Consider the following 72,089-nt stretch of genomic DNA (forward strand, 5'->3'; position numbering starts at 1 on the left):
CAGAATGTCAGTCTTTTCCCCCATACTTACCTAACTGTTTGTCTGTATCCCAGAAGGTATAAAATAACCAGGGACACAGGACGGATGCAATAACCAGGGACACAGGAGAACTGCTCAAACCAGAGACAGGACTACATATTTCCAAGGAGGCCTGGTCTAATGCTGGTCAGACAACTCTACCTAACGCTGAGGAGACCTGCTATAATGCAAGACACCCTAGCCTGTTAACACCAAATATAACTGTGTGGGGAATGGCAAGACCAGGAAAATAGGAACAGAAGCCAATTTAATTGGACACCATGAGAACCCAGTTCTCCTCCACAACAAGCCCTAGTTACCAAACACACCCCAAGACCTAAAGTTTTATCTCATACAGATTACAGAGGCCATTCAGGAAGACATAAATAACACCCTTAAAGATAGACAAGAAAACAAAGACAAAAAACAGGTAGAAGCTTTAAAGAGGAAACAAATACACCCATTAAGTAAATACAAGAAAAAGTAGCCAGTTCCACAACACCCAGAAGAAGCTCCACTCCCAGTCAGTCTAACAAAACCAGGATCATAGGATCAGAGGAGATGAGGAAACAGCATCTTTCCCAATACCAGGAGATACTGGGACCAGTGGTATCTAGGCACTCAGAAAGACTCTCAGAGCAGTTTCATGGGTTCCTTTGGGTCTGTCTGGACTGGTGCCAGTTCTCCTGACTGCTACACATGGTGAGGGGGGCATCCACACCCCACCATTTCACCCATTTCACAGCAAGAGTATCAGGACAAGCTCCCTCATGCTCTTCTTACCCTGGGTTAGCTCACCTATGCCCCTTAAACTGGGCCAGCCCTACTGTGTAAAGGAAAATATAAATGTAAATGGTGAATTAATTGGAGAACTATACTTCTTTAACCTTATGGTATTCTCCAATAACTACACAGAACAAAGGACATTTATTCAAATCTATACCTCCTTAGCTGAGCAGTTAAATGATCTACCCTTTTCTCCTATGTGGATCTGACTTCCTCCCACTCACACCCCATGATACTTGCATATTATTATTAATCTGGCTCTTTGACCACTTCTCCATGGCTCTGATTCCTCCACCCTGTCAGCTAATCTGAAAAGTGAATTCTTTCTCACTCTCTCCATTCTATGCCTGGCAGTTAATCTGCCCTATTCTACATTCTGCCCAGCCATTGGGTGATTAGTATTTATTGCCAAGTCAGCGAATAATTGATAAAAACTGTTTACACAAACTTGAGAAGAGATGCTTGGTATAGGCATTACAGTAACATGTCTGCACTGAGACAAGTTATGATGTCAGAAAAGTCAGAATTTGAATTACTGAGGATAAACTTAACACAATGTATAAAAACATTATGTCTATACTGTTTTGATGCCCAGACAAAGTTACTTCACTTTTGCTGGAGCTTATAATTGCTTCCTACCTCCCTTTCCTTTTCTCCCTTCAAATATATAATTTGTACATGCAAATGAATTTATATTTATAATCACAACATGTTCAGTCAGTCTTAATTATATGTACATATTATGGTCTGACTCCATGGAATTGTGTAATCACTTGATATGTTCTTCCCTAGGAAAGACCATTTCTCTTAATCTCAGGATCATTTACTTGCCTGTAATACTTTCCATAAGGTTGAGGGCTTTCTCTCATTATTGTTTTGATACTAGATCTCCACATATCCAAGGTAGAACTATAAGTTTCTATAGCCCAGATATTACTGTTTTCCATGACTACCTCCTGGCTACTTGTCTTAAAATTCTATGGCATCACACTTAGCTGAAATTTCTTTTCCTACATTTTTATTGCATTCATTACAAGACAATGACTATTCAACAGGAATGTATATGGATATTTTCTCACAACACATACAAATAACTTTAAAGTACAGGTATAGTGTGTGTTAAATCATATTATTGTCTTTAGGCATGTTTCATTAAATATTTTGTGTGATAACTGAGCCAAAAGCAGCAGAACCTCCCTATGAGAGGTGCTTGTAATTTGGTTAGGGTTTGAGAAGAAGTAACATCAATGTTCTTCATGACACAAGCAAGGTAAATGAGGTTCTAATTCTTCATTTAATTTATTCATCCTCAGAAATCTCAGTAGTAATCACAAGGCCAGTTGCATTGGCATGATTACTAAGAACAATGTGTTCCAATGTCATGGGCAATCTGTACTGGATTTAACTTTTCATTGGTTCCTTCTGAATTTCTTACCATATCATACACCCCAATTCAACTCAGCACCCTCTCTCCTCATACCCACCCTCAACCCTTGTGACCTACCCTCAACAGAAAAAAATAATAAAAGCTCATCATGGAAGCATTTATGTGTCAGAGTGTGTCCCACAAGATGAAATTTTGTCCACACTTCTTTGCTTGGAAATGTTCATTGTAATGAATTGTTGGTATGGTCCTACTCCTCTGGCTTCTGTTATGCTATTAAATCTGGAACCTCACTGGGACATCTCTCAAATATTCTGTCATTATCTAGTGTCATGGAGATACTGCCATTTTAATCTATAGGATGGGCCCAATCATGTACTCCACCAGTTCCTTGAGGAGTCACTGTCAGGTTGGGCCAATTTAGAATCCTGGATCCGGACCTGAGAGGTATATGAAAAGGTCAGCCTGCCATCTCTCTTATACACACACCACTGGGCAAGATTTTCTGATCTCATGACCCCAGCAGGTGCCAGCTCCTGCACTCAGCTCACCACAAGTGGAGAGGGCAAAAGGGAGAGGAGAGAATCTGTCTCTCTTCAATGATACTGAACTCTTTTCTATTTCTAATGTTCCCAAAGGAAGAGTTCCTTGCACATTTTATTACTTGTCAGTTGTTAATAGTATATTGTTAGGGTCTGTAGAGGTGGCTCAGTAGTGAAGAACATTTGTTCTTATAGAAGATGAAGATTCATTTCACAGTTTAGGATCAAAGTTGTGTAATCATTTCTGCTTTCCCAATACAGGCTATATGAGGGGATGACCCCTATCCTGGACATCACAGATCCAGACATGATCAAGAAGGTAGAAGTGAAAGAATGTTATTCAATCTTCACAAATCAGCCTGTAGGTATTTTGTTTTTCAAAATGTAACATTGTGCATACTGGACAGATTTTTATCTTCTTATCTAGTAATATACATATACATATATATATAATAGACTATTATATACATATGCATTTATGCATGGAGAAACATTTATTGCAAAACCTAATTAATATGAAAAAAGAGAAGGAAGGAATATTTGAAAAATGTTTTAATTATAATCTCAGAATGTAAAAAATTAAAATGTGAGCATTCATTTAAAATTTTTCCTATGAAAAGTTGGTGATGTTGCCAAGTAGTAGATTTACCTTGTTCATAGTTTGTGCTTCAGTACCAACAAACAAACAAACATTTTATTTTGAAATTCTTATGATGTTACCATAATTTTCCAATGATGTTCAGTGTGCTATGTGTCTTGGTACTATTCTGTTGGGGAGCAGCATAGCTCATTCTTCCTGAATAATCAGAAATATATGAAAATCTCCTTTAATTAATTTACACCTATAGCCTCTAGCTATTGGTTAAAGAGGACTGAACTTACTATCTAATCAGGTAGAAGTGAAGATGTGACACTTATTAACAGAGAAGATAAGCAAAGAGGATCACAGAACAGAAGTCAGTAGTTCATTTTAGCAGCTTTGCTGCCTCAGGCCAAAGACAGGTCTCTACTGTCTCCTTATTTTTGTTACCTCTTATTCCCCAAGGAAAACTGGTAGTCATAACTAGGGTTAAGGCTAGTGTTTTTTTATCTCCTCCAGTTTTTCCTAGACTATGTACATATATGTACATATATGCACATATACATACACATACAAATTAGTGTGTGTGCATGTCTATATATATATGTGTGTTTATTTTAGAAGTGTGTTTTTATTCTTTATTAGTATCAGTGCTTATATTCAAACCCTGCTTTCACAGTTTTCATTGATGACAGAGCTAAGTGTTTATCTAAAAAAAATATATCATTCAAATACATACATTTTTAAAGAGTTTAGCAGGACAATTTGTAAGTTTTAATTAAATTATATTTATGTCATTTATTTTTCCTGCTCACTCCCCTCATATTCCCACATAAACTCTCTTCCAAATTCACACTCATCTTCCTTTCGTTTCCTTTTTTTTTTTTGAATAAATGCCAATATATGCCTTAGCTATTCTGTAATTCACTCAGTAGATCATGCTTATCTAAGACTCATGTAAATCAGCCTGCCTTTACTTTTCAAGTATCTGAATGAAAAAAAAAATTATGACTCTTTAACTAGTTACACCTAAATATAGGTGAAAAGATACGTAAGTACAACTTGATTAGACTGTTCAATGTTGCCGGCATATGTATCTTTCTGAAGATTACTCAGCATTCAACAACCAATCAGGGGTGAATCTCAGGAGAAGACTAATTCTTCCTCTCTACCTCTTCATCTAGGAGTTGTTCCACTAACATTTTCCATAAATTTGATGAAAGTGTTCAGGTCTTGTTTAGGCAATGATGTTGTTGGTGTTTCTTTTTGTGGTTTCCCTGTTATTCATAGAAGTCACAATCTTACAAAAATCTTCCAGATACTCTGGCTCTTAAAATTCTGGCCATGCAAAGTTCTATTAGCCTTAGGTACAGGAACTCTGTTATGCTATTATCAATTAGGTAGGAGAGCAATGTGACTATTATTCCTCTCCATAATGACCAGCAGTGGTTTTTTTGTAACTGTCACTTTACATTTCAAAGAAACTTCTTGACAAGGATTGAGATCTATACATTTCTGTGGATACAATGAAAAATTTTGAAGACAGTTACAAAGCATACTGCTCTGGTAGGGTAGGGTGATAGTAATAGGATCACTTCTAGAATCCTCAATAGTCACATATATTTAGCTAGGTTTCCAGTACCAGTAAGCATTTTTCTACTTTGAGCAGGCTTTGAGTCTAACTAGTCAACTATTGATTACTACCAATCTTTTAATGCTACTATTTTACTTTTATTAACATTTTCTTATGATAGTATTTGTTGTGTTTCATAGGTATCATAGCAGGATGGGCCTACTCATTGCTGCCTTCACTTAGAAACTTTTAGATCACCTTTCTGATATCTACTGTGTAGGGATCAGTTATATTTCAAACCCTCTTAATCCTATATCCAAAGCACATGGTGGACCTATGTCTCATTCAAGTATTTTCAATTTTATTTATCCTTTTTGCTATTCCCTGTAGTTTCCTTTTTCTCTTCTCTCCAATTAAAATTCTCTTTTAATTATTTCCATTTATCTTTCATATTACAAGTATATCATATATACTGCTATTTTCCTCCTGGGAGTTTCCCTAGCCATGGTCCCTTCTACTCTTCTACTTTCAGTGGTTAGTCTTTATTTTATATTCACATCTGAAGTTTGGGATCTAGGAACCACATATATGAAAGAATATGTGGTATGTGTCTGTGTGGATCTGGGTTATCTCACTCAATATTGTACTTCCTTGTTCCATTCATTTCACTACATGATTTCAATTCACTTTTCAGTTAAATAGTATTCCTATGTATGTATGTATGTGTGTATGTATATATTCACTTAGTAGTAGTATACATATACATACACATATAGATATACATGTACATATGGAGCACTATATTGAAAATGATTGAGGATGGTGGATACCCCTCTCTAACTCTCTTCTTTTTAATTTAATTTATTGGTTTTGCTTAAATTTTTCTTCATTAAAAATAATCTTGATTGTGGATGTGTAATATAGTGAATTTATTATTTAAATGTTTACTATATATTTAGCTTGATGTATGTTTCTTTCATTATTACTTTCTTTAGAAAGTCATGCTATTTTTTTCAAACATTATCTTAAAAGTATCTCTGCCAGGCCTTGAACATATTTGTATACTAAGCTGATATTAAACTCACAGTATCTATCTGTTCCTAGTTCCTGCATACTGAGATTAAAGCACATAGCACCACACAGTGAATTTTTATATCACCTATTTCTTTTTTAGATTATTTATTATTAAAGATTTATTTAAATTTTTTTTAAATTATGTGTGTATGCAGTGAATCATCATGTGGGTATGTTAATATGAATGACAGCAATTCATATTTTCAGTACTTCATGTTTGTATAAAATATTTTATTATGATACTATTGTTTGATTTTATTGTATTTTATTTTGATTCTTTTTTGATTGGTCAGAAGCATTAAACCAGAATACATTGAACACTCCAGACTACTTGCTAAGAGAATACAGAAAGGAAAATTTCAACATTTAATATATCCAAGCAGACACCACACATTTAGTACAATAACAAGTTCACAAATAGAATACATATATATATACATGTGTGTGTTGCTTTTATTTAGCTCCTATTACCTAGTCTTGTTCCTGTACCACTCTTGTTGTTCCCCTTCCTCTTCCAAATTATACTTCCTTATACTCTACTTACTTTCAAAAATTGTGAGTCAATGAATTTAGTTTTATTTATAAAATAACATACATTACAGAATTATTTACAGGAACATGAGCACCATTCCACTCTCTTCACTGCTGAAAAAAATGGCTCTTCCTTCTCTGGTTTCCAGTACCTACCGGTAGAAACAGGATCTCTCAATCCTTCCATTCTCTATGGTTTAGAGTTTATGGTTCTTATTCTGTGTCAGTCTTGGGTCCTTAAACACAATTGCTAGAATTTCAAGAATGCAATGACCTTTTCATGCCCCAAATGGAACTTTCTACATGTCTCTACCTTTCTTGTAGACCATCTATTGTTTAAAAGGCTTTATTTATAATCACTTAAATATATGTGCATGGATGTGTACAAGTCTGAGTGTATGGGTAAAGTGTTTAAGAAGGTCAGAAGTGGGTGTTGGATTTCCTGTATCTGAAATTACAGGGATTTAACCCACCTAACAGGGTCTAGAAACTGAACTCATGTCCTACGCAAGAATAGAATATGTACTTTACTAATAAACCACATCTCCAATATAGACTTTATGTTTCTTCTGCTCTACTCCTTTTTTTACTTCACTTGAGCCTTTGAGTGAGTGATTTGGATATCACATTTATTTTTTTATTTTTTTTTACTTTTTTTGTCTTTTTAAAATTTTCTATATTCTTTGTTTATATTCCGAATGCTTTCCCCTTTCACGGTTCTCCCATCCCCATCAGTCTCATAGGCCCTCTTCCCTTCAACTATTTCATAAGCACTCCACCCGTCCATTTCCCTGTCCCGGTATTCCCCTACAATGGTGAATCAACTCTTTTCAGAGCCAGGGCCCTCTCTTTCCCTCTTCTTGGGTATCATTTGATATGGTAACTGTGTCTTGAAAATTCAGAGCTTCTGGGCTAATTAATATCCACTTATCAGTGATTATATTCCATGTGTACTCTTTTGTGATTGGGTTACCTCACTTAGGATGATATTTTCCAGTTCCACCCATTTGACTAAGAATTTCATGAATCCATTGTTTTTAATTGCTGAATAGTATTCCATTGTGTAAATATACCACATTCTCTGTATCCATTCCTCCATTTAGGGACATCTGGGTTCTTTCCAGCTTCTGGCTATTAAAATTAAGGCTGCTATGAACATAGTGGAGCATGTGTCCTTATTGCATGCCGGAGAATCCTCTGGGTATATGTGCAGGACAGGTATAGCAGGGTTCTCCAGAAGTATCATGCCCAGTTTTCTGAGGAACCACCAGACTGATTTCCAAAGTGGTTGCACCATCTTGCAATCCCACCAGCAGTGGAGGAGTGTTCCTCTTTCTCCACATCCTCGCCAACACCTGTTGTCTCCTGAGTTTTTAACTTTAGCCATTCTGACTGGTGTGAGGAGAAATCTCAGGGTTGTTTTGATTTGCATTTCCCTAATGATTAATGATGTTGAACATTTCTTAAGGTGTTTCTCGGCCATCCGAAGTTCTTCATTTGAAAATTATTTGTTTTGCTCTGCACTACAATTTTGAATATGGTTATTTGGTTCTCTGGGGTCTACCTTCTTGAGTTCTTTGTATATATTAGATATTAGCAATCTGTAGGATTTAGGGTTCATGAAGATCCTTTCACAATCAGTTGGTTGACCTTTTGTCCTTTTGACAGTGAATCTTGCCTTACAGAAACTGTAATTTTATGAGATCCCACTTGTCACTTCTTGATCTTAGAACATAAGCTATTGGTGTTCTGTTCAGGAACTTTTCCCCTGTGCCCATGTCCTCAAGGGTCTTCCCCAGTTTCTTTCCTACTAGCTTCAGTGTTTCAGGTTTTATGTGGAGGTCCTTGATCCACTTGGAGTTACGCTTAGTACAAGGAGATAAGAATGGATCAATTTGCATTCTTCTGCATGCTGACCTCCAATTGAACCAGCACCTTTTGTTGAAAAGGCTATCTTTTTTTCCACTGGATGTTTTCAGCTCCTTTGTCGAAGATCAAGTGACCATAGGTGTGTGGATTCATTTCTGGGTCATCAATTCTATTCCATTGATCAACTTGCCTGTCATTGTACCAATACCATGTGATTTTTATCACTATTGCTCTGTAGTAATGTTTGAGGTCTGAGATACTAATTCCCCCAGAAGTTCTTTTACTGTTGAGAATAGTTTTAGCTATCTTGGGTTTTTTTGTTATTCCAGATGAATTTGAGAATTACTCTTTCTAACTCTATGAAGAATTGAGTTGGTATTTTGATGGGGATTGCATTAAATCTGCAGATTGCTTTTGGCAAGATGGCCATTTTAACTGTATTAATTCTGACAATCCATGAGCATGGAAGATTTTTCCATTTTCTGAGGTCTTCGATTTTCTTCTTGAGAGATCTGAAGTTCATGTCGCATAAGTCTTTCAATTGTTTGGATAGAGTCACTCCAAGATACTTTATGCTGTTTGTGGCTATTGAGAAGGGTGTCAGTTCCCTAAATTCTTTCTCAGTCTGCTTGTCCTTTGAGTATAGAAAGCCTACTGATTTGCTTGAGTTTATTTTGTAACCTGCCACTTTAGTGAAGTTCTTTATCAGCTATAAAAGTTCTCTGGTAGAGTTTTTTGGGTCTCTTAAGTATACTATCATATCATCTGCTGGCCGCAGTGGTTATATCTTCCTTTACAGTACTGATTTTGATTATTTGGATACTGTCTTACTGTCTCTCTGTAAGTTTGGCTAAGTGTTCATCCATCTCTTCAGTTTTCTCAAAGAACCCTCTCTTGGTTCTTTGTATTGCTTTCTTTGTTTCTAATTGATTGATTTCAACCCTAATTTTTATAATTTCCTGCCTGTTATTCCTGTTTGGTTTGCTTGATTCTATTTTTTCTGGAGCTCGTAGGTGTACTATTAAATTGCTGATTAAAAAACTTTCTAATTTCTTTATGGAGGCTAAATCCAAGTGAGGATTTTTCTACCCACCTTGATGGTTATGTTTCCAAATGAAGGACACCCATACAGCCACTATATTTCAATATGCCTTACATAGCACAATAGCTGAGCAGTTGTCTAGCCTCCATGCTGCTAGAATCTACCCTTCATAGAGAATTCCAAGTTACTATTTACTAAATTCTATTTTCTACCTTGCCTGCTCTAGACGCAGGTGGGCAGCCCCCTGGACTGTACTCTCCTGCCCCTTTCACATAGTTGCTATGACTCTCTGTCCTGCATTCTTCTCAGGCATTGTTTCTCTTCTTGCCTCCACATAGAAGCAGGGTAGATCTCTCACTTCTCCCGGTCCTAAGTCCAAGAAAACCCCAAACTACACCTCTGTCTGTTCACCCCAACTACTGGTGTCTTGCATCTTTGTTTACCAATCAGAACCAACTGGGGGCAGGATCCCTAAAATTGTGTGCAAAGCCTCTTATGCAAATAGTTATTTGAGGAACATAGTTAGCATTTATAATACAGCAGCTATGCATCTCCCTTTTTATCCAAGGTTCTTTTTTCTCAGATATACATTCAATATAATTATAACAGTTATATAAATTATAATGTAAGGTATACATTTATAATAATCAGTCAATGTTATTTGGTAATGTTGATAAGTATACTATCATCTATCTTAACTTAAAGAGTTTACAATTTTGAACCTCAATCATGTTTGATGGCATGCAGTACCATCTGAAAACCATCCTCTCAAATCTAGATCATCTTCCTCAATGTTAGACATCTTTAGCTCAATTACGAAACTATAAATAGTCCTTGTCACCTCAGAGATCTTAGATGGAATTAAATATTAACTTAATATGTCAGAAGCACAAGGACATAGCTTCCTAATCTTATTCAAGTTGTGAGACAAACGATTCCCTTTCCCTGGACAGTCTACAATGTTCCTTATAAAGTTGGAGCATCTGTTTTCAGCCTTCTGGCCCAGAACCATCTGTCAGACCTTAAGTTAAACAGGAATTATGAAGGACTAGCATACCCTATATTGGCAGAGCTTTGCCATCAGCTTTGCTGCATCCATTTGTCCTTAATGGACAGTATCTTGTCTGTAGATAAAATTAAGTTATAAAAAAATAAAATTAAGTTATTTATTAACCAGTGGCTATCTTGCCACAGTTGAAGGGACACCATTTGGAAGTAATGATGCTCAATATCTCTTTTGAAGTGTTATGGGGGTACTGTCAGGAGCATAAGTGTCTTCTAGTTAAAAGATATATTAATAACCAAATGATTTTAAATAACATATTCTGTGGAAATCTGATATATTGAAAGACCAACTATTTATATATAGTATAACTAGATTGTAAAAATTGATTAATTTTACTATTCAAATACTCATGAAAATACTTCATTGCAATTTAATCAGTATCTAATATTACTTTGAGTTTACTATCTGATTCTTAACTTGTATTAGTTAGTCATCCTAAAGAGTTTGTATTAGCAACTATTGGAAATACTGGGTCTAAGCCTTGTATTCTTCGTAAGTTGCAATGGTACAATACCTAAGAGTAACAAAATTAATTTAAATTTTGTATAAGTATACAAAGATTAATGCCAGTGAAAATCTTCAACACTCTGTATCAATGCCAGAATATATAACTTTAATTCTACATCAAAATAAAGATTTATCCCAATATAAGATTATGGCTATAAAATGTTTTAAGAGTAAATATAGTAATCCAGCCGCATATAGCTAATTTCTTTTTTATTTTTTATTAGATATATTCTTAGTTTACATTTCAAATGATTTCCCTTTTGCTAGATCCCCCTCCCCAAAAGTCCCATAAGATTTCTTCCCAGCCCCTGTTAACCAATCAATCCCTTTCCCACTTACCTATCCTGGTATTCTCCTACACTGATGCATTGAGCCATTCTAGGACAAGGGGCCTCTCCTTCCTTCTTCTTGGGCATCATTTGATGCGTGAATTGTTTCTTGGGTATTTTGAGATCCTGGACTAATATCCACTTATCAGTGAATGCATACCATGAGTGTTCTTTTGTGATTGGGTCACCTCACTCAGGATGACATTCTCCAGTTACACCCACCTGTCTAAGAGTTTCATGAATTCATTGTTTTTAATAGCTGAGTAGTATTCCATAGTGTAAGCATACCATATTTTCTGTATCCATTCTTTCCTGGGGGACATCTTGATTCTTTCCATCTTCTGGCTATTATAAATAGGGCTGCTATGAACATAGTGGAGCATGTATGCTTATTACATGCTGGTGAATACTCTGGATATATGCCCAGGAGTGGTATATCAGGGTCCTCTGGTAGCATCATGTCCAGTTTTCTGACGAACTGGCAGACTGATTTCCAGAGTGGTTGTACCAGCTTGCAACCCCGCAAGCAGTGGAGGAGTGTTCCTCTTTCTCCACATCCTCACCAGCATCTGTTTTCTCCTGAGTTTTTTGATCTTTGCCATTCTGAATGGTGTGAGTTGAAATCTCAGGATTGTTTTGATTTGCATTTCCCTGATGATTAAGGATGTTGAACATTTCTTTAGGTGCTTCTCCACCGTTCGATATTCCTCAGGTGAAAATTCTATGTTTAGCTCTGTACCCCATTTTTAATGGAGTTATTTGACTCTCTGGGGTATACCTTCTTGACTTCTTTGTATATCTTGGAAATAAGCCCTCTGTCGGATGTATGGTTGCTAAAGATCTTTTCCCAATTTGTTGGGTACCCTTTTGGTATTTTGACAATGACCTTTGCCTTGCAGAAACTCAGTAATTTTATGCGGTCCCATTTGTCAATTCTTGATCTTAGAACATAAGCTATTGGTGTTCTATTCAGGAAAATTTCCCCTGAGCCCATGTCTTCAAGGGCTTCCCCAGTTTCTGTTCTATTAGTTTCAGTGTGTCTGGTTTGATGTGGAGATCCTTGATCCACTTGGACTTAAGCTTAGTACAAGGAGATAAGAATGGATCAATTTGCATTCTTCCACATGCTGACCTCCAGTTGAACCAGCACCATTTGTTGAAAAGGCTATCTTTTTTTCCACTGGATGGTTGTAGCTCCTTTGTCAAAAATAAAGTGACCATAGTTGTGTGGGTTCACTTCTGGGTCTTCAATTCTATTCCATTGATCTACCTGCCTTTCACTGTACCAATACCGTGCAGTTTTTAACACTATTGCTGTGTAGTACTGCTTGATGTCGGAGATACTGATTTCTCCAGAAGTTCTTTTACTGTTGAAAATAGTTTTAACTGTTCTGGGTTTTTGTTTTTCCAGATGAATTTGAGAATTGCTCTTTCTAGCTCTATGAAGAATAGAGTTGAGATTTTGAAGGGGATTGCACTGAATCTGTATATTGCTTTTGGCAAGATGGATGTTTTTCCTATATTAATCCTGCCAATCCAAGAGCATGGATGATTTTTCCATCTTCTGAGGTCTCCTTTGATTTCTTTCTTCAAAGACTTGATGTTCCTTTCATACAGATCTTTCACTTGTTTGGTTAGAGTCACACTAAGATATTTTATATTGCTTGCGGCTATTGTGAAGTGTGTTATTTCCCTAATTTCTTTCTCAGACTGTTTATGCTTTAAGTACAGGAAGACTACTGATTTGCTTGAGTTGATTTTATAACCAGTCACTTTGATTAAGTTGTTTATCAGTTGTAGGAGTTCTCTGGTGGAGTTTTTTAGGTCGCTTAAGTATACTATCATATCATCTGCAAATAGTGATAATTTGACTTCTTCCTTTCCAATTTGTATCCCTTTGACATCCTTTTGTTGTCTAATTGCTCTAGCTAGAACTTCAAGCACTATATTGAATAAATATAGAGAAAGTGGGCAGCCTTGTCTAGTCCCTGATTTTAGTGGAATTGCTTCAAGTTTCTCTCCATTTAATTTGATGTTGTCTACTGACTTGCTATATATTGATTTTATTATGTTTAAGTATGGGCCTTGAATTCCTATTCTTTCCAAGACCTTTAACATGAAAGGATGCTGAATTTTGTCAAATGCTTTTTCAGCATCTAATGAAATGACCATGTGGTTTTTTTCTTTGTGTTTGTTTATGTAATGGATTACATTGATGGATTTCCGTATATTGAACCATCCCTGCATCTCTGGCATGAAGCCTACTTGATCATAGTGAATGATCATTGTGATGTGTTCTTGGATTCAGTTGGCAAGAATTTTATTGAGTATTTTTACATCAATATTCATAAGGGAAATTGGTCTATAATTCTCTTTCTTTGTTGGATCTTTATGTAGTTTGGTATCAGTGAAATTGTGGCTTCATAGAATAAGTTGAGTAGTGTTACTTCTGTTTCTATTTTGTGTAATAGTTTGAAGAGTATTGATGTTAGGTCTTCTTTCAAGGTCTGACAGAATTCTGCACTAAAACCATCTGGTCCTGTACTTTTTTTGGTTAGAAGACTGTCAATGACCACTTCTATTTTTTATGGATTATGGGACCATTTAGATGGGCTATCTGATCCTGATGAAACTTTGGTAATTGGCACCTTTCTAGGGTGAAATTGTCCATTTCATATTGATTTTCTGACTGTGTTGAGTATAGGCTTTTGTAGTAAGATCTGAGGATTTTTTGAATTTCCTCAGTTTCTGTTGTTATTTCTCCCTTTTCATTTCTGATTTTGATAATTTGGATACTGTCTCTGTGTCCTCTGGTTAGTCTGGCTAAAGGTTTATCTATCTTGTTGATTTTCTCAAAGAACCAGCTCCTGCTTTTCTTCCTTCTTCATATAGTTCTTTTTGTTTCTACTTGATTGATTTCAGCCCTATGTTTGATGATTTCCTTTCCTCTACTCCTCTTGAGTAGCCTCTTTCTGTTCTAGAGCTTCCAGGTATGCTGTTAAGCTGCTAGTGTATGCTCTCTCTCCAGCTTCTTTTTGGAGGCACTGAGAACTCTGAGTTTTCCTCTTAGCACTGCGTTCATTGTGCTAAGAGGAAATTTGGGTATGCTGTGCCTTCGTTTTCATTAAATTATAACATGTCTTTGATTTCTTTCCTTATTTCTTCCTTGACCAAGGTATTGCTAAGTAGAGCATGGTTCAACTTCCATGTTTATGTGGACTTTCTCTTGTTTTTATGACTATTGAAGACCACCCTTCCTCCATAGTGATCTGATAGGAGACATGGAAGTAGTTCGATCTTCTTATATCTGTTGAAGTCTGTTTTATGACCAATTATATGATCAATTTTGGAGAAGGTACCATGAGGTGCTGAGAAGAATGTATGTTCTTTTGATTTAGGAAGAAATCTTTTATAGATATTTATTAAATCCATTTGGTCCAAAACTTCTATTAGTTTCTCTATGTCTCTGTTTAGTTTGTGTTTTCCTGAACTGTCCATTGAGGAGAGTGGGGTGTTGAATTCACTCATAATTATCGTCTGGGGTGTGATGTACGCGTTAAGCTTTAATAAAAGTTTCCTTTAACAATGAGGGTGCTCTTGTATTTGGAGCATAGATATTCAGAATCAAGAGTTCTTCTGGGTAAATTTTTCATTTGATGAGTATAACATGTACTTCTGTGTCTTTTGTAATGACTTTTGGTTGAAAGTCTATTTTGTTCGATATCAGAATGGCTTCTCCAGCTTGTTTCCTGGGACCATTTGCTTGGAACACGCTTTTCCAGCCTTTTACTCTGAGGTAGTGTTTTTCTTTGACACTGAGATACATTTCCTGGGCGCAGTAAAATGTTGGATCCTGTTAATGTATCCAGTCTTATAGTCTATGTTTTCTTAATTGGGGAATTGAATCCATTGATATTAAGAGATATTTAGAAATAGTGATTGTTGCTTCCTGATTTTTTGATGTAATTTTTATGTTTGTGTGTTTATCTTCTTTTTGGTTTGTTGAAAGAAGATTAATTTCTTGGTTTTTCTAGTATGTAGTTTTCCTCCTTTTGTTGGTGTTTTCTATTCACTATCTTTGAAGACCTAGATTTGAGGAAAGATACTGTAAATTTGTTTTTTGTCAGGAAATACTTTCATTTCTCCATCTATAATAAATGAGAGATTTGCTGGATATAGCAGTCTGGGTTGGCATTTGTGTTTCCTTAGAGTCTGTATGACATATGCCCAGGCTCTTCTGGCTTTCATAGTCTCTGGTGAGAAGTCCAGTGTAATTCTGTTAGGTCTACCTTTATATGTTACTTGAAATTTTCTCCTTAATACTTTCAATACACTTTCTTTGTTTGGTACATTTGGAGTTTTAATTATTATGTTATGGGGGGAATTTCTTTTCTGGTCAAATCTATTTGGAATTCTGTAGGCTCCTTGTATGTTCATGAGCATCTCTTTCTTTAGATTAGAGAAGTTTTCTTCTATAAGTTGTTGAAGACTTTTAATGTAGATCAACATAATTAGTTAAAGCAGCATAGTACATATTGATTTCTTGCCCAAATAGGATTTGAAGGCATTATAGGTGAACATTTTCCTCAAGACAATCTGATAAAACTTTTAAATAGTCATAAGGTTATATTTCCTAATATGGTATCCTTACAACCTTTACATAATTCTCTTTTAATATTTACTGATGGCTCCTCTAAAGGACATGCAGGACATATTATAAATAATCAACAGATAATCATAGAGACTCCTGGACTTTCTACTCAGCTGGCAGTATGTATGGCAATAGTAAATGTTTTTCAGTCTGTAAATGATGCTTTTAATCTTTTTACTGATAGACTATATGTAGCTTAGTCAGTTTCTTTGTAGGAAACTTGTAGTACATTTCATTTCAATATGCCAACTGGATCTCTATTTTCACAATTGCAAAACATCATTCTTGCTAGAAAAATTCCTTTTTATATTGGTCATATAAGAACTCATTCTGATCTTCCTGGATCTTTAGCTGTAGGCAACGACTGTATTGACAGAGATTTACGAGAAGCTTTTTTATCAGAGCCTATTGTTTTGGCTGGACATGATCATAATAAATTTCATCTTTCAAGTTGCACATTAAGGCTCCAACATAAGATCGCTAAAGAATAGGCTGGAATGATTGTAAAGCAATCCCCTGTCTGTCTTACCTTATCTCCAGTTCCTCATTTAAGGGTTAATTCATGAGGACTTGTGCCCAACTATTTTTACAAATGGATATAACTCATTATTCATAATTTGGAAAATTGAAATACATACATGTCTGTATTGACACTTGTTCAAGATTCACTTTTGCTTCTATACATACAGGAGAAGCTTCTAGAAATGTAATTAAGCATTGCTTATAGGCTTTCAATGCTATGGGATTGCCAAAAATGATCAAGACAGATAATGAGCCTACTTATATATGAAACAACTTTATACAATTTTGTACAGAATTTGGAATTGAACATAAAACTGAAATGTCCTATAATTCAACGGGACAAGTAATTATTGAATGTGTTCATCACACTTTGAAAAACTGGATTTTGAAAACAGAAAAGGGGGAACTATACTCTCCAAGGTCACAGAAAAGCCCATCTTACTTTTGTCTTATTTGTTTTAATTTTTTGCAATCTGATGCTAAAAGTCAGTCTGCATCAGATCACCACTAACATCCAGTCACTTCAAGCTCAAATGCCGTGGTTAAATGGCGAGACCCTTTAACCAATACGTGGAATGGTCCCGACACTGTTTTGATATGGGGACAAGATTCTGTCTGTGTTTTTTCTCAGAAAGAAAGTGGAACTCGATGGCTTCCAGAAGGATCAGTTTGTCAAGTTCCTTCCTGAGCCTTCTAATGATGATGATATCAATGATGAAGACAGCTCAGAATCTCTATCAGCCAGATAAGTTAACATGGAGTGTAGTCTTTACCATTACTGGACAGCAAATGCTTTCTATCAATTTTCAAAGTGCCCTCCTTACATCTGGTGGCCTGAACTCTTTTTGATCTTTGTCAGCTCACAGCAGGTCTAGACACTTGTGATATACCTAAGCAATAACCCCATGGAGGTTTACCTGGATGTGAGGGTAAAGAGTCCTGCTCCCCAAAACCTTGCTCACACAAAAGTTTAATTGGAATTGTGAGATGTGCAATCCAGTGCCTAGAGATAATCTACACACTTGTTCCTTTTATGTGTGTCCTTGGAATGATAGGACTAGATCCCAAGCTCATTACTGTGGAGGTGCAGAAGACATTTTCTGTGCTGTTTGGGGATGTGAGACCATGGGGAATGTTTACTGGAAGCACCAAAGAGATTTAATTACAGTAGCTAGGGATTCAACAGACCCTGGCCTGTCTAGTTCTAGTTGCAACAGCAACGAACATTATTTTTGTCATGGCTTTAGTTGTGCCAAGATCCTGGACAGAAGTAGGATCTTGCATTAGTTTTGTCTGTGATCCTATTGTAATGAAAATCACTGAGTCAGAAAAAAAGGCTAAAGTTCGATAAGAATTTCCTAAAAAAGGGAAAAAAGAAAACAGAATCAGGGGTGGTTTGAATCTTGGTTTTCCACTTCTCCAAGGCTTACAACTTTAATTTCTACATTGATAAGACTTTTAATTATGATTTTGTTGCTCTTAAATTTTGGACCTTGTATTTTAAACAGGTTGGTTGCTTTCATACAAGATAACTTTTAACAAACTCGGATATTCACAATGGCCTTTGTTCATCATTATGGAAAGATGCATTAAGTGCATATGTAGCATGCAGCTTTGAGATGTCCTTCATGGCTTTGGTCTGAATGGGAAAAAGGTGTGATATGAGGACCAGTAGTCAATGATGGGCCACTGATGTTCTATGACTCTTATCAACCTAAGACAGAGGCATGTGCCAAAAGTCTGTGCTTGTTCATAATAAACACTAAAAGGTCATGTTTGTGCAAATGAACACAAGGAAGCTTCACATAACCTCAGGGTCTGGTAAGAGAGAGTGTAGACTCAGACCAAAGAGAGACTCATCTGCCAGCCACAATAATTCCCAGGTGGGATCATGGAGCTTAAGTAAATCCTATGCACCAGTCCAGCTAATTTTTAACAAATAAAAAGGGAGGAATTGTATCTTCACCTCAAGCTTTGAGTTAGCTAATCAGACCTTGTTTGCCCACCTGGGATGGAGTCTTATAACCAGGTGGAAGACTCCTCTTTACCACACCCACAGTATTCCTCGGAAACAACACTGCCTGTTGAGCTTGTTTTGAAACAAGAACTCAGCTGAATCTAAGGATGGGTCTTTAGCAATATAAATGCAGAACTGAAAATTAAACTTGGAGCCTTGATCAGAATGTTTGTCTTGGCTTCATTCTTCTCTAGCCCCCCTACCTTAATTCCAGCCTCCCTTTCAGGTAAACTCAGTTCACCTGTGGCTACTGGACAGTTACACATGACCTCTGCTTTAGTTCCTACCTATAGGTTCCAAATGTCGTGAATTCCCTCTGATGGACAGTGATTTGGAAATGTAAAATGAAATGAATATTTCTTTACAAATTTGATTTTGGTCCAGGTGTTCATCACAGCAACAGAAGGCAAACTAGAACATTTGATATATGTAAACAATAGAATATTCCTCAGATTTAAAGAAGTACAACAAAATCCTACATCTGCAGAAAGGTTGATCAAATTAGATGACTAAATAAAAAAGAGTCATGCATAGAAAAATAACTACAAGCCGTTAGTCAAAAGTGGGAACTAACAGGCATTATTGTTTTTATATAAGGAAAGAGTAAAATAGAAAGTAAAGTTACAGGACAAATTGAGTACATGCAGGTTTTTGTGATTTAATGCAGCAATACAGTTAAATTAGATAATACAGTTAAATACAGTCACATGCAGACAATACATTTAAGTAGTGCTATGCTCAGCATAGTAGAATGATGTTGACTAGTAGAATTTACCATGGATTTCAAAATAGGTAGAGAAAACTACTTTAAATATTCACAAGAACAGTAAGTAAAAAAATTTGAGATTATGACTGAATATGAGAGATACATATAATTGCAATTATTGTCTTTGTGGCTGTCTGGGGAAAGTAAACCTTCATTCATGTCTTTACAAGAAAACTAGAATCATCATATCTGCTTTTCAGGGTCATACCTGAGTTATTTACCTGAAGTTTATAAACATTCACTCCCATTTTCCCAAGAAAAATTAACATTAGAGTTTGAATTACCTATGCACAACCATGCACATCATACAACTATTTTGAGCCCATTCGCACCAATTCATAATAAAGCTCATGGCAATACAGACCACAAGGAGCAGCATCTATAAAACAATGAAAGTAAAGTTCCTATGAGTAAAGTTCCTATGTCACTTGAGAAAATGTGAAGATATGCTTTTAATCTTTAACTATTTCCAAAATTAAATGTTTTGTAAATGTACACGAAGCAATAATTATATTAGTTGTGGTTTTGTATTAAGGGGTCACAAATCACCCTTTTGCAGAAGTATGCAGTTGAAATTGTGGTGACATCAAAGTCTATGTGCAAAGCATGAGTGAAGGCCATGAAATCTAATCAAAAGAGGTCCTTTAGTGTTAATGTTTAAACAAAATTTCCTTGAGGTGCTTGATCTCATGTCAGGAGAAAACCTCACAGGGAAGAAAATGTTAAAAAAAAAAAAAACAGTCAGCAAGTAAAATATTTTCTCTGTGCATAATAGCATCCCATAGGGAAACAATATACTGAGAAGTGAAATCATAAGAGGGATCCAGATAATGTCAGAGATGGAAGCTGGCTGTGACTGTTGATCAGCTTGTTCTAGTAACTCAGTTATTTATTCACCATAAAAGAGGGGTGGAATGATCAGTGAACTCATCATTCTACCATTGACGATGTACTGATGGTGATAGAGGTGAATTAAGACAGGTGTTGAGAAGTTTCAGATGGCTCTATGTAAGTAAGATGCTTGTCAAATGTTGCTGTGGTTAATTGGGTGGAAAAGAGTATCAGGGTACTACAACTGGAGAGTGGTCGAACAGAAGGAAGGTATGTCTACATATTGAGTTGGAAAACTGTCTTGCTTTTTATTGTATTAGGTGGTTGCTAGTTGCCAGAGCTTCTGTGTAAACTCCAGTATATGGTTTATATACTTTCACAGGGATAAAATATTTCTATCCTCTTACCTTTGAGTTTCTCTCTTTAATCAGGATGATTTTTATCTACCAAAAACGTTTCCTAATGATCCCCTTTAATTTCTTGTTTAACTTCATAATGTCATTGTTTCTTGAGTTACATTAATCATAAGATAAGTGAAATAAAGGGCCAATTTTATTATCCTTCCACTTAGTAGTTAGTGATTCCAATTTTAAACTAAGCATGGAAGCTTTTCTAAATCTATTAAGATACAACACTGTTATATGTTAAATGTTCACATAACCTGAGGTCGTTATATACTAGGATTTTGCAGTGGACCACATAGTTAGGGGACCATTCTTTAATGTGTAGATAATTAGCAATGTAATTGCCAGGAAAACAACAATCTGAACTGGGAACACTTGGTAGCTAATATTATAGGTAATGACATTGTAGATGGTCTCTAATCTAATTACTGATGTCACAGTCAGTTTTGACTAGTATTGTTTTTTATCACTAAATTTTGCATGTTTTTTCTGTACCATTCTTGCTATGCATCATGTCTTTTTCTTTCTTTCTATTCTATATAATGCAGAAATATTCAAACACACATTGAATCTTCAAAGATAAGCAAAGCCATGGAGTGCCTGTTCATAAGGATCTTACTTTAGGAGGCTGTCACAGCAAAATGGAATAAATGAAGGTACATGTGATGCCCTAGGTGTTAGCCACACAAAGTTTCAAGGACATATTGCGGGGCAATCTTTGCATGCTGAGTGGAGCCACAGGCAGGACCACACTGTTCCCTTTGGATCTAGCAAAATTGTTCAATTTGAAAGACATACAATAACACACACACAAACACACACACACATACATATACACATATGTGGTAAATAAAGCAAAAGCTCCACCTTGTGTGATCTTTTGCATTAAAAAAACATAACTAACAGTGCTATGCCCATTTGGTTGGTTTTGTTAGTTATTGTGTTAGAAATAGTTATTGTGTTACCCTTAATTCTAAAATGTTTATCATAAAATCAAAATATAGAATAGAACTTATGAGAAACAGGATTGTAGAGTAAGACTGGGAAACATTTTATTAGTGGGACCAAGGGAAAATATATTATGGTAGTTGTTTTGTTTTCTTCATTTTGTTTTGTTTTGTTTTGTTTTGCTTCACTTTGCCAAGTAGAGAGAGAAAAGCTTAGATTAATATGCTAATCTGCATGTGAAAAATTGTGCAAGGTCAAATGAGGCAAAATTGCAGCACACAAAATGCCACAATAGCTGAGGAGCTAGTAACCATTGACTATCAATGGCTACTAGAGAAAGAAATGTCTGTCTTCTTTGGGGATTTTACTCCTGAGTGGCTATCCATGATGCAGTAGATGATCCCACACCTATGCACAAACTTGTAGCACTAAGTGCAGTTGGTAGCATTCAAAAAAGAGCATAGTGAGTTGAGAGTTAGAAGTGAGTGTAGAGAGAGAGAAAGAGTCAGAGAGAAGAGAATGAGGATGGATTTGAATGAAATAAATTATATATTACATATATAAATTTCTCAAAGAACAAAAATAATGCATAGTATATTTCAGAATACATTCAAGAAATTTGCATATTCTTAGTAGAACTAAACAATAAATGATGGAGATAATTTGTATGCTCCATTAGCTTGTTTGGATCACCACACTCATAAATTTGTCTTCACATCCCAAACTTTGCACCTAGAAAAGTGAATTACTATAAATTGCAGTTACTCAAACTTACACAGAAAGTATAAAAAAAAAGCATACTTCTGATGTTCAATAAATTTTTTCAACTTCTAATATTTAATGAAACCTTTCAAAATTCTGTAGCTGCTTGTATATTTCTTTTCTGAATTTCTGTTTCATTATATCTTATTTAAAATTTGTTCCATACAAGTTATTTTCCTCCTTTTTTTCTGACTTCACTTATTTTGGGGTGGGTCATTTTATTTTGTATAGATAGTATATGTTGTTTTGAATTTTGGTTCGTCTTATTTTTGTATTTCCCCAAATGAAAGGTCAGTGGTTGTTGTATCACACACAAATAAAGCTTTACTTCTATATATTGTTTTATTTTGATCTTTCACTGTTTTTCTGATCTTCTAGGAAATATGATTGTAATTGGACTACTGATGAAATAGAGGTTTTTCTTTATTATAAAATCTCTAGGAACAAATGACCTTGTAGGACCTGCTTGAGCTCTTCTACATAAGGATATCTATCTAGGTTGCCTTTTGCCTTACCTCTGCCTTTGTCTCTCATGCACTCTCATTCTCGCTCTCCCTCTCTCCCCTTCTCTGTCTCTCTGTGTCTCTCTCTGCCTCAATAGATGGATAGATAGGTAGTCAGGTAGGTAGGTAGATAGATAGATAGATACATAGACAGACAGCAGACAGATAGACAGATAGAGATAGAGATATATTCACTGCAAACTTTGGGTACATTGTATTTGATATATCAGCTTGCTATTCCCTTTGAAGACTTGTATGTCCTTTGATCTCCCTTCATGCATCAACTAACATCACTCCTTCTAAAAACTGTGCTAGTCCTTCACTTAAAAGTGATTATGTATATGCATGTATTTGTTATGGTCCAACATTTACACTGAATAGAATCTGGGTCACCCACACTTAGACTTCCCCCGCCTATCTATTTTCATCCTTGAAAGAAATACAGCTTGATTCTGGTGGCTTGCCTGTCATACTATCTTTCTCATCTTGTGACTTAAGTTTGGAGAATATAATTAGTGTGGTACTCATGAATCACAACTTGATATAGACTCTAGACCACTACAGTGATGGATGAAAATAGCAAAAATTTTCAATGTTCAAGAATGTATGGATTATTCTTATTAAGTTGGCAGTATATAGAATAACCAAGAAACCAAATCTATCAGCCTGTGTGAGAATGGGATTTCTAGATTGAATTAACTAAAATGAATCATATTTTCTAAATGTGGGTGGCACAATATGTGAGAGGCCTGCATAAAAATGAAGAATATGCGCTGAAAACCAGTATTGACCTCTATATACCTCATGGCTTTGAATGCAATGTAACAAGTCATCTCAGGATCCTGCCTGCATCCCTTCTTGGTCATGATGTGCCCTAAAAGCAAAAACAGATAGCATCTCCTTATGTTACTATTATTAGGTATTTTGTCATGGTGATTGTTAAAATAAGAAAGTCAAAGGCACTTTTAAAGCTAGTTAAAATGAAAATGTGATATGGACCACAGAAACATCATGGTGTCTTAGTATTTCAGAAGCAATAGAGCCACTTCATTCTTTATTGTGCTTTCCTATTGATTTTCCTCCCTGCAGGTTAGACTTATAGATTAAAACAATTACCTTCCTTGGGGCCTTTCATCGATTGTTCCTTTTACAAGGTACATACCACGCAGGTAACATAGCTCCCTTATTATCGTTCAAGGTGTCTCTTTTCACTTCTTGCATATTTTCTCCCCTAAATTCTCAGTACAATGTAATATATACATATAAATATATGTATTATATATATGTATATAAGTATATGTATACATGCACACACATATGTATACATATATATGGATATATCATATCCTATATAGCTTTGTTTTCTTTCATATTAACTATAACAAACTGACATCGTTCTTACATGATCACTTTAAATATTTGTTTGTTTTTATTTGCTTGTGTTATTTCATTTTCATTTGATTTTTTAAAAACAATTGCATTCTGAACAGATCATTTATTTCCTGATCATTACCTACAGAATTATCATTACTTATTTATATTCCCCAAATGAAGGAGAGAATTAGCACGCAAAACCCATGACCTTTTTTTTAAAAATTCTGAGTGTGTCAAGAAGTGTTTAGATCATGGAATTTAATGGAAATGTTATGGACTATTGCAGAATCCATTCATATTTTAAGACTTGTAATTCAAGTGTTGGAGACAAGATGTATGTAGCAGTGTTTGTCTAATGTTATGTAACTGTATCACAATATTTTCATGCTCTCTTTTTATTAGTCACAGAAACTAAATGGGGTCTGAGAACAACTCACAAATTTCACATTTTATCCTTTTGGGAATTTCAAAGAACCCAAGTCTCCAGCCTTTCTTCTTTGTGCTGTTCCTGGCCATGTACTTGGTCACCATGCTTGGAAACCTGCTCATGGTCCTAACAACAATTATGAGTCCCCATCTGCATACACCTATGTACTTCTTCCTCTCCAACCTATCCATTGTGGATGCCTGCTTCACTTCTACAACTGTACCAAAGATGTTGGTGAATATAAACACAAAAACTAACTCCATCCCGTATAAGAACTGCATTGCCCAAATGCATTTCTTCATACTCTTTTCAGGTCTGGAAATATTTCTGCTGACTTTGATGGCCTATGACAGATATGTGGCCATCTGTCAGCCCCTGCATTATACTACCATCATGAGCCCCCAGCTCTGTTTTCTGACGGTCCTAGCATCCTGGATCATGAATATAGTCCACTCCATAACACAAAGCTTAATGACATTACGACTGACCTTCTGCACACATTTGGAAATCCCACACTTTTTCTGTGAACTTAATCAAGTGGTGCAAAATGCTTGCTCTGATACTCTTCCCAATCATGTGGTTATCTATTTTGCAGCCGTGTTGTGGGCTTGTTGCCCCCTGATTGGAATCCTTTACTCTTACTCCAAGATATTTTCCTCCCTGCGTGCAATATCATCACTGCAGGGGAAATACAAAGCATTTTCTACCTGTACATCTCACTTGTTAGTTGTCTCTTTATTCTATGGCACAGGACTAGGTGTTTACCTCAGTTCTGCTTCAACAAAAAACTCACAGTCAACTGCAAGTGCCTCTGTTATGTACAGTGTGGTGACACCCATGCTCAACCCATTCACCTACAGCCTTAGGAATAACGATATAAAGAAAGCTCTGAGAAAAATTTTGGGTTGAAAGTAAGAAAAGAACCCTTTACTAAGGTGCTAAGCATGAGTACATGTCTATGATAATACAGCACATTGCTCTCTGCTGGGACCTTGAAATAGAACATGCTTCTGGTTTTTTTTTTGAAAGTTTCTCACTTTCTGAGTTCAGGTTCTGCATACCTTTCAAATGTATGATCCACTTTATCACCTTCTGTATGCGCTATGATATTCACTTTCCACTTTTTCCATTGCTATTTCTCCCAACAATTAAAAAATTGAATCAAGAGCTACTCAAAACTCCCCACTCATCAAAGAAAAAATATTTAGAAATAATTTCATTGCCAATGACATGGGTCAGACTCAGAATTTAATATTTTTATTTATTACTCATGGTGTGTTGTAGAGAGACTTATTGGGGTACTGAGCTGCCAGACAGGAACTTGACATTGACCAAGGACAACGGCTTCAAGTAGGAATTTGACATTAGAGCATAATAGGGAAGTGGGTTAAAGCAGGAATTTTAATCTTAGAGAGAAGCAGGCTTCAGGCAAGATTTTGGGCTTGGACAAGGAAGTAGGCTCAGGTGTTTTGGTCATTCTGACAAGCCCCTGGAAACAACTGTCACAGAACTTTGCTTACTGCCTTGACAATTTTGTGTTTACAGTCTTGTTTGTTCCTCATTGTACTACTATTGATCTTAATTCCTGCATGTAATTAAATTAGTATAAACGTGGATTGGAAATTATTAAACTCACCCTTCAGTCTCAGAATTCACTGGGGTAATGCTGCAGTTTTGTCTAATTGTCTCTTTCTTTTTAATCCTCACTCCTGCCCTGTAGAACCTGTTGACTGACTGAGCAGTCTTAGTTGGTGTGTGACTGTGTGGTACATACATACTGGCCCACATGCTATAACAAGTGTGTGTATGTCAAGCACATCTTTATGGAGTCAATTCACATATTTCCTTTTTACATGTTTCAAATCATAACATTTTCCATAAATGCATAAAGCAACTGTCTTTACTTAATGAGATATTTGATTTCCATAGACTCAGTAATTTTAAGCTGTAGTTAAAAATAGTCATGAATTTTACTGCTATTAGGAAACACTGCATTTTGAAAGTATGGTCATATGTATAATATTACAGTGGAAGAATATTAGAGACTAGATTGTTTCAGTATTTGGTTTATCATTCCATGTTGTCTCACTAACTTAACCATCTTTTCTGATAATGCTAACATAATTAATTTGCATGTATAATGGTTTGTAATTGGAGTTTTTCATATGTCTAGGACCCTGTGTGTATTTTGACTCAGTATCTATAGTTTCTATCTTAATATCAGGTAAATGACTTAAGAATTGTCTATTCCCCAGACTTTCATAGTCGGATTTGTACATGTGTTGATTCAGATAGAATTTGAATTAATAATATTGATATATAAATGATAAAAAGATCAGCGCTATAGTCAGCTTCTTTCTTATCCAGTTACCCAATAAATAATTACTCAGTAGGTTTCCTTATCATGGTGATTGTAAATATTACCACAATAAGCATGTGTGGGTATATGGCTTTTTCTTTGTTGATTTCATTTGCTTCCTACCTTAGCTAAAAGCAATAATATGACATTGTATTACAACTTTTCTTGATGTTGCCATCAGGAAGCCAAGTAATAAATTTCTTTTCTATCTCTTTTTATTTATACACCCAGCTACAATTTGTGCAAAATAACAAGGTACAAAACATTGATACATATTGAAAGCTCACATGATACCACGGACTGGAGTGTCATGGTTTTATACTCAAAGGAGTACAGCACCTCTCCTGTTTCATGCAGTAGCCATTTTCTAGAAATAAAACACTATGTACTAGCAATATTTGAAGTTTCAAGGGACCTAGACTTGAGAGAAAAGTTTAATTGGCTCTAGTATTTATTATAAGATAATAGAACATTCTTTAATACAGAAAAGCTGGTAAAGAAGAAATAATTAAAAACGATTCCCTTGCCTTATATCCAGATCACCTGGGAACAAACTCTTCAGTAAACATTTTCATTACACACATAACAATGTCCCACAGGGTTTGGAGTACCCAGGAGATGGTTTAAGAAGAGAAATGTGAATAATGAGCACATTCCTGTCTCTCTGATTGCTGTCCCGTACATTGTGTAACATTGTTCTGGACAGGACGTGATTTTTCTCATAAAATCTTTTTTTTTATTCTTTTTTTTATTCGATATAATTTTTTATTTACATTTCAAATGATTTCCCCTTTTATAGCCCCCCACTCCCCGAAAGTCCCATAAGCCCCTTTCTCTTCCCCTGTCCTCCCACCCACCCCTTCCCACTTCCCCGTTCTGGTTTTACCGAATACTGCTTCACTGAGTCTTTCCAGAACAAGGGGCCACTCCTCCTTTCTTATTGTACCTCATTTGATGTGTGGATTATCTTTTGGGTATTCCAGTTTTCTAGGTTAATATCCACTTATTAGTAAATGCGTACCATGATTCATCTTTTGAGTCTGAGTTACCTCGCTTAGTATGATGTTCTCTAGCTCCATCCATTTGCCTAAGAATTTCATGAATTCATTGTTTCTAATGGCTGAATAGTACTCCATTGTGTATATATATATATATACCACATTTTTTGCATCCACTCTTCTGTTGAGGGATACCTGGGTTCTATCCAGCATCTGGCAATTATAAATAGGGCCACTATGAACATAGTAGAGCATGTATCCTTATTACATGTTGGGGAATCCTCTGGGTATATGCCCAGGAGTGGTATAGCAGGATCTTCTGGAAGTGAGGTACCCAGTTTTCGGAGGAACCGCCAGACTGATTTCCAGAGTGGTTGTACTAATTTACAACCCCATCAGCAGTGGAGGAGTGTTCCTCTTTCTCCACACACTCTCCAACACCTGCTGTCTCCTGAATTTTTAATCTTAGCCATTCTGACTGGTGTAAGGTGAAATCTCAGGGTTGTTTTGATTTGCATTTCCCTAAAATCATAATACTGGCTTAGAGACCATTGCCTTAATTCACAGCCCAGAATACAACCTGGAGAAGTCAATTCTATCTTCCCACCATGTTGATGGGTCATCAGGATCAAACTCAGGTCATCAAACAGTGGCAAGCAACTTTACCTGCTAAAGCATTTTCTCAGTTGAACCTGCTTCCAACTAGCTGTCCTAAACAGGTACCCAGAGGCTTCAGGTCAACTCTAATTCTTAATACCATATCTCTGGACATAAATGTATTTAACAGGGAAACTGAGGGATCAGGGAAGTGAAGTCATGTGTTCATGAGCATCTGCAGAGATACAACGTAGATCATACACATACAGATTGACTCTGCTTTGCCTAGGAACAAGAATATAGGAACACTTGGGGACAGTCTATTATTGTAACAGAAATGGATGTATTTAGTACAGTAAATTATAGAATAAGGAAGATCTATTTGAAAAGCTAGTATAGACAGGAAAATAGAGATGTAGTGTCTAGGATGGGAAATGTTGGTCTAATGTCAGGCAGAATTCCATCTAGACCCCTGACTGGAACTCCTTCTTTGACATAGCACTCATTCTGTTCCCTAAGGCTTCCCTGCCTCTTATGTTAAGTGCACGTTAACTCTATGGAGTAATTCTTCTAATTTATGGTTCCTCTAGCCTGGTTTCTTAGCAGATGCATGATTCCTGGCAGTGAGCAAAATTAGATCATCTGGGACTCAGCCAAAAATTAATCTATCCTTTTATCCTTGTACTATATCCATACACAGGAGCTGAGTGAGGTCGTTGTCACATCAGATTTCATTAGGCAACCTATGACATTGATACTATGCTCCACCCTCTACTGTCTTGATAAGACAGAGAGACACATTAAGCTTTTATGGAAGATAACATCTGTAATCATGGAATAACTGGAGGTCTTAGTTTAGACATAGGATAGAAGGTCATGGAAGTCTTTTGTTAGAGAATAAAATACTGTGAGACCACATTATCACAGCACGTCAGAATTCTCAACTATAAATGGGATATTAGCAAGCCATAGATTGAAGAAAGGATAGTATCCCATGCCTGTGATCTCCACACTTTAATAGCTGAGGCAGAAGTGCCACAGTTTCAAGGCAATGTAGGACTACAGATTGAGATCCTGTCTCAGAAGTAAAATAAATTATTTGGATCTTAATTCCACTTCTGTTACTTACCAGCATGGTGATCTTTTCCAAGTGTTATTCCTTTTTTGAGATACTATATTCTTACTTACAAAATAATGGTAAATCCATACTCCATGAGGCAGGTGTGAGGTTCAAAATGCGAGCCTGTTGGCACAGACTTGGCTATATAAGTTCTAATTACAAAGTTGCCATAGAGGAACACTGCTATAATTCTGGAATTTTGGAGGTGAAAGCAAGATAATGGGTATAAATGTGTCCAGCTCTATATATGTGTTTATGTGCATGTGTATATGTGTCAATAGTAATCAAAAAAAGAGGATATCCATTTGAAAGAGAGCATTAGAAGTGCTGGAGAAAGGGACATGGGAAAGGCTATAAAGAGAAAACAAAAATAGGAAAATGAGTTAAATGTAAAAAGAAAGGAAACTATTTTCCCAGACTTTGATCTGAAATTATTCTCTTTATATGTCCATCAGTTGTAGATTTGGCCTTTTAATGGTGTCCAAAAGATGATGTGAGTTCGGTTCATGTGTTAATTTTCAAATTTTCTTTGAATGTATAATCTAATTACTATATCTTCAAGTTCAGATATTCTGTTTTCCACATGGCACAGTCTGTTGATGAGGCTTATCACTGAGCCTTTTATTTGACTAATTTTTATTTACAACTTAAAATTATGTTTAGATATTCTGCATTATTTTATATAATTACTGAATTCTGCAACTTTTATGTTGCTTACATGCAGAGTAATTTTCTATAAAGTGAAGACCTATTGGGATCAATAGGTTTTTTTTTAAATCCCTCTACATAAAGGAAAGATATAGTTACAAGCCCATTATCCTAGATAAAACAGATGGTGGCAGATTTGATATTGCTATAGAAAATGGATTACTGTAATTCCACTCTTCACTGTAGACTCAATGGTGCAGTATGATACCATAATTCAACATGTGATTGTTCAATGGATGATTGTGATGTCAGAACCCAGTATTGTAAAGAAAATGTCAGCATTGGAATAGAACAATCGAATGTTGTGAGATATCAATATAATTTTCTGATACAAATATATAGCACTTTAATATTATTATGGACTATTGTGATGTTAAACTCAGCACCATTATATCACATTCAATATTGAGAAAATAGAATGGATTGTCAAATATGAATTGTAACACCAAAATGCTGTATTGTAATGGTTCTACAACCATTGTGATACCATGATAGATCACTGTAGAGCTGTCAAAATGAAGAGTTATGATGTCATATTGAGCACTGTGATATCATAGCATGTATTATATTGTCATATTGTGGTGCTGAGATGTTAGAGCTGAGCATTGAGATGTCAAAATGAAAAATTATGAAGATACAATGAGTATTATGACCTCATGAGACTTTCTAATGTTACCACATGAAAAATTCATATATCAAATGGAGGATTATGTCAAAATTGAGCACTGTGATTCCAGAATTCGTTTTTTATTTAATTTTACTTATTTTGCCTATTCACTTTACATCCCACTCACTGACCCCACCCAGTCGCCCCCTCACAAAACCTTTTCCTCATCCCCACTCTCCTTCTCCCCTGAGTGGGTAGTGAATCCCTGGGTATCCCCCCATTCTGGCACTTCAAGTCTTTTAGTCTTTGCTAGGCTAAGCACTTTCTTTTCCACGGAGGCTAGACAACATATCCCAGCTAGTAGAACATAGAGCACGGTGGTAATGCAATGGTTGTAGAACCATTACAATACAGCATTTTGGTGCTACAATTCATATTTGACAGTACTCCATTCTATTTTCTCAAAGTATAGTTAACAGCTTTTGGGATAGTCTCCATTTTAGTTTTTAGGAGCCCATATGAAAGTCAAGCTGCATATCTGATGTATATGAGCAAGAAGACCTAGGTCTAGCACATGTATGTCTTTTGGCTGGTGTTTCAGACTCTGAAAGCCCCAAGGTTCAAGATGAGTTGTACATGTTAGTCTTCCTATAGAGTTCCTATCTCCTTCACAGCCTGCAAGACTGCCTCCTATTCTTCCATAAAAGTCCCCAACCTCCATTTACTGTTTGGTGTGGGTGTCTATATCTGTCTGAGTCTGCTGCTGGGTGGAGCCTTTCAGAGGACATCATGTTCTTGTCTGCAAGCATAACATGGTATCATTAACTGTAGCCACCTGCAGCTACATGCTAACGGCCTGGGTTCTGTGGAAGGAGAGAAGGGGATAGGAAACAGGGTGGCAAGAGAAAAATCATGGAGACAGGCATAATTTCTTGCTCAAGACTCAACCTTTAATCAATCTCTCCAAAGATAAATAGGCAGGCCAAGACCCTCCCCTGAAGGCTGGAAACTGGTTCTACTTGTTCTGCCTAGGCTAGCAATCAGGTTGCTGGGCTGCTATTCTTTGAGAAAAATGGGCCAAATCTCGAAGGGCTGCAGGAGGTCACAATTAACAGTGTTAGGGATTGGTGTTTGCCAATGGGACAGTTCTCAAGCTGGCATGGTTTGTCTTTGGGCATTTCCTCAGTCTCTACTCCATCCGCTGTACCTGCATTTCTTGTGGACAGGATAAATTTTAAATAGAAAGTTTTTGGGTGAGTTGGTGCCTCTAATGCTCTGTTAGGGTCCCTGCCTGGCTACAGGAGGTGGCCTCTTCAGGTCCCATATCCCCAGTGGAGTGAGTCACAGCTAAGTGAGTCATATCTTTGATTATTGAACACCTCCCATATCCCAGGCCTAGTCTTAAAGATGTCCCTCACCTCCTCACTCCCATCAGTAGCAGATTTCTACTCATTTTCATGACCACCTAGTCATCTCTCCTTTCCTTCCCTAATAATTTTTTCATACAGCACTATGATGCAATATTAAAATATTGTGCTTGAAGAATGGAATACTTTCATGTCACATTGCAGCTTTGTAATGACACAATATTGTATTATGATGTTAAAATGGGGTATATAACACCAAAATGGAGCATTGTGGTGTCACAATTGAAATAGTACATTGTGATGTGGCAGTGAACATCATAATGATTTATTCTGATTTTACAATGGGGCTTGTGATGTTAAATTGTAATAATGTGGTTCCTCAATAGCGTAATTTGGTATCACAATGCTAAATTGTTGGCACATGGCTGCGATAAGGAAATAGAAAATTATGATGACTCAATGGTTCATTCAAATGTTACAATGGATATTAGAATACCAGAATTCATACAGTGATCATGCAAGCAGGCATTGTTATGCTTTGTAATGGCACAAATCTAAGAAAAAAGGAAAGGCAAGAAAGAGCTTGACAACAAAGGTGTTTATTTTGAATTAACCCTGATGAATGGTTCTCACCAAAGAATGAAAGAAAGCAAACATCTCTTACAGTATGGGGTACAGAATTCAGTAGGTTAGTCTTGGTTAGCTAGGTCCTATTAATGATTAAACTATGACAAGCAGGAATAATATTAGTGGCATTGATGTCAGAAAAAATGGAAACCAAATCTGATAGCTATGAGGATAGGGTGCCTCACAAACAAGAATGTAGTTCATAGGAGATTGTTGGCTCATTCTTTTAATACTAGTTAGAAACAAACATGTGGTAACCATAGAGCATTCATACATTCAAAACAGAGAGAGGTGACATTTGCCTTTAATTCCAGCACTTGGGAAGCAGAGACAGGTGAGTCTCTGAGTTTGAAGCCAACCTGGTCAACAAGTGAATTCAGGACAGCCAGGAATACACAGAAAAAAAACTGTTTTGAAAAACTCAAAACCCAAAACCCAAAAGCAAAACAAAAAATAGGCAAAACTTTGCTTATCGTTTCCAATAGTATAATTTCAAGGACAAAAGGAGGACACATTGCTATCTGCCAAATTCAATTCTCAAGGCACAACAGTTCTGTATTGGCACTATCCATGGACTTCACTTTAGGAGCCCTGTGTTTTTCAAAGCTTTCTACTGACCCCAAACTTTGCAGTCTGTGCCCAACACAAACTGCTATTGAATCCCTGCCCCCAAAGCTCCACCATTTTAAGAATGTCTACACCAAGACTACTTGAGAAGCAAGTGGGTGCAGAACCAGATGCCTAGAGAGGTGAGACTCACTACACAGGCTCTGTGCTCCAAGATGTGAAGTTTCACAACATATCATGCCAAGGCCTTGTCCACAGCTACACTTGGGCTGTAGCTTGTCCCCAGCTACACAGGGTGTTACAGTTGATACCTGATTTAAAGAAGCCATAGGTGGAGGGTTCCATACTGGCTTCTCAGACCCACCATGATTAGTTTCAGCTTAACAGTCTGGTAACAGATACAGCTATAACACAAGAAACATACTCAAAGTGACAACAGAAAACATTGAACCAATAGCTGTGGAGAACATGAAATAATGAGACTTGACAAATGGAGTCCTCTGCTTCAGAGATCCAACATTGTCTTTGGTACAAGCCAGATACATTGGAAGCATCCAACTGGGCTACTCTAGATATTCTTAAAATTCAAGTCTGTGCTTCTCCTTTCCAAACCCACAGCTTGGCTCCGATTCTGTTGTGTTCTATTAAAAGCCAAAGTGCAAGGCCTATACTTGGATGAAACTTCTTGCTTTGGCCACAAATCCAGAAAACTATGGACAGGATTCATTTCACTTAATGTTTAAAATAGGAAAGATGTTTCAGTGGCTGCCTATGGCTTTCAAATCTAGAGTAATTTGGAGAAGGTTATGAAAATATTGAAATCCACTGTTCAAAGTTCTCAAATAACTAATAGAAATATACAAATAATTTTTTAATCCTGGGTCAAAACAGTGAGTTTAAAGTTACAGGCCAATTCTGTGAAAAAGAACCTATAACGCACAAAAAGATTAACATCATTAAACAGGTATCTTATGCTTTGTAGAGGAAAAATATTTAGAGCTTCCTCACAGTAAAATATGATTCGATGACAATAAATGAAAAACTGCCAGTTCCTTTCACATGTGTCTGTATTAAAAATATTGAGTCTATCCATTCCAGACAGTTCTCAAATACAGAGATATCCCCATGGATATCATCAAAAAGAGTCCATGATAGCTCTAACCCCAGAGGCCAGGATACCATTAAAAGGGTGTCAGGACATGAAAATATTTAAAAATGTTTCTTTCATACAAGAACTAACAGGAAATGCAAACATGAAGGGTTCAAGGACCCTGCCATCAAGTTTTCAAAAACTGATAACAAAAAGTGAAAGGCAGGCTCAGAGTTCCTTTAATGAGTCCTTGAGAGGAAATTGTACTGGGGACACTTTTGCTGAAGAAAATCAGATGTGTAGTATGGCTGTGAATCAGGACTAAGGTAATATGTATTACACATGCAAATCTGATGTTACAGAATATCCTGTTTGGATCATCTGAATGATGCTATTAGATATTGGATGTATATCTGAAACCTGTGGCTACAGATACATATATAACAGCAGATGTCTTTGTCTGGAATCAGTGGGAGGCGTGACCAATGGTAGAGATTTGATGCTCCAGCATATGGGGATGTGAGAGCAGTGGGGAAGGAGAGGATGGGCAGGTAGGGGAGCACACTCATACAGGCAATGGGGAGGGGTATAGAAGGTGGATGTGGGAGGGGGGATGGGTTTGGTAACCTGGAAATGCGACATCATTTGAGATATAAATTAATGGAATGATTAATAAAAATTATCAGCATATTGACCAAGTGACCTTTTACTTGTCTAAAGTCTCAAGTCAATCTATAATTCTTGACAGGAAAATTTTATTAACTCTGTATTATATGTGCAATCCACTAGTATTTTCCTCTCTAAAGAAATCAGCAAATTGAATCATCCATCAACAAATCACATCTGGTTTGTACTGTAAAGCTACAAATACCTCAGACGAACAACACATCCATGGAAAGACTGCTGTTTTCAGTTTTTCTGATTATAAAATAATATTGCTCATGGATATTATTGCCTGTTTCTTTTGTTTCCAATACTTCCAATCCTTCAAACCTAAATTACTTCTTAGATCTCAACATAGAAGGGGATTTAGAGTATCAATTGACAGTGGTATACTCTGAAAAACCTTTCCTATCTCACATTGCTATCTCCATCTCCTTTCACAGACACATACAATCAAAAGCAGAGTAGCTGAGTGAGCTTAAATGGCTTTATAACCCACAGTCATGACTTAAATCCGAGGGTGTTTTGTTAGTGTGTGTGAAATCAGTTAGTTTCCTTCATTCATCATCTGCCTTCCTCTTGCTTTCTCACTATACTTTACCCACCAGAAAAAATGTAGACTACACATGGACTAATAATTTCCTGACAGGATGTGTGTTTCATTTTCCATGCCCTGAGTTCCCATAGAACAGAAAGCAGCTATTTGATTGCTGTGTGCTTTACATGGGGATACTCATCATGATGGAAGCAATAATGTTATTTGGCAGCCAACGTGAATAATCATATCATAAAGAAGACATGCTGTGTGGTTTCACTACCTTCTTTTTAATGACAGCACATGGCAAAACTTTAAATTATCACCACTATCATAATACAATGTCCCACTAAGTCCAATTGAATACCTATACCACATTTATATTTGATAAATAACAAAATATCATATTTCCAAGATGATATTAAAGATATTTTCAGAAACCCAAGATAACACTTAGATGTGAATTTTCAATAGGTCTTAATAAAACTGAAATAGAATACATACACTTAAACATGAATCAGTAATATGTGATTACTTTTAAAATGCTCAATGTGATTCTTTAGACATTGAAGTTTGTTATATCCAGCTCCAGTCAGCCAGCACTTGTGGGCATCCACAATAGTGCCTGGGTTTTGTAACTGTATATAGGATGCATTCCTGGGTGGGATAGTCTCTGAATGGTCTTTCCCTCAGACTCTGATCAACCTTTTGTCTTTTTATCTCCTTCTGTGGGTATTTTCCCCTTTCTACAAAGGATCCTAGGATCCATACTTTGTTCTTCCTCCTTCTTGGGCATCATTTGTTATGTGAATTGTGTCTTGGGTATTCCAAGCTTCTAGGCTAATATCCACATATCAGTGAGTGCATACCATGTGTGTTCATTTGTGATTGGGTTACCTCATTCAGGATGATATTTTCCAGTTCTATCCCTTTGTCTAAGAATCTCGTGAATTTATTGTTTTTAATGGCTGACTAGTACTCTATTGTGTATATATACCACATTTTCTGTATCCATTCCTCCATTGAGGGACATCTGGATTCTTTCCAGCTTCTGGATATTATAAATAGGACTGCTATGAACATAGTGGAGCATGTGTCCTTATTACATGCTGGAGAATACTCTGGGTACATATCCAGGAGTGACAAATTAGGGTCCTCCAGCAGCATTATGCCCAGTTTATGCTGAGGAACTGCTGGATATAGCGATCACCTGGGAGGCTCTCCTAGTGCATGACAAATACAGAGGAGGGCACTCTCAGCCAGCCATTGAACTGAGCACAGGGTCCCCAATGGAGGAGCTAGAGAAAGGACCCTAGGAGCTTAAGGGGTTTGCAGCACCATAGGAGGAACAATTTGAGTCACCAAGTACTCCCAGAGCTCCCAGGGACAAAACCATCAACCAAAGAATACACATAGATCTTCCCATGGTCTCAGACACATGGGCAGTGGAGGATGATCTTGCTGGATACCAAATGGGGGAGAGGCCCTTGGTCCTGGAAAGACTTGTTACTGTAGTGTAGAGGAATACCAGGACAGGGAAGCGGGAGTGAGTTGATTGGGGAGGGGAAGATGGCTTATGGGATTTTCGGGGGAGAGGGGAACCAGGAAAAGGAACAACATTTGAAGTGTAAAGAATATACCTAAGATAAATAAATAAATAAATAAATAAATAAATAAATAAATAAATAAATAAATAAATAAAAAAGAAAGAAATTGAAGTTTGAAAATTATGTTTGATCATACAAAATATTATCTAAACACCAAATTCTCGCTACTTCTCTTTGTGATATATGTTTATAGCTCAATATCACAGATATAAAATAAGTCCTTGGTTTTCTTCAGAATACAGTGTCTATAAACAAATTAGGAAACGCAGGCTATCTTCTTAAATACTAAGGACAAGTATAGTTCTATTTAACAACTATAGAAAACCATATCAATATTAAAAATATTTTCAAATATAGAATGTGTCTATCAGTTCACTAAACATACAACTCCCTGAATTAAAGGAGTTGTATTCTCTTCTGACATTAAACTCACAAATTTGGGGTATTATTTGCAAATTCCAAGTGGTATTTTTGGGCTTTACCTGGCTTCTAGTTAAGCCCAGATATTTGTTTTTTATTTGGCAGGCTGGTTTAACAAATTTAAGTATCCTCTTCTGAAGGAATCATCCCATGGTTCACCCCATGGTTTATTCTATGATAAAATTGAATTTCATTGTTCTAAATACAACTCATGTAAATAACTATGCTAATATATTTCCTTTAGATTTACCACTTAATGTAACAGAGGTAAATGGCTGATTCTGAATTCATGGTGGTTAGTTCAAATGTCTCAAGTGTTTCCACCAAACTGCCCACTTTATAACAATGATAAAAAGTATCAGTCTTCCAACACTGAGGACAAAGCAACTCCAAGAGTTTTTCAGATTACGTTCTTGGATATTCTCTTCAAATAATAAAGGGAGAACCTACTCATTTATGCGCTAAACTGCACTCTGAATAAAATTATAAAAGTTCTAACACTCTGACTTTTCTGTGGAGCAGGTGCTAACCCATTCACATAATGCACTCCTACAACAAATCTGTCATCAAATGGCTGTATTATGTTCAGAATCTTTGTCATCTCTTTAGTTTCATATTGGTTCCTTAAAATGCCCTTCTTTTTTTTAACTTTTTTTATTCGATATATTTTTTATTTACATTTCAAATGATTTCCCCTTTTACAGCCCCCCACTCCCCGAAAGTCCCATAAGCCCCCTTCTCTCCCCCTGTCCTCCCACCCACCCCTTCCCACTTCCCTGTTCTGGTTTTGCCCTATACTGCTTCACTGAGTCTTTCCAGAACAGGGGGCCACTCCTCCTTTCTTCTTGTACCTCATTTGATGTATGGATTATGTTTTGGGTATTCCAGTTTTCTAGGTTAGTATCCACTTATTAGTGAGTGCATACCATGATTCACCTTTTGAGTCTGGGTTACCTCACTTAGTATGATGTTCTCTAGCTCCATCCATTTGACTAAGAATTTCATGAATTCATTGTTTCTAATGGCTGAATGGTACTCCAATGTGTAGATATACCACATTTTTTGCATCCACTCTTCTGTTGAGGGATACCTGGGTTCTTTCCAGCTTCTGGCAATTATAAATAGGGCTGCTATGAACATAGTAGAGCATGTATCCTTATTACATTGTGGGGAAACCTCTGGGTATATGCCCTTCTTTAAGGCTCACTGACTAATGTCCTATCTAGGACATCCTCAAATCAGATCAAAATGTTAAAGAGTTCCATTTCATAAATCTCTAAAACAATTTGCAATGATCTCTGGAAAAGTCTTAATGAGCCAACCTTTTCATCATTCCTCTTGCAGTCATTGAAATAGAGGAACACATATGAAGAAATAAAACTGTCAAACAGCAAATGGGGAAATAATAAGAACTGATAATATTCAAAATAAACACAACCTGTCATCAGGCATTTTGAATGTTTTCAAAGTACACAATCATCAGGTAAATCAAAGACTGAAAGATTTAAGAAGTGAAAATGTTTAGTATTTTGAACAGAACATACTGGTTCAAGTTTAAAGGATTTCACATTAATATGTATGTACAACTGCTTAGTCCTAACCTCACAAGATTCAGTGATGTGATTGAAAGCCTTCCTACTACTTGTTTACATAATCTGTGACCAAAGTAAGTATGTCATGGCCCTACTAATCTTAGCACTGCTGCATTCCTGAAATGAGAAGAAAAGGAGGGAGGTAATAGGAGAATGGATGGAGAGAAGAAGGTTTATGGGACATATGGGGATGGGGGATCCGGAAAAGGGGAAATCATTTGGAATGTAAACAAAGAATATAGAAAATAAAAATATTTAAAAAAAGGAAAAAAAAGAAAATGCCCTACCAAAAAGAAGAAGAAGAAGAAGAAGAAGAAGAAGAAGAAGAAGAAGAAGAAGAAGAAGAAGAAGAAGAAGAAGAAGAAGAAGAAGAAGAAGAAGAATCAAAGGCTTAGGCCCATCCTGTTAATAGCTGCTATTACAAACTGTTTAGAATGATTAAATAATGCAAGTTAATAGTCATATAGTAAAATTTGTTGTCATATTAGAGTCTAATTTAGTTAATTACAAAATAGTGTTTGCAAGTTTATTCAAAGAGTAATGGCTAAAAATAGTCGATGTTTAACACTTCAGTTATGCTGTACATAGGTAGATAGTCTTCACAAACATCAGTAATGCACAGACTAAAATAAATTCATTATTAAAAGATCCTTTGCGGGTTCCAGTACTGAGGCCTCTGGCGGGAGCCCTCAGATCTTCGCTTCGGGGTCCAGAACAGCCTGGGCTGCAATGCCACATCTCCAGGTCCTGCAAGACACAAGAGGGGCATCCGGGAGGCCACCTGGGAGGAGTCAGTGTGCTCTGGTGAGTCCAGCAGGCCCCAGCAGTAGCCTTCAGGTGTCTGCTTTGGAATCTGAACAGCCTGTACCACAGAACTCAGTCTCTAGGAAGTGCAAGAGACCTGGTGTAGACCTGGAAGCAGACTAGGAGCGCACAGCTTGCTCCAGCAGCACTGAGCTTAGGTTCCAGTCCTGAGGCCTCTGGCTGGAGCCTTCAGATCTCTGCTTTGGGGTCCAGAACAGCCTGGGCTGCAACGCCACATCTCAAGGTCCTGCAAGACCCAAGAGGGGCTTCCAGGAGGCTGGCTGGGAGGAGTCAGGGTGCTCTGCTGAGTCCAGCAGGCCTCTGCGGGAGCCTTCAGGCATCTGCTTCAGGATTGGAACAGCCTGGGCCACAGCACCCTGTCTCCAGGCAGTTCAGGAGATCAGCTGTGCACCAGAGGCCACCTGGGAAGAGGCAGCTGGCACTGGTGAGTCCAGCATTGACAACACCAACTAATACCAGTGAGAACTAGATGGCAAAAGGCAAATGCAGGAACATCATTAACAGAAATCAAGGCAATATGGCAGCATCTGAACCCAATTCTCCTTTATCAGCATGTCCTGGATACCCCATCACACCAGTAAAACAAGATTTGGATTTAAAATCACTGGTCATGATGCTGGTACAGGAACACATGAAGGACATACTTAAAGAAATTCAGGAGAAAGTGGATCAAAAGTTAGAAGCCGTTACAAGGGAAACACAAAAATCCTGGAAGGAAATCCAGGACAAAACAAAAACCAATAAGGAGGAAACGGAAAAATCACTTAAAGAAATACAGGAGAAATTTTCTCAAGAAGCTGAGGTCATGAAAGAGGAACCACAAAAAGCTCTTAAAGAATTAGAGGAAAGCACAAGCAAGCAAGTGAAGGAGCTAAGCAAAACCATCAAGGATCTAAAATCAGAAGTAGAAACAACTAAGAAAACTCAAAGGGAGACAACTTTGGAGATAGAAAACCTTGGGAAGAAATCAGGGGACATAGATGCAAATATCAACAACAGAATACAAGAGATAGAAGAAAGAATCTCAGATGCTGAAGATACCATAGAAACCATGGACTCAACAGTTAAAGAAAATGCAAAATGCAAAAAGCTTGTAACCCAAAATATCCAGGAAATCCAGGACACAATGAGAAGACCAAACCTAAGGATTGTAGCCATAGATGAGAGTAAAGATTTACAACTTAAAGGGCCAGCAAATATCTTCAATAAAATTATGGAAGAAAACTTCCCTAAGCTAAAGAGAGAGATGCACATGAATATACAAGAAGCCTACAGAACTCCAAACAGACTGGACCAGAAAAGAAATACCTCCAGTCACATAATAATCAAAACAACAAATGCACTAAACAAAGAAAGAATATTAAAGGCTGTAAGGGAAAAAGGCCAAGTAACATATAAAGGAAGACCTATCAGAATCACAGCAGACTTTTCACCTGAGACTATGAAAGTTAGAAGATCCTAGGCAGATCTCATGCAGACGCTAAGAGAAAACAAATGCCATCCAAAACTACTATACCCAGCAAAACTCTCAATCACCATAGATGGAGAAACTAATATATTCCATGACAAAATCAAGTTTACCCAATATCTATCCACAAACCCAGCCCTACAAAGATAATAGGAGGAAAACACCAATACAAGGAGAGAAACTTCACCCTGGATAAAGCAAGATAGTAACCTTCTCTCATCAAACCCAAAAGAAGTGAACCAATCAAATTTAAAAAATAACATCAAAAATGGCAGGAAACAACAATCACTATTCCTTAATATCTCTTAACATCAATGGACTCAATGCCCCAGTAAAAATACATAGACTAACCGACTGGATACGTAAACAGGACCCTACATTTTGCTGCATACAGGAAACACACCTCAGGGTCAAAGACAAACACTACCTTAGAGTAAAAGGCTGGAAGACAATTTTACAAGCAAATGGTCTCAGGTAACAAGCTGGAGTAGCCATTCTAATATCAGATAAAATTGCCTTTCAACCCAAAGTCATCAAAAAAGACTCTGAGGGACACTTCTTATTTGTCAAAGGAAAAATACAACAAGAAGAACTCTCAATCCTAAACATCTGTACTTCAAATGCAAGGGCACCCTCATTCACAAAAGAAAAGTTATTAAAGCTCAAAGCACACATTGCACTTAACACAATAATTGTGGGTGACTTCAACACTGCACTTTCCTCAATGGACCGATCAGAAAAACAGAAACTGAACAGGGACACAATGAAACTAATTGAAGCTTTGAACGAATTAGATTCAACACAAAAATACACACACAAACACACACACACACACACAAATATATATATATATATATATATATATATATATATATATATATATATATATATATAAAACATTCTATCCTAAAGCAAAAGAATATACCTTTTTCTCAGCACCTCATAGTACCTTCTCCAAAATCGATCATATAATTGGTCACAAGACAGACCTCAACAAATACAAGAAGATCGAACTAATCCCATGCCTCCTATCAGATCACTATGGAGTAAAAGTGGTCTTCAATAGCAACAAAAAAAAAGAAAACCCACATACACGTGGAAACTGAACAATGTTCTACTTAATGATTCCTTGGTCAAGGAAGAAATAAAGAAAGAAATTAAAGACTTTTTAGAACTTAATGAAAATGAAAACACAACATACCCAAATCTATGGGACACAATCAAAGCAGTGCTAAGAGGAAAACTCATAGCCCTGAGTGCCTACAAAAAGGAAATGGAGAGAGCATACACTACCAGCTTAATGACACACCTGAAAGCCCTGGAACAAAAAGAAGCTATTTCACCCAGGAGGAGTAGAAGGCAGGAAATCATCAAACTCAGGGCCAAAATCAATCAAATAGATACAAAGAAAACCATACAAAGAATCAACAAAACCAGGAGCTGGTTCTTTGAGAAAATCAACAAGATAGATAAACCCTTAGCCAGACTAACCAAAGGGCTCAGAGACAGTATACAGATTAACAAACTTAGAAATGAAAAGGGAGATATAACAACAGAAACTGAAGAAATTCAAAAAAATCATTAGATCCTACTAGAAAAGCCTATACTCAACACAATTGGAGAATCTGAAGGAAATGGACAGTTTCCTAGACAGATATCTGACACCAAAACTAAATCAGGATAAAATAGATCAACTAAACAGTCCCATAACACATGAAGAAATAAAAAGGGTCATAGAAAGTCTCCCAACCAAAAAAAAAAAAAAAAAAAAAAAAAAAACCGGGACCAGATGGCTTCAGTGCAGAATTCTATCAGACCTTCATAGAAGACCTAACACCAATACTCTTCAAACTATTCCACAAAATAGAAACAGATGGAACTCTACCCAACTCGTTCTATGAAGCCACAATTACGCTGACAGCAAAACCACACAAAGATCCAACAAAGAAAGAGAACTTCAGACTTCAGGCCAATTTCTCTTATGAATATTGATGAAAAAATACTTAATAAAATTCTTGCTAACCAAATCCAAGAACACATCAAAATGATCATCCACCATGATCAAGTAGGCTTCATCCCAGGGATGCAGGGATAGTTAAATATAAGGAAATCCATCAATGCTATCCACTGCATAAGCAATCTCAAACAAAAAAAAAACATATGATCATTTCATTAGATGCAGAAAAAGCATTTGACAAAATCCAGCATCCTTTCATGCTAAAAGGCTTGGAAAGAACAGGAATTCAAGGCCCATACCTAAACATCGTTAAAGCAATATACAGCAAACCGGTAGCCAACATCAAACTAAACAGAGAGAAACTTGATACAATCCAACTAAAATCAGAGACTTGACAATACTGTCCTCTCTCTCCATATCTTTTCAATATAGTACTTGAAGTTCTAGCTAGAGCAATTAGACAACATAAGGAGGTCAAGGGGATACAAATTGGAAAGGAAGAAGTCAAATTACCACTATTTGCAGGTGACATTATAGTCTACTTAAGTGACCCGGAAACCTCCATCAGAGAACTCCTACAGCTGATAAACAACTTCAGCAAAGTGGCTGGTTATAAAATCAACTCAAGCAAATCAGTTGCCTTCCTATACTCAAAGGGTAAGCAGGCTGAGAAAGAAGTTAGGGAAATGACACCCTTCACAATAGCCACAATCAATATAAAGTATCTTGGTGCGACTCTAACCAAACAAGTGAAAGATCTATATGACAAGAACTTCAGGTCTCTGAAGAAGGAAATCGAAGAAGACCTCACAAAATGGAAAAATCTGCCATGCTTGTGGATCGGCAGGAATAATATAGTTAAAATGGCCATCTTGCAAAAAGCCATCTACAGATTCAATGCAATCCCCATCAAAATCCCAACTCAGTTCTTCAAAGAGTTAGAAAAAGCAATTCTCAAATTCATCTGGAATAACAAAAAACCCAGGATAGCTGAAACTATTCCAAAAACAAAAGAATCCCTGACTTCAAGGAATACTACAGAGCAATAGTATTAAAAACTTCATGGTAGACACAGCACAGCTCTTTCCTGTGGCGCGGAACTTGGACTTCAGTCCTGAGGCCTCTGGCGGTGGCCCTCAGGCCTCTCCGCTTCCGGATCCAGATCAGCCTGAGTGGCAGCACCACATCTCCAGGTCCTGAAAGAGGCAAGTGGGGCTTCCAGGCAGCCAGCGGGGAGAGGTCAGTGTGCTCCGGTGAATCCAGCGGGCCCCAGCAGGAGCCTTCAGGTGTCTGCTTCGGGGTCTGAACAGCCTGGACAACAACACCCTGTCTCCAGGCAGTCCAGGAGGTAAGCTGTGCACCAGAGGCCACCTGGGAAGGGGCAGCTTGCACTGGTGAGTCCAGCAATGACAACACCAACTAACACCAGTGAGAACTAGATGGCAAAAGGCAGAGGCAGGAACGTCACTAACAGAAATCAAGGCAACATGGCAACACCTGAACCCAATTCTCCTTTACTAGCATGTCCTGTATACCCCATCACACCAGTAAAACAAGATTTGGATTTAAAATCACTGGTCATGATGCTGGTACAGGAACACATGAAGGACATACTTAAAGAAATTCAGGAGAAAATGGACCAAAAGTTAGAAGCTCTTGCAAGGGAAACACAAAAATCATTGAAAGAAATCCAGGAGAATGCAAAAGCCAATAATGAGGAAACACACACACACACAAAAAAAAAAAAAAAAAAAAAAAAAACTTAAAGAAATACAGGAGAACTTTGGTCAACAGGCTGAGGTCATGAAAGAGGAAACACAAAAAGCTCTTAAAGAATTACAGGAAAGCACAAACAAGCAAGTGAAGGAGCTAAGCAAAACCATCCAGGATCTAAAATCAGAAGTAGAAACAACTAAGAAAACTCAAAGGGAGACAACGTTGGAGATAGAAAGCCTTGGGAAGAAACCAGGGGACATAGATGCAAATATCAACAACAGAATACAAGAGATAGAAGAAAGAATCTCAGACGCTGAAGATACCATAGAAACCATGGACTCAACAGTTAAAGAAAATGCAAAAAAGCAAAAAACTTGTAACCCAAAATATCCAGGAAATCCAGGACACAATGAGAAGACCAAACCTAAGGATCATAGGCATAGATGAGAGTGAAGATTTACAACTTAAAGGGCCAGCAAATATCTTCAATAAAATTATTGAAGAAAACTTCCCTAAGCTAAAGAGAGAGATGCCCATGATTATACAAGAAACCTACAGAACTCCAAACAGACTGGACCAGAACAGAAATACTTCCAGTCACATAATAATTAAAACACCAAATGTACTAAACAAAGAAAGAATATTAAAGGCAGTAAGAGAAAAAGGCCAAGTAACATATAAAGGAAGACCTATCAGAATCAAAGCAGACTTTTCACCCGAGAATATGAAGGCTAGAAGATCCTGAGCTGATCTCATGCAGACTCTAAGAGAACACAAATGCCAGCCAAAACTACTATATCCAGCAAAACTCTCAATCACCATAGATGGAGAAACTAAGATATTCCATGACAAAACCAAGTTTACCCAATATTTATCCACAAACCCAGCCCTACAAAGGATAATAGGAGGAAAACACCAATACAAGGAGGGAAACTTCACCCTGGAAAAAGCAAGATAGTAACCTTTCATCAAACCCAAAAGAAGTTAACCAATCAAAATTTAAAAATAACGTCAAAAATGACAGGAAGTAACAATCACTATTCCTTAATATCTCTTAACATCAATGGACTCAATGCCCCAATAAAAAGACATAGACTAACTGACTGGATACTTAAACAGGACCCTACATTTTGCTGCTTACAGGAAACACACCTAAGGGTCAAAGACAAACACTACATTAGAGTAAAAGGCTGGAAGACAATTTTACAAGCAAATGGTCTCAGGAAACAAGCTGGAGTAGCCATTTTAATATCAGATAAAATTGACTTTCAACCCAAAGTCATCAAAAGAGACTCTGAGGGACATTTCTTGCTGATCAAAGGAAAACTACAACAAGAAGAACTCTCAATCCTGAACATCTATGCTCCAAATGCAAGGGCACACTCTTTCGTAAAAGAAACTTTATTAAAGATCAAAGCACACATTGCACCTAACACAATAATTGTGGGTGACTTCAACACTGCACTTTCCTCAATGGACTGATCAGGAAAACAGAAACTTACCAGAGACACAATGAAACTAATTGAAGCTTTGGACCAATTAGATTTAACAGATATATATAGAACATTGTATCTTAAACCAAAAGAATATACCTTTTTCTCAGCACCTCATGGTACCTTCTCCAAAATCGACCGTATAAATGGTCACAAGACAGACTTCAAGAAATATAAGAAGATCGAACTAATCCCATGCCTCCTATCAGATCACTATGGAGTAAAAGTGGTCTTCAATAGCAACAAAAACAACACAAAACCCACATACACGTGGAAATTGAACAATAAACAATATTCTACTCAATGATACCTTGGTCAAGGAAGAAATAAAGAAAGAAATTAAAGACTTTTTAGAACACAATGAAAATGAAGACACAACATACCCAAATCTATGGGACACAATGAAAGCAGTGCTAAGAGGAAAACTCATAGCCCTGAGTGCCTCCAAAAAGAAAATGGAGAGAGCATAAACTACCAGCTTAATGACACACCTGAAAGCCCTGGAACAAAAAGAAGCTATTTCACCCAGGAGGAGTAGAAGACAGGAAATCATCAAACTCAGGGCTGAAATCAATCAAGTAGAAACAAAGAGAACCAAAGAATCAACAAAACCAGGAGTTGGTTCTTTGAGAAAATCAATAAGATAGATAAACCCTTAGCCAGACTGACCAAAGGGCACAGAGAAAGTATCCAAATTAACAAACTTAGAACTGAAAAGGAAGATATAACAAAGGAAACTGAGGAAATCCAAAAAATCATCAGATCCTACTACAAGAGCCTGTACTCAACACAACTGGAAAATCTGGAGGAAATGGACAATTTCCTTGACAGATACCAAATACCAAAATTAAATCAGGATCAAATAGCAAAAATAATCAATAAAATTCTTGCCAACCAAATCCAAGAACACATCAAAACGATCATCCACCATGATCAAGTAGGCTTTATCCCAGGAATGCAGGGTTGGTTCAATATACGGAAATCCATCAATGCAATCCACTACATAAACAAACTCAAAGAACAAAACCACATGGTCATTTCATTGGATGCTGAAAAAGCATTTGACAAAATTCAGCGTCCTTTGATGCTTAAAGTCTTGGAAAGAACAGGAATTCAAGGCCCATACCTAAACAAAGCAAAAGCAATATACAGCACACCGGTAGCCAGCATCAAACTAAATGGAGAGAAACTTGAAGCAATCCCACTCAAATCAGGGACTAGACAGGGCTGCCCCCTTTCTCCTTATCTCTTCAATATTGTACTTGAGGTACTAGCTCGGGCAATTCGACAACATAAGGAGGTCAAAGAGATACAAATTGGAAAGGAAGAAGTCAAACTACCATTATTTGCAGATGACATGATAGTCTACCTAACTGACCCAAAAAAATCCACTAGAGAACTCCTACAGCTGATAAAAAACTTCAGCAAAGAGGCAGGTTATAAAATCAACTCAAGCAAATCAGTGGCCTTCCTATACTCAAAGGATGAGCAAGCTGAGAAAGAAATTAGGGAAATGACCCCCTTCACATTAGCCACAAACAGTATAAAGTATCTTGGGGTGACTCTTACCAAACATGTGAAAGATCTGTATGACAAGAACTTCAAGACTCTGAAGAAGGAAATGGAAGAAGACCTCAAAAAATGGGAAAACCTCCCAATCTCATGGATCGGTAGAATCAATATAGTTAAAATGGCCATTTTGCCAAAAGTAATATACAGATTCAATGCAATACCCATCAAAATCCCAACTCAATTCTTCACAGAGTTAGAAAGAGCAATTATCAAATTCATCTGGAATAACAAAAAACCCAGGATAGCTAAAACTATTCTCAGCAACAAAAGAAAGTCTGGGGGAATCAGTATCCCTGACCTCAAGCAATACTACAGAGCAATAGTGTTAAAAACTGCATGGTATTGGTACAGTGACAGGCTGGAGGATCAATGGAACAGGATTGAAGATCCAGAAATGAACCCACACACATATGGCCACTTGATCCTCGACAAAGAGGCTGAAAACATCCAATGGAAAAAAGATAGCCTTTTCAACAAATGGTGCTGGTTCAACTAGAGGTCAGCATGCAGAAGAATCGAATCGATCCATCCTTGTATCCTTGTACTAAGCTAAAATCCAAATGGATCAAGGACCTCCACATAAAGCCAGACACTCTGAAGCTAATAGAAAAGAAACTGGGGAAGACCATTGAGGACATCGGTACAGGGAGAAAGTTTCTGAACAGAACACCAATAGCATGTGCTCTAAGAGCAAGAATTGACAAATGGGACCTTATAAAATTACAAAGTTTCTGTAAGGCAAAGGACACTGTTAAAAGGACAAAATGGCAACCATCAAATTGGGAAAGGATATTCACCAACCCTACATCTGATAGAGGGCTAATATCCAATATATACAAAGAACTCAAGAAGTTAGACCCCAGGAAACCAAATAACCCTATTAAAAAATGGGGTACAGATCTAAACAAAGAATTTTCACCTGAAGAAATTTGGAGCTGAGAGGCACCTTAAGAAGTTCTCAACATCATTAGTCATTAGGGAAATGCAAATCAAAACAACCCTGAGATTTCACCTTACACCAGTCAGAATGGCTAAGGTCTAAAACTCAGGAGACAGCAGGTGTTGGCGAGGATGTGGAGAAAGAGGAACACTCCTACACTGCTGGTGGGGCTGTAAGATGGTACAACCACTTTGGAAATCAGTCTGGCGGTTCCTCAGAAAACTAGACATGACACATCCGGAGGACCCTGCTATATCTCTCCTGGGCATATACCCAAAGGATTCCCTGGCATGCAATAAAGACACATGCTCCATTATGTTCATAGCAGCCTTATTTATAATATCCAGAAGCTGGAAAGAACCCAGATGCCCCTCAAAGGAGGAATGGATACAGAAAATGTGGTATATTTATACAATGGAATACTACTCAGCAATTAGAAACAATAAATTCATAAAATTTTTAGGCAAATGGTTTGATCTGGAAAATATCATTCTAAGTGAGGTAACCCAGTCACAAAAGAATACACATGGAATGCAATCTCTGATAAGTGGATATTAATTAGCCCAGAAGCCCTAAATACCCAAGGCCCAAACTGCATAACAAATGACTCCCATGAAGAAGTAGGGAGAAGGTCCTGATCCTGGAAAGGATGGATCTAGCATTGGAGGGGAATATAAGGACAGAGAAAAAAGGAGGGAGGTGATTGGAGAATGGATGGAGAGAAGAAGTTTTATGGGACATATGGGGAGGGGGGATCTGAGAAAGGGGAAATCATTTGGAAAGTAAACAAAGAATATAGAAAATAAAAATATTAATTAAAAAAAAGAAAAAAAGAATTCTTTCTCAGAAGAAGTGGTTGTACCCATAACAATCACTGATAGGATCAGGCTAATAGTCATCTTTCCATTGCTGACCCCCACTGCTTTCTCTTGGCAATCAGGTTGATTTTAGCTATGAGGATGAGCATGTCTCTGCTCCAATCCTCTGGCTGACAGGCTCCAAACTGTCCTCTAGTGCTGCTTTCCAATGTCCCTCACTCAATCCTCTTCTCCTCCTGCCCCTTCAGTGGTTCCTCCAGTTTACTCCTGCAGTGATTTATGGGGACTTTCATGGTAATCTAATTTATGCCACCATGTTTGGAGACTCACACTCCCCTTAATGATTTTAAATCCCCAAAGGATCCCCCAAGCATACCATGTCCACCCATTCCTCATTTTCCAAGGGTGCCTCACATACAATTTTCATTGGACATCCTATCTCTTAGGAACACTGCCATCCTGCACTAGTAATTCCAATATGAGGTTAACATTGGTCAAATCAAGTTTACCTTGATGAGTTCCCAGCAAATCTTGAAAAATTTGCCACCTATACCTATTGGTGCTACTCAATAAGGGTTCCAATTTGAAAATATTTTCCTCAGATCTTTGCTTCTGTTTTAGAACAATCTCATTCCCAAGCAATTAGGATAGAGATGGTTTATATTGCCCACAAGATAATTACACTTGGGGCATCTATTATTGTCCTTCAAACTCTGATGAGTACACTTGTAACAAAAGCTGTGGTCACATTTTGTCATGTATGTCTCTTCACTCCTATCAAAGCAGTTGGAGGCTGTGTGATGGAGGGCTGGAAAATTCACTAGGGAATATCCAATATTATCATCTAACCTCATACATGGTATGTTAATGTATTCAGTACTACTCTCTATGTTAACTGGGTTCCTATTACATTTCAATATGACCCCATAATGAACAATTGGGACTCACATGGTCACTCTAATTGTCTTGATTTAAGACCCCTTACTCTTCTAATGGTAACTGTCTCTTTAATGGGACAATATTAAGAGGCTGTTGACCCCTTAGCCACTAATGCTATGATGTGGGAAATTCTCATACTAATAATTATTTTGTTTAAGTGTTTTGCATAGAATATCTCCAGGCAGTGTTCCATAAATAAGGGAACTCTTCAGGTGCTGATGCCTCTCAAAAATCCATATTGTGGCCACCCTAAGGAAGTGATCAAAGCATGGATGGCAGAGATCCGTTAGAGCACCATGTAGACTCTTCCTTTTCTCCCCTTTGTGTGACATGCCTCTTGTGTCATATATATCTCTTTGAGGGCTGATAGTCAATGACAGGTGAGATTCTGGAAGACAAGACAGCCTAAGATAGGCACTTAGATATTGAAATTCTCCAAGGTGCTGTCCACAATGTTTAGACAATTGCACTCTGTTACCACTAGAAAAAATCTAAAATCAAAAGTGTGGATATGTAGAAGGAATAGCAGGAACAGCAGGACTGCCTCTATGTAAATGCTGGGGGCCATACAGCTGTGGAAGTATCTCCTGCAGGAAGACCTAACTAAGGACTGCCTATGACACCAGCATTCTTTTTTGGGGAGTCGTGTTCTGGTTTTGCTGACCGACATGCACCCCTAGTGATCACAAGTAAAAGGACTTAGAGCCTTAATTTTTAAAATGGGGACCTGACAGTCTCATCCAATTTTTCTGGCTCTTCAGGAGCTGCTTTTATCAAAGAATTTAAAGATCAAGAAATCGATCTTACAGAGATTTCTTAATGAATGTGATACCGTGGGCCAACTCATTGGTAGATATTCCACTGCTTTGAGAGGCTTAATAGTGCACCCGGGGATTATTGATCCAGATTTTAAAGGAATAGTCAAGATAATGGTAGAGTCCCCAAAATGAATTACAGTTATTTCCCCAGGAGATAGAATAGCTCAACTCATTGTGCACCCTAGTTTGCATGCAAAGTTTCCAGCTCAGAAAATAAATAGGGGGAAAAAAGAGTTCGGATCCACTGGCAATGACCTTACATTTTTGGCACTGGATTTAGACCAGCACCCCATTGTAGAGTTGCAAATTGAAAATAGACAAATTCCGGGACTACTGGACACTGGAGCTGACAAAAGCATAATAGCTAAAAAGTATTGGCCAGCAAGCTGGCCAATCCAGACCTCCTCTCAAACGTTACAGGGCTTGGGTTATGCAAAGGCCCTGGATATTAGTGCAAGACAGCTTAAGTGGCAAGATCAGGAAGGACACTCTGGTGTAATACAGCCATATGTCCTAGATTTGCCAATCACCCTATGGGGGAGGGATTTGCTGAAGAATATGGGCTATAAATTAACCAATGAATATTCAGAAGTCTCACAACAACTCATGAAGCAGATGGGGCATTACCCCGGAAGGCGCATTGGGACATTTTTACAAGGAAGGACTAGCCCAGTTGTTGCTCAACAAAGACCCGATTGGCAAGGTCTGGGTTTTTCCTAGGGGCCATTGAGGAGGGTATTCCCATCACATGGAAGACAGAAGAACCGGTGTGGGTTCCTCAATAACCCCTTTCCTTTGAAAAGCTTGCAGCAGCTCATTCCTTAGTAAGTGAACAGCTCTCCCTTGGGCACATTCAAACCTCAGTATCTCCTTGGAACACACCCATTTTCGTTATAAAAAAGAAAACAGGAAAATGGAGGCTGCTTCATGACCTCCGCGCTATTAATCAACAAATGCAAGTGATGGGTCCAGTGCAGCGAGGCCTTCCCTTGTTGTCTGCCTTACCTACCCATTGGCCAGTCATAATAATAGATATAAAAGACTGTTTCTTTTCAATCCTTCTCTACATTAAGGACAGGGAGCAGTTTGCATTTACCATCCCTTCCTGTTCAGGAGGAACCTGATAAGAGGTATGAATGGAAAGTGTTACCCCAGGGCATGGCTAATAGCCCCACTATGTGTCAAGTATTTGTGAGTGCTGTCATCACTCCTCTAAAAGAGCAATATTCCAGAGTAAGATGCATCCACTACATGGATGATATCCTTCTGAGTAATAAAGATGAGAAGGTTTTGGATCAGGCTTATGAAGAGCTAATAAGATTATTGAGAAGAAAGCAATTGTTTGTTGCCCCTGATAAGGTTCAAAAAACCAGTGTAGTCTCTTATTTGGGAGCAAGATTGGATCCTCTTACACTAGTCCCACAAAAGATTGAAATTAGAAAGGATAATCTCTAACACTTAATGACTTTCAGAAGTTGTTGGGTGATATAAACTGGATCCGAAGCTATTTGAAAATACCTAACTATGCATTAAGGCCATTATTCAATCTTTTGGCTGGTGATTCAGCCCTGGATTCTCCTAGACAATTAACTAAGGAGGCTCGAGTGGCCTTGAGAAAGGTAGAGCAAGGACTACAAGATGCAGTACTATATCGTTGCACATAGGACTTGGATATCATTCTGTGCATTCTGCCTACCTTTTTGCAGCCTACAGGGCTGTTATGGCAGGCAGGACCCTTATTATGGATTCATCATAAAGCCTCACCAGCAAAATCCATAGAGTATTACCCCACTGCTGTTGCAAAATTGGCCCTTAATGGAATACAACAGTGCGTGCAGTTTTTTGGGAGATATCCAACCTCCATAATTATTCCATATACTGCTTTTCAAGTGCAAATATTATGTGGAGCAATTGATGACTGGGCCATATTGCGCTGTAGTTTCCATGCTATTATAGATAATCATTATCCCAAGCATCCTTTGCTTTTCTTTTTTAAAGAACCTCCTGTTGTGTTTCCAAAAGTAACCGCACAAAATCCTTTGCCAGATGCTCCCAATATATTTACAGATGGATCAAAAACTGGATGTGGGGTGTATATGGTAGAACATCAGAAACCAGTCCTGTATCAATTCCAGCCAAATTCTCCACAGGTGGTTGAGTTGCAAATTGTCTTGGAAGTCTTTTAAAAAAAATGCCTTTTCCCTTCAATTTGCTTTCCGATTCTGCATATGTGGTAAATGCTGTAAAAATTCTTGAGGTGGCCGGACCTATAAAACAAAGCAGTACTGTTTGTCAATTACTGAGAGATCATTTGGCTGAGAGTGTCAAAAATTTTTATACAACATATTTGAGCTCATACAGGCTTGCCTGGCCCATTAAGTGAAGGAAATGATCTGGTTGATCGTTGCACTAGAATGGAATATGCCTTTTTGAGTTCTGATTTGGAAAATGCCCGAATTTTTCATAAGCAATTTCATGTTCCTTCAAAGACCTTGCAACGAAGGTTTGGATTATCCTGAGCAGATGCCAGACAAATTGTGCTTGAATGTCAACAATGTGCTGTTTATAATCATCCCCCTAGTTTAGGAATTAATCCAAGAGGTTTGCTACCTTTAAAAATTTGGCAGATGGATGTTACTCATATTTCTGAATTTGGAACTTTAAAATATGTTCATGTTTCTGTGGATACTTGTTCTGGCATCATTCATGCTACAGCCTTGAGTGGAGAGAAGACATGTAACGTTATTACACGTTGCCTTGAAGCATGGGCAGCTTGGGGGCAACCTCAACAGCTTAAGACAGACAATGGCCCTGCCTATACAGCTCAGTCTTTTCAATCCTTTTGCAAGCAAATGAATATAATCTTGAATCATGGTCTACCCTATAATCCTCAGGGCCAAGGCATTGTTGAATGTGCTCATTGTACCCTTAAGGAATGTTTAACAAAACAAAAAGAGGGAATTGGGTATGGTAGAACACCCAAAGAACGACTTTCATTGGCATTATTTACTTTAAATTTTTTGAATCTGGATAATGATGGTTTGGCTGCAGCTGATCAGCACCAATGCCCTAATAATACCTTGAAGGGTTATGTTAAATGGAAGGATGTGCTTACTGGATTATGGCATGGCCCTGATCCAGTGTTGGTGTGGGCGAGAGGTTCTGTTTGTATGTTTCCTCAGACTCAACAAGACCCACTGTGGGTGTCTGAGTGGCTGACCAGACACTGCAATAAAAATGAAGATCCTCCTGCTGTTACTGATTCTCAGTGAGACGTTGATGCTGGTGTAGATGGAGCCAAGATGGGCGATCTTGTCGGTGTTCCCAAGACCCATACCTATATGCCATGATGCTAAGCTGTTTCCTTGTCTTTTTAGTTCTAACAAGTCTCTTGATATACCTTATTCACCTTTAGATAAAGAGGAGGGAAGTGTAAATGAAAAGCATGCCCTTGCCATCCTTTTGATAGTACTTTCAATTGTTTGCCTGTGGTGCATCTGCAGAATGAGGTTTATCCAACAAAGACAGGTTGCAATGATGGTACAGGCATTCACATCCATTGAAGCTGGACAGTCCTCCCAGGCCTGGCTGGCAGCCATGAAGGCCTAATAAGATTGCTTTCCATGCTCAGGATGCAAGGCTAAGCACTGCACTCAGGGGCCCATGATTGGAGAGCCCTTGAGAGGAGCATGTTTGACTGCACATGGGTTGGTACCCCAGAACCAGTCTCTGAGCAAAAGGTACTGGATGGGTTTGATGAAATCCAATGGGCTGATGGCTCAGAAGGGCGTCAAAACAAGGTCCATGAGTCCACCTGATGGGCAAACGATATATCAGAGGTCAAACCTCTATTCTCACCTGAATGCATGTTTAAAAAGAAAAAGGAGGAACTGTAGGGAGCTGCTTGCTACCACGCCCTTAAAATGGTGTGGGTTTCTGCTTTCTGCCTTCCTGCTGGCAGGCTCCCCATCGTAAACAACTCCTTATTTGGGTGGAGCCTGTTGAATCTTGCGCCTTCCGCATGGATACAGCCTATCAGCAATGCCCACGTGGTTAAGCCTGATTGGCTAGCTATTAGTATTTAAGGGCTTGGCTTATTTATATCTCTGGGGTCAGAAGAAGCTTGTACAGGGATCCTGAGTAAACTGCTTGGAGAAGATCCTCCTATGTTGCCTCATTCCTTGCTGGCGAGGTTGGTCGCGACACATATCAAGTGGCTATGACTACCTGAAATTCTAGTTTCAGGGAGTTTCCATGATTTCTGGGGGCATCTGCATACATGAGCACACACCTACACGTGGAAGAATATCCACTACATTGAAGTAATAAAAATGTAACTTTTTATAAAGTATAAAGCTAATGACAGAATTCATCAAATCGCATCTGTGAGATAAGACATTCTGGTACTATTTTACATTCTTACCTTAACGATGTTAAAAGAGAGATGTGTGAAGAAAACTTTTGCAAATTTGCAAATGCTGAAGTCAGAAAGCCAAGGCATAGAGAGAGTACTTGCACAACTTAATTCTTCTAGTGGAAAATTGCTTAGATTTCAGGGGTTAGAAAAGCAACCCTCTGATGCATCAGAGTTTCACAAGACAGATGTTATTTGCACTCAATTCCATTACCATGAAAAATAATTACAAACAGATTGTGTTCACAAAAATCAACACATTCACTATACAGCCTTAACAAAATTGTAGATTAAATTGATATGCCATTTTCTGAGAAACTTCCATACTGATTTCCAAAGTGGTTGCACAGGTTTGCACTCTCACCAGCAGTGAAGGACTGTTCCCCTTGGCCTGCATCTTCATAAGCATGAGTTGCTACTTCTGTTTGATCTTAGCCATTCTGCAAGGTGCAAATTGGAATCTCAAAGTCATTTTGATTTGTAATTTTCTAATGCCTAAGGATGCTGAACATTTCTTTAAATGCTTCTCTGCCATTGAGAATTCTGTTTAAATCTTTACACCATTTTAATTGGATTATTTGGTTTATTGGTATCTAGTTTCTTGAGTTCTTTACATATTTTGAATATTAGCCCTCTGTCAAATGTGGAGTAGGTGAAGATCTTTTCATATTCTGTGCGCTGCCTTTTTTGTCCTATTGATAGCATTCTTTGCTTTACAGAAACTTTAGAGTTTCATTAGGCCCCACTTATTAATTGTTAATCTTAGTGCTTGAGCTGTTGATGTTCTGTTCAGGAAGTTGTATCCTTGCCAACCCATTGAATATTATTCCATACTTTCTCCTCTTTCAGATTCAGTGTATCTGGTTTTAACTTGAGGTTTTTGGTTCATTTGACTTGAGTTTTATGCAAGTTGATACATACAGATTTTTTTGCATTCTTCTACATACCAACATACAGTTAACATCATTTGTTAAAACCAGTGCAGAGAACCACAGCCAAACATTAACCAGAGCTCAGGAAGTTTTTAGAGGTGGGAGAGGAGGACTTGGATGAAGCAGAGGGGTCAGTGGCACACTATGAGAACAGTGATCACAGAATTAACTGACTTTTCTTCCTTGTGACTTGAGACATCAGTGATTCTGTTGGGTTTTGTCCTAGGTCATCTGCATATATGGTATGGCTAAATAGGTTGGTGCTATTGTGGAAATATGAAAAATGTGGGCTGAAGTTCTCGCTGATTCTTTTGCCTATTTGTGAGAAACTTTTCACCCTACTATGTTGCTTTGTCCAGACTTTATGAGATGTGCCTAGTGTTATTGTAGTTTGTTATAACTTGTTTGGTTGATGTCCCTAGGAGGCCTGCTTTTTCTGAAGCAAAGAAGGGCATGGTGATTGGGCAGTGTGGTATAGGATGGACTTGGCCTATAGCTGAAGGAAAGGGGATATGGATGGAAGAGAGGCTGGTGGAAGAGGAGACTGTGGTTTGGAGGTAATCTATGACAGAAGAATAAAAATATATGCAACATATCCTCTTTCACATAATATAAACACATGAATATGTATGCACACACCCCACCTGCAAATATAAATTCAGGATAATCTTGCATCAGAGAAAAGCATCTTGACATAAAGGCTGATACTCATTTAGTCAAATGATTGAAAACCATCATTTCCCCAAGTAACCGAAGCTAAAAATAAGCAGGTGCCCTTGTACCATATGAATGATGGAGAAATGGCTCAGGGGTTAAGGGAGATCACTTGTTCTTCCTGAAGGGAACCTCTGCTGAGTTTCCAGTGTATGCATGTTGATAAATCTAAAACAAGCAAACAACAAAACCAAAAAGAAAACCAAACCAGTCAAACAACCAAAAAACCCACATGTACTCAGGGGATAAGAACACTGGCTGCTCTTGCAAGGAACCTGGATTCATTTCTCAGCACTCACATGAATGCAATGCTCACACTCACATGTAACTCCAATTTCTATGGGCAATGCATGCATGCTGTTCACAGATATAAAGACATATAACATCCATGCACATGAAATAAAAATAAGCAAACAAATGTAAAAAATATGAAAACCTGTGCTATGCCATTAAAGTATTTTAAGAAGGATGTTTATCCTCTTAAAATCCTCTAAGTGTCTATATTTAGAAGTCATAGAGGCCTCAAATAAATGGATTAGTGACTCATCTTGCAGCACTGGAAGACCATAACAAATCATACCCCAAATGAGTAAAAAGAAAGAAAGCACAAAAAGAGAAAGAAAGAATGAAAAAAATTAAGATTAGGGAAGAAAATTATGAAATAAGAATGGGGTAAATGATACAGATAATCAATGAACAAATAAATTCTTTGAATGAATAAACATCATTGATAAGCTCTTAGCCAAAGTAACCAAAAGAAAGAATAAAAATGCCCCAAATGATAAATGAGAGATGGAAAGAAAATCAGTAATATACAAGAGCATAAAATAATAATAAAAATAAAAAAAATAATTCTTGGAGTATGCAGCAATGTAGCTTCCAAAAATTTAAACAACGGGCAGAGACAGCTGACTGCCTTGTTCATTTCCATATTCCTTTTAAGGTTGGAGCATCTATCTTCAGTCTTCTGGCCCAGAACATGTGACAGATCTTCAGTGAAGCAGGAATTATGAAGGACTAGGTTACCCTGTATTGGTAGAGATTAGCAGTTGACTATCTTGCATCTGTTTCTCCTTTTTGGGCAGCAGTCTGTCTGTGGGTGAAATTAGGACATGTCAGGAGTAGATCTGGCTCATTATCAAAGGTTATTTTTTCCTTAAAGTTTATTCAATACAACATAATCTCCAACTTCACTGACATGGCTGACCCTGTCCATGACCAAAACCACCTCTAAACTGGAATTTGGTTACTGAGCCAGCCCCAGTTGTCAGCTCCAGGGGACACAGCACTCCTTCTGTAGTTGTTTCTGTTTGCCTCCCCTCTTGTGACTCTTGCAGGATGCCCACCCTCTGGACTTTTTGTCCAAAGCCTTCCAGTTTTCAGATGGTTGTTGCACAGTGTGTTAGGCATGATCTCTGGAGGTAGGTGGAGGTAATCTCGGAGATATTCGATATCCTCATTTATAAGGTATCAGTAGAAATTTCTCTAAGCAATCTGCACATTCAAGTAGCCTTGAGACTGGAAGGGCTGCATATCCTTGATGACATGAATGTTTGACACATTCCTGTCTGCCAGCTTGGGGTATTAAGGCGTACGGACATTCCTTTTGGCACCCATCACACCTTCCTTAAAAATGAGTTTGTAGATGGGAATATGATTCTTTTTAGGTATTAAAATCATGGGACTGAGCAGAGACTGGAAACTAAGGGGTCTGTGTGCCTCAAAGGAACTTTTTTTATTTTTATTTTCTATATTCTTTGTTTACATTCCAAATGATTTCCCCTTTCCAGATCCCCCCCCCTCCCCATATGTTCCATAAACCTTATTCTCTCCATCCATTCTCCAATCACCTCCTTCCTTTTTTCTCTGTCCTTATATTCCCCTCCAATGCTAGATCAATTCTTTCCAGGATCAGGACCTTCTCCATACTTCTTCATGGGAGTCATTTGTTATGCAATTTGTGCCTTGGGTATTCAGGGCTTCTGGGCTAATTAATATCCACTTATCAGAGATTGCATTCCATGTGTATTCTTTTGTGACTGGGTTACCTCACTTAGGATGATATTTTCCAGATCAAACCATTTGCCTAAAAATTTTGTGAATTCATTGTTTCTAATTGCTGAGTAGTATTCCATTGTGTAAATATGCCACATTTTCTGTATCCATTCCTCCTTTGAGGGGCATCTGGGTTCTTTCCAGCTTCTTGCTATTATAAATAAGGCTGCTATGAATATAATGGAGCATGCGTGTTTATTGCATGCCGGGGAATCCTTTGGGTATATGCCCAGGAGAGGTATAGCGGGGTTCGCTGGAAGTGTCATGTCTAGTTTTCTGAGGAACTGCCAGACTGATTTCTAAAGTGGTTGTACCATCTTACAGCCCCACCTTACAGCAGTGGAGGAGTGTTCCTCTTTCTCCACATCCTCGCCAACACCTGCTGTCTCCTGAGTTTTTGACCTTAGCCATTCTGACTGGTGTAAGGTGAAATCTCAGGGTTGTTTTGATTTACATTTCCCTAATGATGAATGATGTTGAGCACTTCTTAAGGTGCCTCTCAGCCATCCAAATTTCTTCAACTGAAAATTCTTTGTTTAGATCTGTGCCCCATTTTTAATAGGGTTATTTGGTTCCCTGGGGTCTAACTTCTTGAGGTCCTTGTATATATTGGATATTAGCCCTCTATCAGATCTAGAGTTGGTTAATATCCTTTCCGAATTTGATGACTGCTGCTTTGTCCTTTTAACAGTGTCCTTTGCCTTACAAAAACTTTGTAATTTTATGAGGTCCCATTTGTCAATTCTTTATCTTAGAGCATAAACTATTGGTGATCTGTTCAGGAACTTTTCCCCCAAGCCCATGTCCTCTAGGGTCTTCCCCAGTTTCTTTACTATTACTTTCAATGTGTCTGGGTTTGCCTGGAGGTCCTTGATCCACTTGGAGTGAAGTTTGGTACATGGAGATAAGAATGGATCAATTCGCATTCTTCTGCATGCTGACCTCCAATTGAACCAGCACCATTTGTTGAAAAGGCTATCTTTTTTCCACTGGATGTTTTTGGCTCCGTTGTGGAAGATCAAGTCACCGTAGGTGTGTGGGTTCACTTCTGGATCTTCAATTCTATTCCATTGGTCCACTTGTTTGACACTGTGCCAATACCATGCAGTTTTTAACACTATTGCTCCGTAGTATTGCTTGAAGTCAGGGATACTGATTCCCCCAGAATTTCTTTTGCTGTTGAGAATAGTTTTAGCTATCCTGGGTTTTTGTTATTCCAGATGAATTTGAGAATTGCTTTTTCTAACTCTGTGAAAAACTGAGTTGGGATTTTGATGGGGATTGCATTGAATCTGTAGATTGCTTTTGGGAAGATGGCCATTTTAACTATATTAATCCTGCCGATCGATCGATGAGCATGGCAGATTTTTCCATTTTCTGAGGTCTTCTTCGATTTCCTTCTTCAGAGACCTGAAGTTCTTGTCATATACATCTTTCACTTGTTTGGTTAGAGTCACACCAAGATACTTTATATTGTTTGTGGCTATTGTGAAGGGTGTCATTTCCCTAACTTCTTTCTCAGCCTGCTTATCCTTTGAGTATAGGAAGGCAACTGATTAGCTTTTATTAACTGAGTGGATTTTGTAACCAGCCACTTTGCTGAAGTTGTTTATCAGCTGTAGGAGTTCAATGGTGGAGGTTTGCAGATCACTTAAGTAGACTATCATGTCATCTGCAAATAGTGATAATTTGACTTCTTCCTTTCCAATTTGTATCCCCTTGACCTCCTTATGTTGTCTAATTGCTCTAGCTAGAACTTCAAGTACAATATTGAAAAGATATGGAGAGAGAGGACAGCCTTGTCTAGTCCCTGATTTTAGTGGGGTTGTATCGAGTTTCTCTCCATTTAGTTTGATGTTGGCTACCGGTTTGCTGTATATTGATTTAACAATGTTTAGGTATGGGTCTTGAATTTCTGTTGTTTCTATGACTTTTAGCATGAAAGGATGCTGGATTTTGTCAAATGCTTTTTCTGCATCTAATGAGATGACCATATGGTTTTTTACTTTGAGTTTGTTTATGTAGTGGATAGCATTGATGGATTTCCTTATATTGAACCATCCCTGCATCTCTGGGATGAAGCCTACTTGATTATGGTGGATGATCATTTTGATGTGTTCTTGGATTCGGTTGGCAAGAATTTTATATAAGTATTTTTGCATCAATATTCATAAGGGAAATTGGCCTGAAGTTTTCTTTCTTTGTTGGATCTTTGTGTGGTTTTGGTATCAGCATAATTGTGGCTTCATAGAATGAGTTGGGTAGAGTTCCTTCTGTTTCTATTTTGTGGAATAGTTTGAAGAGTATTGGTGTTAGGTCTTCTATAAAGTCTGATAGAATTCTGCACTGAAGCCATCTAGTCCCATGCTATTTTTTGGTTGGGAGACTTTCTATGACCCTTTTTTATTTCTTCAGGTGTTATGGGACTGTTTAGTTGATCTATTTGATCATGATTTAGTTTTGGTGTTGGATATCTGTCTAGGAAACTGTCCATTTCCTCCAGATTCTCCAGTTGTGTTGAGTATAGGCTTTTGTAGTAGGATCAAAGGATTTTTTGAATTTCCTCAGTTTCTGTTGTTATATCTCCCTTTTCATTTCTAAGTTTGTTAATCTGGATACTGTCTCTGTGCCCTTTGGTCAGTCTGGCTAAGGGTTTATCTATCTTGTTGATTTTCTCAAATAACCAGCTCCTGGTTTTGTTGATTCTTTGTATGGTTCTCTTTGTTTCTACTTGATTGATTTTGACCCTGAGTTTGATGATTTCCTGCCTTCTACTCCTCCTGGGTGAAATAGCTTCTTTTTGTTCCAGGGCTTTCAGGTGTGTCATTAAGTTGGTAGTGTATGCTCTCTCCATTTTCTTTTTGGAGGCACTCAGGGCTATGAATTTTCCTCTTAGCACTGCTTTCATTGTGTCCCAAATATTTGGGTATGTTGTGTCTTCATTTTCAATAATATCTAAAAAGTCTTTAATTTCTTTCTTTATTTCTGCCTTGACCAAGGTATCATTGAGTAGAATATTGTTCAGTTTCAACATGCATGTGGGTTTTCTGTTCTTTTTGTTGCTATTGAAACCACTTTTACTCCATAGTGGTCTGTTAGGAGGCATGGGATTAGTTTGATCTTCTTATATTTGTTGAGTTCTGTCTTATGACTAATTATATGGTCAATTTTGGAGAAGGTACCATGAGGTGTTGAGAAAAAGGTATATTCTTTTGCTTTAGGATAGAATTTAATATATATATATATATGTGTGTGTGTGTGTGTGTGTGTGTGTGTGTGTGTGTGTGTGTGTGTGTATTAAATCTAATTCGTCCAAAGCTTCAATTAGTTTCATTGTGTCCCTGTTTAGTTTCTGTTTTCCTGATCGGTCCATTGAGGAAAGTGCAGTGTTAAAGTCACCCACAATTACTGTGTTAGTTGCAATGTGTGCTTTGAACTTTAATAAAGTTTCTTTTGTGAATGAGGGTGCCCTTGCATTTGGAGCATAGATGTTTAGTATTGAGAGTTCTTCTTGTTGTATTTTTCCTTTAACCAGCAAGAAGTGTCCCTCAGAGTCTCTTTTGATGACTTTTGGTAGAAAGGCAATTGTATCTGATATTAGAATGACTACTCCATCTTGTTTCCTGAGAGCATTTGCTTGTAAAATTGTCTTCCAGCTTTTTACTCTAAGGTAGTGTTTGTCTTTGAACCTGAGGTGTGTTTCCTGTATACAGCAAAATGTAGTGTCCTGTTTATGTATCCAGTTGGTTAGTCTATGTGTTTTTACTGGGGCATTGAGTCCATTGATGTTAAGAGATATTAAGGAATAGTGATTGTTACTTCCTGTCATTTTTGATGCTATTTTTTAAATTTGATTGGTTAACTTCTTTTGGGTTTGATGACAGAAGGTTACTATCTTGCTTTTTCCAGGGTGAAGTTTTTCTCCTTGTATTGGTGTTTTCCTCCAATATCCTTTGTAGGGCTGGGTTTGTGGATAGATATTGGGTAAACTTGGTTTTGTCATGGAATATCTTAGTTTCTCCATCTATGGTGATTGAGAGTTTTGCTGGGTATAGTAGTTTTGGCTGGCATTTGTGTTCTCTTAGAGTTTGCATGAGTTCTTCCCAGGATCTTCTAGCTTTCATAGTCTCAGGTTAAAAGTCTGCTGTGATTCTGATAGGTCTTCCTTTATATGTTACTTGGCCTTTTTCTCTTACTGCCTTTAATACTCTTTCTTTGTTTAGTACATTTGGGGTTTTGATTATTATGTGATGGGAGGTATTTCTGTTCTGGTCCAGTCTGTTTGGAGTTCTGTAGGCTTCTTGTATATTCATGTGCATCTCTCTCTTTAGGTGAGGGACGTTTTCTCCCATAATTTTATTGAAGATATTTGCTGGCCCCTTAAGTTGTAAATCTTCACTCTCATCTATGCCTATGATCCTTAGGTTTGGTCTTCTCATTGTGTCCTGGATTTCCTGGATATTTTGGGTTACAAGCTTTTTGCATTTTGCATTTTCTTTAACTGTTGAGTCCATGGTTTCTATGGTATCTTCAGCATCTGAGATTCTTTCTTCTATCTCTTGTATTCTGTTGTTGATATTTGCGTCTATGTCCACTGATTTCTTCCCAAGGTTTTCTATCTCCAAAGTTGTCTCCCTTTGAGTTTTCTTAGTTCTTTCTAATTCTGATTTTAGATCCTGGATGGTTTTACTTAGCTCCTTCACTTGCTTGTTTGTGCTTTCCTGTAATTCTTTAAGAGCTTTTTGTGTTTCCTCTTTCATGACCTCAGCCTGTTGACCAAAGTTCTCCTGAATTTCTTTATGTATGTCCTTCATGTGTTCCTGTACCAGCATCATGACCAGTGATTTTAAATCCAAATTTTGTTTTACTGGTGTGCTGGGGTATCCAGGACATGCTGTTAATGGAGAATTTCGTTCAGATGCTGCCATATTGCCTTGATTTCTGTTAGTGACTTTCCTGCATTTGCCTTTTGCCATCTAGTTCTCACTGGTATTAGTTGGTCTTGTCAATGCTGGACTCACCAGTGCAAGCTGCCTCTTCCCAGGTGGCCTCTGGTGCACAGCTGACCTCCTGAACTACCTGGAGACTGGGTGCTGTGGCCCAGGCTTTTCAGATCCTGATGCAGATACCTGAAGGCTCCCGCAGGGGCCTGCTGGACTCACCAGAGCACACTGACTCCTCCCAGCTGGTCTCCCGGATGCCCCTTCTGCCTCTTGCAGAACCTGGAGATGTGGTGTTGCAGCCCAAGCTGTTCTGGATCCGGAAGCGGAGATCTGAGGGCTCCTACTAGAGGCCTCGGGACTGGAACCTACGTTCCATGCCGCTGGAGCAAGCTATGGGCTCGCAGTCTGCTCCTGGGTGCACATCAAGTCTCTTGCACTTCCTGGACACCAAGTGCTGTGGCCCAGGCTGTTCAGATCCCGAAGCAGATACCTGAAGGCTCCCGCAGGGGCCCCCTGGACTCACCAGAGCACACTGACTCCTCCCAGCTGGCCTCTGGGATGCCCCTCTTGCCTCTTGCAGGACCTGGAGATGTGGCATTGCAGCACAGGCTGGTCTGGATCCCAAAGCGATGATCTGAAGGCTCCCGCCAGAGGCCCCAGGACTCGAGAAAGAATTCTTAAGACTGGAAATGACTACAAGGAGGATGAGGACAAAGAACAAGGGAGGAATTATCCAAGTCTGTACCTCACACTTCTGGGTAAGAAAAAAAAAAACAAGCATCCAGAAGTCAGTGTCCCACATGTTCTCCAGGGACATTCAGGAGGCCAATATAGGTGACTCCTCCAAAAATTGATCCAGATCATGAGTCTTAACCTTGAAACTGTGAGTAACAAGAAGGGTTTTCAGAGGTCTAATCTGGGGTTACTTGACAGTAGAGAGGAGAGAACCCATAGCAACAAGCTCAAAGGAAACAACCAACCAATAGATATGACAAATATGACAGAAGAGGCAACAAAAGTTAAGTTGCACTAAGCAGGGTACTCCCTCAGGTGTAGCTCAAAGGCCTTATGCCTGGATGTTGTACCCATGAAAGAAAAGTTGTTCGGGAGTTGATCCCTGGTACCACCACCTGGGAAACCAGCTCCTATGTCAAGTACCAGGATGAATTCAGTCAAAAGTGAAAATGAATGGACAGAGTAGACAAAGAAGAAAGAAAAGATGGCCACCTCATGCTTGTCACAGGATGATCACCCAAAGACAGCAAAAAAATCAAAAATGACTGCTGCATGCTCACAGTCCACTTGCCACAGCAAGGTCAGGCAAAGACAACAAAAAAACATAAAGATGGCCAATACAAGCTGGTAGGATGTTTGCTGCATACTTGCCTCAACCTTACCTCATGTCTGTCTCACGCTTACCTCATACTCACTCTCAAACCAAGCCAAGACCAAAAGTGAGATTACCAGGAGGGACAGACAGAAAAGACAAAGAAGACAGAAATGAGGTCAACTCACTCATGTTAATGGGACCCACAACATAAAACACTAAGGGGCCAATTCATCGAAGAAGCTATGGAATTGGGCACAACAGCAGCATCTCGAGGAGAAGAAGAGCAGATCAGGCCTAAGCATAAGCATAATCCTTGCAGCATCAGAAGCATTAGGAGAAAAGTCCACAAAAAAGGAGAACAAAGACATTGGGTGTCAGATGTTGCCCAAGACAACTCTCTGATGGACCCTACCTCCTCTTGGGGGTTGAGGGTGAGTTGGCTCAGAGTCAATGACACAGACTCCAGGAGGAGGTGAGAAATGCTGCAGCAAACTCATCTGAGCACTGCTGCAAGCTCCTTGAAGACCCTCAACCCACACCCCCATTCTTCCCAAGAAAGTATCAATTCTAAACAGCAGTTCAGAAACTGGCATTATTTGGACCAGAAATCCTTGCTCTCTCAGGAAATCCTCAATTAGGTCCTTCTGCAGGAAGGTTGGTGTCACAGGCAGTCCTCAATTGGATCCTCCTGCAGGAGATTCTTCTGCAGCTGCATTATTCCCAGTGTTTATGTAGAGGTAGCCCTACTGTTCCTGCCTCAAGCAGCTATCCAGAGAAGGCTGTCTGAGGGCCAAACATGGCTCTTTTAGAAAGTTTTCTGGCTTTCTGATTTTGATTGGAAAACAAATGTTTATTTTTAGAATTGGTCAGAAAATCCAAGAATGTTTTATAGCAGATTTTCTGACTTTGGTCAGAAAACCCATGACCTATCTAAAAAATTTTTAGGATTATTTACTAGCAGTGACAGCTGTCTCAACCAGATAGGTTTTTAGATTAGCAAATAAAAGCTGTCCAGAACAAAGCATGTCAGAAACAGTGAGGGAGGAGGAGGGAGGAGGAAAGAAGAGGGAGGGAGAGGGAGAGGGAGGAGATGGAGATGAAAATGGAGAGACAGTCTGAAAAGCTGTTTCGAGCAGTCTACAGAGCCATCTACAGAGAGCTGTCTAGGGAGCCATATCAAGAAGAACATAGGCCTCCAGGTTAGACCCATGATTTGACTTCGAGTTTTTTTTTTGTTTTGTTTTGTTTTGTTTTTTACTACTCCCTGATACCCCTCTCTCTAGTCGTTGGCACCTAGCTTCTGTGGAAAAGGGAATCTGTTCTCATCAATAATTATTTAAATTGATTAAAGACCTCAAAATGATCTGAGAATTGCTAGAAACCTGTTGGTGGCTGCTTGATCAGGAGAGTGACTATGGGATGCAGAAGTGAATGAGCATTCATGATATAATTCACCTTCTCTCCTTTGCTATAAAATTTACCTTTCAAAGCCTGGAAAGAAAAATGAATATCCATTCACATCATACAACCCTCATCAATGAGCTTTCTATAAATTATCATTTTGTCCCTAAAAAGCAGATCAAGTCTGGGATACTATATATTCAGCAGGTCTAGGCTGAGATGCCATTTTCCTACTTATCTTGTGGGGTCTTCAGTGAAGATGAGACCTTGGGCTATAATGTATAATCTTCAATGCTAGCTCTACTTGCACTTACTCTTGTGTCAGAGAACTAATCTTTCCTGAACTTGGTATTCTAATATTAACAAAGTTCTGAAAGTTTTCCTTTTAATTTTTTTAATACTTTTATTTTCTATATTCTTTGTTTACATTAAAAATGATTTCGCCTTTCCCGGATTCCCCCCTCCCCATATGTCCCATAAACCTTCTTCTCTCCATGCCTCCTCCAATCACATCCCTCCTTTTTCTCTGTCCTTATACTCCTTTCACATACTAGGTCAATCTTTTCCAGGATCAGAAACCTCTCCATACTTCTTCATGGGAGTCATTTGTTATGCAATTTGTGCCTTGGGTATTCAGAACTTCTGGGCTAATTAATATCCACTTATCAGAGATTTCATTCCATGTGTATTCTTTTGTGACTGGGTTACCTCACTTAGGATGATATTTTCCAGATCAAACCATTTGCCTAAAAATTTTGTGAATTCATTGTTTCTAATTGCTGAGTAGTATTCCATTGTGTAAATATACCAAATTTTCTGTATCCATTCCTCCTTTGAGGGGCATCTGGGTTCTTTCCGGCTTCTGGCTATTAAAAATAAGGCTGCTATGAACATAAAGGAGCATATGTCTTTATAGCATGCCAGGGAATCCTTTGGGTATATGCCCAGGAGAGGTATAGCAGGGTCCTTTGGAAGTCTCATGTCCAGTTATCTGAGGAACCTCCAGACTGATTTCCACAGTGGTTGTACCATCTTACAGCCCCACCAGCAGTGGAGGAGTATTCCTCTTTCTCCACATCCTCGCCAACACATGCTGTCTCCTGAGTTTTTGATCTTAGCCATTCTGACTGGTGTAAGGTGAAATCTCAGGGTTATTTTGATCTGCATTTCCCTAATGACTAATGATGTTGAGCACTTCTTAAGGTGCCTCTCAGCCATCCAAATTTCTTCAGGTGAAAATTCTTTATCAAGATCTGTACCCCATTTTTAATAGGGTTATTTGGTTCCCTATGGTCTAACTTCTTGAGTTCTTTATATATATTGAATATTAGCCCTCTATCAGATGTGGGGTTGGTGAATATCCTTTCCCAATTTGATGGTTGCCTTTTTGTCCTTTTAACACTGTCCTTTGCCTTACAGAAACTTTGTAATTTTATGAGGTCCCATTTGTCAATTCTTGATCTTAGAGCATAAACTATTGGTGATCTGTTCAGGAATTTTCCCCTATGCCCATGTCCTCAAGGGTCTTCCCCAGTTTCTTTTCTATTAGTTTCAGTGTGTCTGGTTTTACATGGAGGTCCTTGATCCACTTGGAGTGAAGTTTAGTACATGGAGATAAGAATGGATCAATTCACATTCTTCTGCATGCTGACCTCCAATTGATCCAGCACCATTTGATGAAAAAGCTATCTTTTTTTCCACTGGATGTTTTTGGCTCTTGGTCGAAGATCAAATGAACATAGGTGTGTGGATTCATTTCTGGATCTTCAATTCTATTTCATTGGTCTACTTGTCTGTCACTGTGCCAATACCATGCAGTTTTTAAACACTATTCCTCTGTCGTATTGCTTGAAGTCAGGAATACTGATTCCCTCAGAATTTCTTTTGTTGTTGAGAATAGTTTTAGCTACCCTGGGTTTCTTGTTATTCCAGATGAATTTGAGAATTGCTTTTTCTAACTCTGTGAAGAACTGAGTTGGGATTTTGATGGGGTTTGCATTGAATCTGTAAATTGCTTTTGGCAAGATGGCCATTTTAACTAAATTAATCCTGCCGATCGACAAGCATGGCAGATTTTTCCATTTTCTGAGGTCTTCTTCGATTTCCTTCTTCAGAGACCTGAAGTTCTTGTCATATAGATCTTTCACTTGTTTAGTTAGAGTCACACCAAGATACTTTATATTGTTTGTGCCTATTTTGAAGGGTGTTGTTTCCCTAACTTCTTTCGCAGCCTGCTTATCCTTTGAATATAGGAAGGCAACTGATTTGCTTGAGTTGATTTCATAACCAGCCACATTGCTGAAGTTGTTTATCAGATGTAGGTGTTCTCTGCTGGAGGTTTTTGGGTCACTTAAGTAGACTATCATGTCATCTGCAAATAGTGATAATTTGACTTCATCCTTTTCAATTTGTATCCCCTTGACCTCCTTATGTTGTCTAATTCCTCTAGCTAGAACCTCAAGTACTATATTGAAAAGATATGGAGAGAGAGGACAGCCTTGTCTAGTCCCTGATTTTAGTGGGATTGCTTCAAGTTTCTCTCCATTTAGTTTGATGTTGGCTACTGGTTTGCTGTATATTGCTTTAACGATGTTTAGGTATGGGCCTTGAATTCGTGTTCTTTCCAAGCCTTTTAGCATGAAAGGATGCTGGATTTTGTCAAATGCTTTTTCTGCATCTAATGAGACGATCATATGTTGGTTTTTTTTTGAGTTTGTTTATGTAGTGGATAGCATTGATGGATTTCCTTATATTGAAACATCCCTGCATCCCTGGGATGAAGCCTACTTGATCATGGTGGATGATCGTTTTGATATGTTCTTGGATTCGGTTGGCAAGAATTTTATTGAGTATTTTTGCATCAATATTCATAAGAGAAAGTGGCCTGAAGTTCTCTTTCTTTGTTGGATCTTTGTGTGGTTTTGGAATCAGCGTAATTGTGGCTTCATAGAACGAGTTGGGTAGAGTTCCTTCTGTTTCTATTTTGTGGAATAGTTTGAAGAGTATTGGTGTTAGGTCTTCTATGAAGCTCTGGTAGAACTCTGCACTGAAGCCATCTGGTCCTGTGCTTTTTTTGGTTGGGAGACTTTCTATGACCCTGTTTATTTCTTCAGGTGTTATGTGACTGTTTAGTTGATCTATTTTATCCTGATTTAGTTTTGGTGTTGGATATCTGTCTAGGAAACTGTCCATTTCCTCCAGATTCTCCAGTTGTGTTGAGTATAGGCTTTTGTGGTAGGATCTAATGATTTTTTGAATTTCCTCAGTTTCTGTTGTTATATCTTTCTTTTCATTTCTAAGTTTGTTAATCTGGATACTGTCTCTGTGCCCTTTGGTCAGTCTGGCTAAGGGTTTATCTATCTTGTTGATTTTCTCAAAGAACCAGCTCCTGGTTTTGTTGATTCTTTGTGTGGTTCTCTTTGTTTCTACTTGACTGATTTTGGCCCTGAGTTTGATGATTTCCTGCCTTCTACTCCTCCTGGGTGAAATAGCTTCTTTTTGTTCCAGGGCTTTCAGGTGTGTCATTAAGCTGGTAGTGTATGCTCTCTCCATTTTCTTTTTGGAGGCACTCAGGGCTATTTGTTTTCCTCTTAGCACTGCTTTCATTGTGTCCCATAGATTTGGGTATGTTGCGTCTTCATTTTCATTGTGTTCTAAAAAGTATTTAATTTCTTTCTTTATTTCTTCCTTGACCAAGGTATCATTGAGTAGAATATTGTTCAATTTCTAGGTGTATGTGGGTTTTCTGTTGTTTTTGTTGCTATTGAAGACCACTGTTACTCCATAGTGATCTGATAGGAGGCATGGGATTAGTTCGATCTTCTTATATTTGTTGAGGTATGTCTTGTGACCAATTATATGGTAGATTTTGGAGAAGGTACCATGAGGTGCTAAGACAAAGGTATATTCTTTTGCTTTAGGATACAATGTTCTATATATATCTGTTAAATCTAATTGGTCCAAAGCTTCTATTAGTTTCATTATGTCCCTGTTTAGTTTCTGTTTTCCTGATTGGTCCATTGAGGAAAGTGCAGTGTTAAAGTCACCCACAATTATTGTGTTAGGTGCAATGTGTGCTTTGAGCTTTAATAAAGTTTCTTTTACGAAAGAGGGTGCCCTTGCATTTGGAGCATAGATGTTCAGGATGGAGAGTTCTTCTTGTTTTATTTTTCCTTTGACCAGCAAGAAGTGTCCCTCGGAGTCTCTTTTGATGACTTTGGGTTGAAAGTCAATTTTATCTGATATTAAAATGGCTACTCCAGCTTGTTTCCTGAGACCATTTGCTTGTAAAATTGTCTTCCAGCCTTTTACTCTAAGGTAGTGTTTGTCTTTGACCCTGAGGTGTGTTTCCTGCAAGCAGATCAGCCTGGGCGGCAACACCACATCTCCAG

The 72,089-nt window shown here is 38.0% G+C and overlaps 1 protein-coding gene and 1 pseudogene across 1 annotated transcript; one reads left to right on the top strand and one right to left on the bottom strand.

Annotated features, from left to right (window-relative positions):
* The first annotated feature begins 24,494 nt into the window (after positions 1-24,494).
* LOC127672716 (olfactory receptor 7A10-like) lies at positions 24,495-25,415 on the top strand. Its single transcript, XM_052168033.1, has one exon. The coding sequence runs from the start codon at positions 24,495-24,497 to the stop codon at positions 25,413-25,415; it is 921 nt and encodes a 306-aa protein (XP_052023993.1).
* Positions 25,416-59,159: 33,744 nt separating this feature from the next.
* On the bottom strand, positions 59,160-59,649 carry LOC127672486 (40S ribosomal protein S10-like; annotated as a pseudogene).
* Between the last annotated feature and the right edge of the window lie 12,440 nt (positions 59,650-72,089).

The sequence above is a fragment of the Apodemus sylvaticus genome, chromosome 22 (assembly GCF_947179515.1).
Source record: "Apodemus sylvaticus chromosome 22, mApoSyl1.1, whole genome shotgun sequence".
Lineage (NCBI taxonomy): Eukaryota > Metazoa > Chordata > Mammalia > Rodentia > Muridae > Apodemus > Apodemus sylvaticus.

Excerpts from the sequence above, each read along its gene's own strand:
- LOC127672716 (XM_052168033.1), top strand. The coding sequence starts at position 24,495 with ATGGGGTCTGAGAACAACTCACAAATTTCACATTTTATCCTTTTGGGA.